This window comes from Bos grunniens, chromosome 10 (genome assembly GCF_055505025.1).
Source record: "Bos grunniens cultivar Pamir isolate PY7600 chromosome 10, Bosgru_T2T1.0, whole genome shotgun sequence".
NCBI classification, from domain to species: domain Eukaryota; kingdom Metazoa; phylum Chordata; class Mammalia; order Artiodactyla; family Bovidae; genus Bos; species Bos grunniens.
Window position 1 is genome coordinate 96418276 of NC_141174.1, and position 72089 is coordinate 96490364.

A 72089-nucleotide genomic window follows, 5' to 3' on the forward strand; every position below is an offset into this window, starting at 1 on the left:
AACACAGTTGTGCACAGGTTCTTGTGTAAGGATAAATTTTCATTTCTCTAGGATAAACAACGGGGCTTCCCTGGTGGTTCAGCAGGTAAAGAATCCGCCTGCAATGCGGGAGACCTGGGTTTGATCCCTGGATTGGGAAGATCCCCTGGAGAAGAGAAAGGCTACCCACTCCAGTATTCTGGTCTGGAGAATTCCAAGGATTGTATAGTCCACAGGGTTGCAAAGAGTCGGACACAACCGAGTGACTTTTGTGTTCACTTTCAGGATAAATAACTAGGAGTGAGATTGCTGATGAACGCAGTACTGTCATGTTCAGGGGACCAGTTTTAAAGAGCACAAGGCTTCCCCAGAGAACATAAAATAGTATTAGAGAAGAAGTACGGTATAGTGCATGGCATGAAATCATCTTTTTCTTTAAACCTATTTACTAACTGTATTAGAACATAATTTTTTAGTTTCAAGGAACAGAAGTCTTTAGCTTAAGCAAAAAGAAGTGTATTAGCAGGAAACAGACGTGTCTCATGAGCCCCAGGACGGAGGTACAGCAGGAGTCTCAGAAAGATCTATAAGAGGGGAGAAAACGCCACCAGGATACTCCCTGAATCCTTGTGCCTCCTTCTGTCTGCATTTGCTTCATTTCTATCTTCTGGGGGGGGGAAAAAAAATAATATATATATATATATATATGTATATGTATTCTCTCTGCAAGTTGGTCCTTGGGGTATTTAGAAGATGCCACCTAGAATCCCAGAGTTCACCTACTATAAGCCTAGCCATGCAGCAAGAATGACTCCCCACCAACATGAACATCATGTTTGTAGGATAAGAACTCTGGCCGGTGCATACAAATCACCGTGGCCAGAGTTACAGGCTCATATCAGACCAACATGGCTGCCCAGCGGTGCCCTGTGACACTATGGATGGGGGTGAGCTGCCCAGAAAGGAGAAACTGGTGTAGATGAAGGCCAGTCTTTCTCACACTCTCACCATGGCAGGGAGGCCTCCACACTCACCTTCATAGCTCCCTGGCAGGGGAGGATGATAGGCCAGCTCTTGGGCAGAGTGTGAGATGAAGTCTGGCCTCATTTTACACCTGGGTCAGTTCAGTCAGTTCAGTCACTCAGTCGTGTCCAACTCTGCAACGCCATGGACTGCAGCACACCAGGCCTCCCTGTCCATCACCAACTCCCAGAGTTTACTCAAACTCATGTTCACTGAGTCAGTGATGCCATCCAACCATCTCATCCTTCATCGTCCCCTTCTCCTCCTGCCTTCAATCTTTCCCAGCATCAGGGTCTTTTCCGGTGAGTCCGCTCTTCGCATCAGGTGGCCAAAGTATTGGAGTTTCAGCTTCACCATCAGTCCTTCCAATGAACACCCAGGACTGATCTCCTTTAGGATGGACTGATTGGATCTCCTTGCAGTCCAAGGGACTCTCAAGAGTCTTCTCCAATACCACAGTTCAAAAGTATCAATTCTTCAGTGCTCAGCTTTCTTTATAGTCCAACCCTCACATCAATTCATGACTACTGGGAAAATCATAGCTATATCTTAAAGGTTGCCTCTTCATGCTCTTACATCTCCTAATGGGTCTAGTTCTTCAGGGAAGGTCAAACTCTTCTCTACCACTCAGAGAAGTGGACCTCCCATGGGTCTGGGTAGCTCTCTCTTTCCTAGCAAGCCCACATGGACATTCTGGTCCCTCAGCTAGATCTGAAGAAGAGGAGCTGGTTTGGAGAAACCTTTCCCAGAAAGCTGTTCACATACTTAGTCAGATATTAACAAAGCAGTGGTTTAATTCTAGCTTTTCTCTTATGCTCAGGGTAAAGCTTCCTTAGGTACTTTTCCAGGGGTGGAGGGTGACTGACAGACCAGGATTTAAGCACTCCTGCCTCGGTTCTTGTCCATAGTACCTTCCCATATCAACATTACCCTCCCTTCATGCCTAAGCACCCCAATTAACAACGATTACATCCCAGCTGACCCAGAGGTTCTTTAGTTGTCTACTTCCCTGAACCTCTTCAGAGAAATACTAAGTGAAGTGAAGTGAAAGTCACTCAGTTGGGTCCGACTCTTTGTGACCCCATGGACTGTATGGTCCATGGGATTCTCCCGGCCAGAATACTGGAGTGGGTAGCCGTTCTCTTCTCCAGGGGATCTTCCCAATCCAGGAATCGAACCCAGGTCTTCCCACATTGCAGGCAGATTCTTTACCATCTGAGCCACAAGGGAAACCCAAAGAGAAATACCAAAGAGACTATAAAATGATACAACAGAGCTCTAAATCCCAGCCTTGTTTGGAGGCATGCATGCTAAGTTGCTGGAGTCATGTCCGACTCTTTGCAACCCTATGGACTGTAGCCCACTAGGCCCTTCTGTCCATGGGATTCTCCAGGCAGGAATACTGGAGTGGGTTGCCATCCCTCCACTAGGGGATCTTCTCAACCCAGGGGTTGAACCTGTTTCTTATGTATCGTGCATTGACAAGGGGGTTCTTTACCACTAGCACCACCCGGGAAACCCTAGCTTGGAGGAGCCTTTGCCTAAAGATACTAGCATTCAAATCTCCCTGTACCTCCTCCCCTCAGTTTCAAGAGGTTACTGTGGCTCAAGGTTAAGGGCAATGACCTTTATCCTGACCTCCGAAGCAACCTCACAAGACATAGATTTGTCCCTGGAAAGACGATAACACCTTTCTTTCCCTAAAAAAAAGAATTCTCTCTAAAATTGGAGGTGAGGGTCTGGCAGAAGGAGCATGGGCTTCGGGGACCGGAAGATTAGTGTTAGCATCCCAGCTCTGGTCCATGTGCTTGAGAGGAGCACCCAAGCTCCCTGAACCTCATTTCCTCCTGTGATATGTCCCACTGTTGCTGTGAGGATATGAAATGCTTTCTGTTAAGAGCTGACCCAGGATGAATGCTCCGTATTCATTGGTTCTCCCTTCCCTTCTTTTATCAGCACAACCTTGGTGAAATCTCTTTTAAAGTCGCTTAGGTCTTAAAGCTCTGTTTGGCATGTTTGACCTGGTCTGCTTGAAAACAGGCACAAAGCCTTTCCTGTTGGTGATTTTCTAAGAAAAAGAACAAAGCAAAGATATTCTGGTTTTGACTCATAAGGATGAATGTATAGCTTTTATATATACCCAACACAATTTCATTCTGCCCCACCCCTTTGTATGTTTTGGCATCCCAAACCTCTGTTCATCCACCTTTGTTGACCCCCATCACATAGTTAATATCTGTCCACATGGATTGGTCCACCCCCCTAGCCTGGGGGCTCCTGGGGAACTGGCACGTGTCTAAGTTGTTAGGGTGGAAAATAATTTTTTTCACCTATGTAGGGTCTTCTGGCTGGTCTAAGAATTACATTGACATGAGACAGATTAACAGGAGAAAATTGAATTTAATTTCTTGGGTACGAGAATCCCACATGTGTGAGTGGTTCAGAGAAAAGTAAAGCCAGGTAAAAATGCTATCCTGAGCTCAGGAATGGGAGAGGGACTTGGGGGGACTTGTGGCTCTCAAGGCCAGGAGGGTCAGTCACAGGCAACAAGAAGAGCAGATGTTGGGTAATTAAGTGTTTGCCCTGCCATGGACTGCAGCCTACCAGGCTTCTCTGTCCATGGGATTTTCCAGGCAAGAGTACTGGATTGGGGTGCCATTGCCTTCTCCACCTACAGACAGTAACTTAGATCAAATTTATCTCTGAAAAGAACTCTTTTTCTGGGGAAAATCTCCAATTTAAATTCTTCTAGGTAGTTAAGGGAGGGGAAGTAGCTTTTCTTGAGTCCAAAGGGTCTCAAAGGCCACATGTCAAGGTGACACATCTTGGGGAGGCCTATTCTGAACCCCCACAAATTCACCTTCACATTCTCAAGTTCTGGCACAAGGCCTGACTCAGAACAGAAGATTGTGCAAGTTTGCTGAGGGAATGAGGGAATGCCTGGAACGTAGCTACAGCTACGTGACCTGGAAAGATTTTGTTCACGTCTTCTCTGCCTGACAGTTGGCTGCCTTGAATTTTACGCTGCATTTAGACATTTCTTTGGCCTGGGTTTTCCAGGAAGAAATAACATCAGTTGTAAGGAATGAATATATTCAATTTATTTGCAAGTACCTTGGAGGAAAACACTCATCCATGATCGATTCTGTTGATTTGATCAGATCAGATCATCCTTATTTAGAGGGCAGAGGCGTTTAGTAAATATACCCTCCCCATTCTCCTCTCTGTTGCTTGCCACATTGGTCTTCCAGAAAGCTTGACCATCATGAAATCTTCCTAGGTGACTGTACGCTAAAGTACCTAATCCTAATAAAATGCAAGTCTTTGTATTTCCCTGGTGGTCCAGTGGTTAAGAATCCACCTGTCAGGGGACACAGGTTCGATCCTTGGTCTGGGAAGATTCCACATGACACAGGGCAACTAAGCCCAGGTACCACAGTTACAGGAGCCTGCACACCCTAGGGCCTGTGCTCTGGAACAAGAGAAGCCTCTGACTACAAGACGCCTGTACACAGCAACCAGAGAAAGCCCGTCACAGCAGTGAAGACCCGGCACAGTCAAAAATAAATGATGTTTTAAAAAACCAGCTTTTTTCCAAGACACAACTCAGAAGTAGAGATAAGTCCTCTAATCACTCAAGTTTCCATTCTGCAAGTTTAAATTTCACTGCATCCCAAGATAGGGCTCCAAGTTTAACTATAGCAGGAGATGAAATGGAATATCTGACATCCACATTGGAAAGATATGGCTAAAAACTCAAGGAAATGTTTGTGGAAAGGAGAGTTCTAATCTACTGCAGGCTTGGAAGGGATATCATTTAACTTGACCACTAAACAAAGCCCAGTGTCTTTCTTGCCCCTTGTGGATAGCTCCTCATCCTTCAAGGCACACCTCAAAGTCTCTTTGTACCTTTCCTCCTCCCAACAGGAGCAAGCTCAGTCCTTCCCTCTCCTGTGATTCCTCAGCCTTTAGCCTGTGCAGTGGTTTTAGCAGAGCAATTCTTCCCTGGCTGGGAGTATCTGCATCTGCTTCCCCCAGTAGGAGAGGAAATGGGGTCTTATTCCTCTTGGATCCTCCCATATTACTTAGCATATTTGAGGAAAAGGACAACAGCAGTTTGCATGTACTGAATCCTATAGCACTCCAACCACCCCTGTGTACCTTATAAACACCATATCTTCTAATCCTGAAAGCAAAGCTGCAAGGCTGTTGTTTGATTTGCTTCCCCACCCCCATATACTATTATGGAAAATTCCAAACATGCAGGAAAGTTGAAAGAATTTTATCATGAATACCCATAGACTCACCACCCAGATTCTACAATTAACATTTTGTGATACTTGCTTATGGACTTCCCTGTGGCTCAATTGGTAAAGAATCCACCTGCAATGCAAGAGACCTGGGTTTGATCCCTGGGTTGGGAAGATACCCTGGAGAAGGGAATGGCTACCCACTCCAGTATTCTGGCCTGGAGAATTCCATGGACTATCCATGGGGTTGCTTGCTTGCTTTATCACACACTCTCCATCTGTTCATCCTTCTATATATCTGTCAATCCTCCTTATTTTTGGTGCATCTTAAAGTAAGGACAAATATATTTTCAGTCTTTATTTTACAGATTCACAAAGTTTTAGAGAGGTTAAACATTTTGCAAAAGGCAACACAGCAAAGTGATAGAAATAGCATTTAAATTCCCCATCTGCTCACTGCAGAATCCATTGCTCTCCCTGCTCCACCATCCTGCATCTGATCAATACTTGTTGAATGAATTAATGAAAGATGTCATTTGTGAAGAGCATCAGTAAAGAAATGCTGGTTTACTGGCAAAAGAAAAGTTGCATTGAAGTATGCTGTGCCCACATTTTGTAGGTTCCCTTTGATAATTAAATAAATATTACTTACTGAACTATGAATTTAAATCAGAATTTACATTAATCTGGAGGAGGTAGACAATTTAAATAAACAAATTTAAGCATTGAAAAACTTCAGAAAGTGATTATTCTATGAAAGAAATCAAACAGGATTAGGGTCTCAGTAGGGTCTGCATGCTGAAGCTGACACTGACTGGGCAGGAAGGAGAGGGGAGCACCCAGGAAAGTTATAGCAACTCTGGGGTGAACCAGAGTGATGAGAAGATGCCAGCCCTGAGGGACAGCTGGAGGAAGCATGTTTTACCCAACAGGAACAGCAGGTGCAAAGTCACTGAGGTGAGAATGATTTAGGCATGCATGGGGGAGAGAAACAAAGCCAGAAGGGCTGAGCAAACAAGAGTCATAACAGATGAGGTTGCACAGGGTGGGGTTGGCCTCACAGGCCGAGGAAGAAATCTTAAATGTAAAGAAAGGGAACTCACTCAATCATGTCCAACTCTTTGTGAGCCCATGGACTGTAGCCTGCCAGGCTCCTCCATCCGTGGGATTTTCCAGGCAAGAATACTGGAGTGGGATGCCATTTGCTTCTTCAGGGGATTTTCCTGACCCAGGGATCAAACCCAGGTCTTCTGCATTGCAGGCAGACTCTTTATCATCTGAGCCACCAGGGAATCCCTGGTGTAAATACAGGTGCAATAGGAAACCACCAGAGAGTTTTCAGATGGAGGAGTGCCAAGATACATAAAGCTTACTCTAATTCACTATGGGAACCAGACCTTAGGAGACAAGAATCAAAGCAAGGATACCTGTGTAATGTGCAGAACTGTATCCTCCCAAAATTCACATCTTGAAACCCTAACCCCTAGTACCTCAGAATGTATTTGAAAGTAGGATCTTTACAAAGGTAATTAAGTTAAAAGGGGTCATTAGGATGACACCTATTTCCATGAGACTGGTATCCATATAAGAAGAGATTGAGCATCCCTGGTGGCTCAGATGGTAAAGAATCTGCCTGCAATGCAGAAGACCCGGATTCAATCTAGGGTCAGGAAGATTCCCATGGAGAAGGGAAAGGCTACCCACTCTAATATTCTTGCCTGGATAATTTCATGGACAGAGGAGTGTGGTGGACTACAGTCCATGGAGTAGCAAACAGTCAGACAAGGCTAAGTGACTGATACTAACTACAAAGAGATTAGGACACAGACACATAGGGAAGATGATGTGAAAACACAGGGAGAAGATCGCTATCTACACGCTGAGGAGAGAGGACTCAGAAGAAATGAACCTTAAGAAAAATTTGATCTTGGACTTCCTACCTCCATAATTATGAGAAAATAAATTTCTATTGCTACAGACACCCAATTTCTGGTCTTTTGTTATGGCAGTCCAGCAAACTAATACAAGTAGTTCATGGTCTATTTGAGTGACAATGGTGTTGCAAAGAGAAGTGGTAAGATTTAGGATCTATTGGAAGCAGAGCCAACAAAATTTGCAGATAGATTGGCCATGAAGGAGAGAAGAGTCATGGTCAGGGGTGACTCTTAGAATCAGGTGTGAGCCACTGGTTGAATGGAAGTAGGGAAAATTTGAGGAGGACGAATTCATTGGGGTGAAAGTCTAGAGTTCGTTTTGAACACGCTAGGTTGAGCAATTGAGCAGGCAATAGCATATGAACTCTGATGAGCCCTCATGGTAACTACAGAAATAACCGATTCCACTGAACATCTGATAGGTGCCAAGAACCATGGGAGGCACTTATGCTAAAAGAGAAGAATACAATGTAGACCTTCTGGTCCTAAAAGCCAAGAACTTGTTTTAAATCCTCAACCATGTCCCACAGGATTGAATTTTTCTAGTGGCCAAAGTCAGAAAAACAAGTCTTAACCAGAGCTACGATGATAAAACAAATCTTGGGGGTGTTTCTGGGACCAGGTGTAAGTAATGCTTGTCTGAGTAGGAGTCAAGGATGTGACACTGCCTACATAGTCATGTTAAATGATCAGAACTTTGAACATGTTTTTGTTAAGATGATTTCATTTGTCTAGGACGCTACATTCTTAGAACAGAGAAAGTCAGGGACAAAAATGTATTATAAGTTTTCCACCTTCAGACTCAACCCACGCAAGTCAAGTTTCACTAGGTTCTTTATCCTTTTATTGTATTTTACCTTATTTTTAATTTGATTTTACTGTAAATTACCTCATATCTTTTTTTTTAATAAGTGGTAATGTTGAGAAGATGCAATCAAAATCCATGGTTTAAATGACAGCAAAAAAAGTTGCATTACCCCTGAGATGATGAACAAACGGTGCTTGACACCCATTAGAGTGGTGTCCAGATGATGGAGATGTGGTCTTCTTTTTATCTTCTTAGGAATGGAGAAGCAGAAATCCATACCTGGCTTCTCGCTCTAGGCCATAGAAACTTGCCCAACATGTTTTGTCCCAGATATGGTTCTGGGTCGTGGGCAAGGTCCTAGCCCAGCCCCTGATGGCAATTCTTGGGCTTAAATTCTTTTTCAGCTCAATTTTTTTTTTAGCTCAAATTCTTTAGCTCAATTTTCCCCTTTTTGCTTTCCATGGTAACGTTTGGTTTACTTTTCCCAGTCTTTTCCAGAGTCCTCTTAGTTTGATCATAATGAATATAGAATTTTCAACTCTGACTTTTTTTAACTTAAACTTGTATTGTGAACATTTTTCAGGCCATAAAAAATTGTTTGATATTATATGCCAATGGTCATTAGATATGTCATCATCTGGACACATACTAATCTAAGCAAGATTATACATTACTTCTCTTTAAAGATAATGGTGTAATTAGTGATTGCAATGCAAATTTGAATATTTTTGACTCTACTAAACCATGACATTTTTATGGGCAAAGAAATGTTTCTGGGCCACATGTTTGAATTCTGTTCACCATTTGTTCTGTCTATAATTCTTCTCTCCTTCATCCCTTCTCCTATGCTTGATACTCACTACATGCCTGCATGCTAAGTCGCTTCAGTCATGTCTGACTCTTTGTGACACCAGGGACAGTAGCTTGCCAGGCTCCTCTGTTCATGGGATTCTCCAAGAAAGAATACTGGAGTGGGTTGCCATTCCCTTCTCCAGGAGATCTTTCCAATCCAGAGATGGAACCCACATCTCTTACATCTCCTGCATTGGCAGGCAGGTTCTTTATCACTAAGTACCACTTGGGAAGCCTATAGTGGATGTAGCATTTTTATAGATGTTTTGGCTTCATGCTTTGAAACATGAATAAATTTTATGTGAATTACAGTAAATGTCTATGTAATGCATTTATTCATTTTTACTTCAATTGAATTTCAATCATTATATTAATAATTAAATTAATTAGCTAATTCAAATAAATATAAAATATAGCTTGGCATTAAATGAAATGAATATAGAAATCCTAGTATTTTAATTGCATACCAGTATTGAGATTACTAGTTGCATAGAGTATCTTTGCAAATAAGTCTTTCCACAAGATTATAGAGTTTGATGCCCCAGTATAGAGGGTCATGTGAAAAATTCTCCCACATGATTCTGAATAATTTGCAGCCATCCTTCCACCAGACTATCAGAGCTATGTCAGCCTCAATGTTTCCTTCTTTTCCAAAGTTGTCAGGAAACTCAAAACTAAGTTTTGCATGCCAATGCTACAGACTTTATAAATAGAGACACTTTCTTCATATTTTGGGGGGACACTTTTCACTAGGTTCTTTATCCTGTTATTGTATTTTACCTTATTTTTAATTTTATTTTACTGTAAATTACTTTGTATCTTTTTTTTTTAATAAGTGGTAATGTTGAGAAGATGCAATCAAAATCCATGGTTTAAATGACAGTAGCCTAGAGTTAAATTATCTTTGGCCAATTGCCAGGTGATGGCAGCGTATTCTCTCCTCTCAGTTTTTGCATTTTCTTACATTAAAAAAAAAAGCCATTAAGCAATAAGCCTGCACCAATATCCCATTGTCAAAGAACTTGTCCCACCTTTCCCCTGGTTGATGCGTAAGGTTTTTGTTGTTTTGATGTTGATCTTATCTATTAATGATGGAGGACCATGGCAGCAAAGATCCCAGATCCATCTGCAAACTGCTCATAGCCCATAGACTAGCTGAAGAATTGCTTCAACTGGTCTTGTGAGTTTCCTCTTCTCATCTTTTTCAGTTACTTCCCAGGTACTTAGCATGGCCTGTGGATTGTTATCATGATGAAAGGGATGTTGAACTCAGTGGTGGTACTGTAGTGTAGTCAAGAATGCAATATACATCTATGAACATTGAAAGGTAATTATGTTTTGGACATGGCCTGGCACATAACAGGTAATTCAATAAATATTATGGAAGGGAGGAGGAAAGGAGGAGAAAGAACGGTAGGAAGGGAGGGAGGGGTGGAGGGAGGGAGGAAGAAAAGGAGAGAAGAAATGCCATAAAATGAGAGAAAGTTCCTTACTCTCATAAATGCTAAGTGGGAAAAGAAAAAAAAAGTGACCTTGATGTCTTCCTTTGGTTTGTAAAAGTATTATTACTTCTAGAGATTTCTCACATTGCTTGCACATACGGTATACCTAGAAATGTCTAGTAGCTTGAACAAACAGCATCCTCTTCCTTTTTCAGTCTGTACCCAAGCATTGAAAGCAGTCCTAATACTATGCTTCAGAAGAAACAGGGAAAAACTTCGCAGTGATCAAATTATCTATGGAAGCTGAGAGTCACCCACACAGTCCTCCTCTATCTGCCAGGGGCAGTAGCGGGTTCTTTCTGTCCCCCAAGCTCTCTGCAGTGGGTGAACGTGCGACTGGCAGGGATCTGGCCTCTCTTTTCCTGGATTGTGGCACCTACGCCACCTCACACATCTGAGAGTCTACACTAACCCTTCTCCCACACGATGTAACCTAGACTCTGTGCTCCTCCCGATTCATAATCCTAAACCTGCAATCTCTCCGCACAAAATAAACAACAACAAAAATCCACAGTCTTAGAAGAGGGGAAAAACACCTCTCTTCAACTTTCCTTGAATTTGCCATTTACTTTTCTCTTTATTAACCTTCTCACAGAAATCACAGAAAAAATAAGAGAAAAAATGTAGAGTCTCATACCTGATAAAGTGACTCAAAATATAATCCCGCTGTATTCTTCTGGCCCAACATCCTTCTGTCTAGTGTTTAGTAAACACTAGAACAAAATGTAGCAAAAGCAGGGTAAGCAAAATTAAGCCCTGATTCTACCACTTGCAAACTGAATGGACTTGACAAGTTATTTCTCAGAGCTCTCCTTTACTAAGTCGCTTCAGTCATGTCCGACTCTGTGCAACCCCAGAGACAGCAGCCCACCAGGCTCCCCCATCCCTGGGATTCTCCAGGCAAGAACCCTGGAGTGGGTTGCCATTGCCTTCTCCAGAGCTCTCCTTTATTGCTCTACAAACTGGTGTAATAGTGCCTACTGCACAGAGTTGTTGGCAGACTCAAGACAATATATGCAAAGCACCTGGAACACACTGGACTTCCAAGTTCTGGAGCTGTTGTTACTGCACAGACCTCATTCATGGCTCCCATCTATACTGAGTCGGAGAAGCGCTCTGCCTCCACCCAGGAGAGCAAACTGAAAGCACTGCAAAGGCAAAATGTATTGACATAGTGCCATTACCAGAACTAACAAACACTCACGGGGAAGTCCCTTGGTGCCCATAAGCCATTACAAATCTACCAACCTTGAGTTCATCTAAGCATGTTTTTAAGCAATTTATATTTCTCAGCTCATAAAATCTAGTGGGATAACAAGTTCCACCTGTTAGTCATAGTCCATAAATCTCCCCTTCACTTACACGACAGCCTTCAGGGAAGGCAATAAGACCCAAAAGAAGGAGTTCAGCTACTGTTTTCAAATGTGGGCTGAATTTGCCATTTTCTACCTGTAAAAGGGATTAGATAAATGGCTAACCTATTTGATTCTTGGGCTCCTAACTATGAAGTAGGAATAGTAGAACCTAAGTCACACACGGGTCAGCCTCAGAGATTTTAACCCAGTCTTCCTGCTTTCAAGAATGCTTTTTCCTACGAATCGCCAGTCCAGGTTTGATGCAGGATACAGGATGCTTGGGGCTGGTGCACTGGGATGACCCAGAGGGATGGTACGGGGAGGGAGGTGGGAGGCGGGTTCAGGATGGGGAGCACGTGTACACCCGTGGCGGATTCATGTTGATGTATGGCAAAACCAATACAATATTGTAAAGTAATTAGCCTCCAATTAAAATAAATAAATTTAAATTTCAAAAAAAAAATGCTTTTTCCTGTAGATAGGTATCTACATGGCTTGCTTGTTCATTTCACTAAAGTTTTTGTCCAAAGCACACAGATAAGAATTATCCCATGTCTATACCATAAATACCTAAAAAGCAAGACAAACTTATTTTAGACATTGGACAATAAGCAGAAAAGTTACTGAGAGTAGGAAATAATAAGGATGAGCTTTATGAAGGCACTGGCTTTCTGCTGAGTTTGAATAAAATTATATGAACTTTATGAATGCATTGGAGAAGGCAATGGCACCCCACTCCAGTACTCTTACCTGGAGAATCCCATGGACGGAGGAGCCTAGTAGGCTGCAGTCCATGGGGTTGCTAAGAGTCGGACACGACTGAGTGACTTCACTTTCACTTTTCACTTTCATGCATTGGAGAAGGAAATGGCAACCCACACCAGTGTTCTTGCCTGGAGAATCCCAGGGACGGCGGAGCCTGGTGGGCTGCCGTCTGTGGGGTCGCACAGAGTCAGACATGACTGAAGTGACAGCAGCAGCAGTAACTTCTCCCCTGGGGAAGGAAATGGCAACCCACTCCAGTATCCTTGCCTGGAGAATCCCATGGACAGAGGAGCCTGATAGGCTATAGTCCACGGGGTCACAAAGAGTCGGACACAACTGAGTGACTTTTTACTTTACTTTTTACTATGAGTGCATTGGCTGTTTGGGGTTAATTTCTAGAACTTGGGAAGAGGCAGAAAAAGCCCAAACTAAAACTAAAATCTGGCTAAGTGGAAGAGACTAGGATAAGAACATTAGAAGACAGAGGTAACTGGAATTTGAGGGGAAGAATACCAGAAAGGAGAGAGCTAAGCAGAGAAAATCCTCCCCGAATCTGTATAAGGTTTCCCTTTCTGTCTTTGGATGAAAGTAATTTGTGTATGCACAGAGTTAAATTCTATAAGACTGTGCAAAGAACAGCTGCTAGAGAGCTCTGAACGGAACAATTCCCATAGGTCACACATAGCTGGGAGGCATTTGAGTTTCTACCAGCCAGAGTGGAGAGAACATACTGAAAACTGATGACCTTCAGTAGAGACCCTAGACAATACCCAATAATTGCAGAATATATATTCTTGTCAAGTGCACATGGAAACACTCTCAGATGATATGCTGGGCTATAACAAGACTAAATAAATTTAAAAGGACAGCAATCACATGGATATATGCTCTGACGTAATGAAACTAAGAGATAACAAAAAGATATCTGAAAAACCTAATATTTGTAGACTAAGCAACAAACATGTAAATATTCCAAGAGTCAAAGAATAAATCATAAAACAAATTAGAAAAATTTAATGGAATGAAATAAAAGTAAAACATAAGAAAATTTGTGGGATGCAGCTGAATCAATGCTTAGAGAGAAACGTATGCCTATATATTCTCACAGTTTTTAAAAAGAGAAAGGCCTAAAATCAATTATCTAAGATTTCACTTTAAGAATAATGGGGGGGTGGGGGGGGAAGAGCAAATTAAACCCAAAGTAAGAAGCAGAAAGAAAATAATAAAAATGAGAATGGAAATCAATGAGATAGAGAATGATAAAGCAGTAGAAATTTTAAATAAAAGCAATAAACCTGAATGAATTGACTCTTGGAAAATATAGTTTAAAAAAAAAAAAACAGGGTTTATCTCAGAAATGTAAGATTGGTTTATCACTAGAAGATCAGGCAATATAATTCACAGTATAGACAGAGAAAAAAATTAGAAAACAATGCAAGTATTTTTTTGAGCTAGAGAAAGTGTTTGAGAAAATATAACATCTATCTCTCAGAACACTAGAAATTAAAAGAAACATCTTTAACATATCAGGGTAATCTGCAACAAATAAATGAACAAACAAAACCCTTCAATTAGTTCCCTATTCAGTGATATGAGACTGAGTGCTTTTCTCAAGACTGGGATAATCTCATCAATTCTATTTAACAGTCTATTGAAGATTCTAGTAAATACAACAAGATAATAAAAGAAATACAGACTGAAAAGGAAGAAGTAAAACTGTTTTTATTCTCAGATGATATTATTACATACATAGAAAATCATAACAAATACTCAAAAAATTTTCCAGAATTAGCAAATTTAGGAAAAATTGTAATAAGTAAAACCCAATTGCAATTATATTTAATAGTAGCAAACAATATATAAATAAAAATTTTAAATGCCATATGTGATAATATCAACAACACAAAATACTTAGGGATAAATTTAACAAAATATGTGTAAGACCAGGATACAGAGAACTATAAAACACTTTTGAGAGTAATTAAAGAGTTTCTAAGTAAATAGAGAGATAATTCATGTTTACAGACTAGAAGATTCAATATTTTTAAAATGTCAATTATCCCCAAACTGACCAGAAAGTCAATGTAATATCATTCAAAATCTCAGCAATTTTTTCTTTAGAAATCAATATGATTTTAAAATGTATATGAATGTAATATACCCAGAATATCCAGAGGAAATCTGATATGGAAGAACAACATTATAACAGCTTATTTCAAGACTTGCCACAAAATTAGCAACTTTTTCTGTAAAAGGCCAGAGAGTAAATATTTAAGGCTTTGTGCACCATATACAACTCTTTAAAGATAAAAAAGCCATTTTTAGCTTATAGGCTGTATGAAACACAATATGGGCTGGATTAAGCTTAGAGACTATAACTGGCTATATGACAAAACACTGCGGGAATGATGTAAGGATAGATATACATGTCAATGGATCATAATAGAGTCTAGAAATAGACCAACACATATATGGTTGACTGATTTTTGGAAACAGAGCCCAAGTAACACAGTGAGGAAGACATTCAGCTGCACTGTCCAAGAAGACAGGGTTGGAGCTGGAGATACAATTTAGAGGCAGGAGTCTACATCTCACGGTTTCATAAGCCTTCAGCAAGAGGAATAATCAATCGTTTCTCATTCAAGCATTCAACCTTCTTAACTGTCTCCAAATCCCTTATTGGTTGCTTGGTTGTTTACTGCTATTCAATGCTAGAACAGGAACACAGAAAAGTAACCATAGCATGTTTTTACAATTTCTGAGAACACTCTTGATGAAATCCTAATTTCTACCATGCCAAGAAACCTGCTGCCCTTTCTCAGTATTTAAGAAGGCTCCTTTACAACTGGACCGCTCCACACCTTCATCCACTCCACTAAGTCACACATCCCCAACCCCATCTTCTCTGGCAGTGTAGCCTAATCTCTTCCACAGGCCAAGATTTCATGAACAAAGACCTGTTCACTCTCTGGAAGGAAAAAAAAAAAAGCCCAGTTCTCAAAGACACAAAGTCCTACTAATAAGGAGAAGGAAACATGTGTTTTCCCCACTGACAAGACTACTTCCAGGAAAATAAGACCCAGTTACTTTTTGTGCATTACTTTATTGATTTTTCAGAAAATCAATTGCCTTAATGTCAGAATAATAAGAAAATTAAAACAACTCATAATCTCACCCCTTGGAAATTAATGAATTAATATATTTATTATACACAGAACTAGAACTAATAGGTGAAGCAGAAATTGAAAAAAAAAAAATAACAACAACACATAAGATGCCAACATATAAATGGGTAAAAAATGTGACAGCTAATTCACAAAAGAGGAGCTAAAATTGATAAACAGCTTTACTCTTTCCTAAAGCCTCAAGTGCAAATTCAAACAATAGTGTTCTATATCTCACCTATTAAGTTAGTGACAAACAAAAATACTGGTGATACAAATACAGTTGCAGACTCCAACATTTCTCTCTCAACAACTGATGAAACAATTAGACAAAAAATCAGCAAGGATATAGGAAAACTCAACACCGCCACCAACCACGAAAATCTAATCAACACTTATACAACATTCCAGCCAACAGTAATAGAATGCACCTTTTTTCAAGCAGCTATGGAACATACATAAAGAGAGACAATTATCCAGATCATAAAAAGGTTCAGTAGATTTAAAGTAATTAAATCATATACTGTGTGTTCTCTGACCACAGTGGAATCAATAACAAAAAAAAAAAAAAGGAAAAAGAAACCTCTAAACACTGAAAACTACACAACACACTTCTAAATAATCTATGGGTCCAAAAGGAAGTCTCAAAAAAGTGTTTAAACACATTAAACTGAATAAAAATGAGATATCAATATTTTTATGACAGAGAGCTAAAGCAGTATTGAGAGATTTATGGCACTAAATGCCTACATTAGTAAAGATTAAAAGTCTCAAATTAATTCTGTAAGAGCCACTCAAAGAATTAGAAAAAGGAGAGCAAATAAATCCAAAGCCAGCAGAAGGAAGGGAATCATACAGGTAAGAACAGAAACCAATGACACTGAGAGCAGAAGAGCCGTAGAGAAACATCAATGAGATAAAGAGTTGGTTCTTTGAATGGATCAATTAAAATCTCAAATCTCGGGTAAGAGTAAATTACTAATATCAGGAATAAAGCAAGAGATATCACTGCAGACCTTGAAGACATAAAAGAAGATAATAAAATATACTATAAACAATTTTATACATGTATATTTGACAACTTAGATGAAATGAACCAGTTCTCAACAAGCACAAACTATTCCAACTTATCCAATCTGATCTGAACAAGACCCACAACTATTAAAGAAGTTAAAAATCTTTCCCCAAAAAAGAAATATCCAGGCCTAGATTAGTGTTTAAGAAGAATTAATACAAATTCTGTTTACTTTTTTTTTCCAGAAAATAGAAGAGAAGGAATGTTTCCTGACTTATTCTATCAAACCAATCTTACCAAGAATTCCAAAATCAGACTAAGACAATATAAAGAAGGAAAACAAAGCTATAGATCAATATCTCCCAAGAAAATGGATGCAAAAATTAACAAAATGTTAGTAACGAGAATTTATCAATACATTAAATAATTGTACATCTAGATCATGTGGGGTTTATTCCAGCGATGCAAGTCTAGTTCAGTATCTGGAAATCTATCAGTGTAATACACCATATTAACAAACTAAAGAAAAATCACACAACCATATCAAAGACAGAAAGAAAAAAACTTTTGACAAAATCCAATATAGATTTCCAGAAAATTAGGGATAGATCTTCATCCATCTATTCTATCTATATATCCTTTTCCTCAACTTGATAAAGAATATCTATAAAAACAAAACATAAGACCTATAGCTAACATCATATTTAATAATGAAAGACTGAATGCTTTTTCCTTAAGACTAAAAACAAAGCAAAGATGTCCACTTCCACCATGGTTATTCAACATAGTACTGGAAGTTTTAGCCAGCACAATAACACAGGAAAAGAAAATAAAAGGCACACAAGCAGAATAAAACTATTACTCTTTGCAAATGATACACATAATACCAATGAACAGGAAACAAGGTAAAAATACAAAAATCAATTACATCTTACACATACGACCAGTGAACATGTAGACAGTAAAATTTTAAAACACAATACCATTTATAGTCATTTAAAATAATAATAACCAGGTATGAATTTTCCAAGGAAATGGCAACCTACTCCAGTGTTCTTGCCTGGAGAGTCCCACGGATGGAGGAGCCTGGCGGGCTACAGTCCATAGGGTCACAGAGTCAGACATGACTGAGTGACTTAGCACATAGCACATGAATCTTCCCAAACATGTACAAGACTTCTACTTTGAAAACTACAAAAAAATGATCAGAAAAAGACAAATATCTAAATAAATGCAAAGGCATGCTTTGTTATGGATTTAAAGACTCAATGTGGTAAAGATATAAATTCTTCTTAAATTAATATATAAGTTTAATGCAATTCTTATGAAGATTTTGTAAATAAAGGATTATTTTTTTTGTTCTATTTATGTTTTATTCTATTCAGGATTATTCTAAAATTTTTAAAGGACTACGTAACTAACATGATTCTGAAAAAGAATAAAGTAAAAGGAATTCTGATCTGGGGTGACCTCAGCCTGTAATGGCTTGGCGTGGGGTTTGGGTTCCCAGCCAAAGACTGAGGCTGTGTCGGGGTGGTGAAAGCACAGATCCTAGCCACTAGACCAGTGGTCAGTGACAAGGGCGCTGGCCCTTTGACTTTGCAGAAGAGAAATTCCACAAAGAAGGAAAGTAGTGAAGCAAGTAAAGTATTTATTAGGAGGAAAAAGAGTACAGTCCGTGTGGATAGACAGATGGGCAGACTCAGAGGGAAAGTTTCTGAGTTTCATCCTCATAGCTGTTTCAATTACTTTTATGGGGCATTTCTTCCACGTTCCCTTTGGCTGATCGTTTTGATTTGCCTTGTTCACAGTCCATATTTGGTATATCTCAGGATCCTCCCACGTGTATGCATGAATCTCTTAGCCAAGATGGATTTTACCCAAGAGTCTGGGTAGCCTAGCATTAGTTAGCATCACTTCCCTTTGAACTCCAAGGAGCCTTTCTGCACTTGTGTGGTCGGGGAAGTCTCCTGACTTCTGTGTGCATGCTAAGTTACTTCAGTCGTGTCAGACTCTTTGCAACCTTGTGGACTGTAGCCCACCAGGCTTCTCTGTCCATGGGACTCTCCAGGCAAGAATGCCAGAGTGGGTTGCCACGCCCTCCTACCCAGGGATCGAATCCATGTCTCTTATGTCTCCTGCACTGGCAGGCGGGTTCTTCACCACTAGCGCCACCTAGGAAGCCCCTCCTGACTTCTAGAACAAGGAATAAGTGATCTGGGAAGGGCCCAGCCTCCTCCCGTAACTGTCTCACCATTCTCTCTTGGCGTTTCAGTCCACAGGGAGCGAATCTCCCATTGCTTTACCCTGGAGGGGCCCATCTGCCTCCTGCCTCAATTCTACCCGATTTCCAGACTTACCCTGTAGTTACAGGACTCAAGACTGGTGGTGTTGATGAAGGACACGTGGGTCAGTGGAGCAGAGTAGGCAACGAGAAATAGTCTGACACAAGTGCAGACAACTGATTTTGACAAAGGCGAAAAGCAACTCAATAGAGAAGGCAGTTTTTCAAAACATCATATCCAAACAACTAGATATGCGTAACAAAAATAAACCTCAATCTAAGTGTCACTTCTTACACAAAAAGTAATTCAAAATTGGCTATAGACTGAAATGTTAAATATAAAACGATAACACTTTCAGAAAACACCCACACACACATACACACATAGGAGAAAAACCTTTGGGACCTGGGAATGGGTGATTAGATCTTAGATTCTTAGATCTAACACCAAAAGCATGATCCATTAAAAAAAAAAAAAAAAAACTCAATAAATTGGACATTATCAAAATTAAAAACTTTTCTTTTTGAAAGACCCCCTGTTAAGACAATGAGAAGGCAAGCTCCAAACTTGGAGAAAATATTTGCAAACCACTTAATGTGACAAGCACTCACACCTAGAACATATAAAGAACTCCCCAATTCAAGATTTGTTGTAAATCAGTTCAATTAGAAAATGGGCAAGACATGAAGAGACATTACATAGACAAGAATAAACAGATGGCAAACTGTTACATAAATGAGCCAAAAACAGCCTTTGTATTTTGGCCCCTGGGTTGCTTACTTCTCCACTGCGGCTGAAATGCATTAACCTAAAAGCCTGCTGGCACCAAAAGCAAATTTTTACACATCTAGCTGTTTTAAAGATAGCCCAACTAAGCAGATTTTTGACATTTAGGGCTTGCCTGCTTTACATTCTCTGAAAAAAACTCATTCCCTATCTGCTGACTATTGATAAGCTAGAGCCTTATCATTATAAAATCCTGAGTTAATATGGCCCTTAGGAGGGCTGTGATCTAGAGACTCCCTGCTGTGCTGCTGAACGACATTACCTAAATAGATAAACTTCCTTTCTGATCCTCCTTTCCCTTGACCTCCCCACTCTGAGTGGAAGCCCTCAAGCCATGGCTTCTGAGCAGACTCCTACTAGGAGAGGCCTTCCCTGTCCGAGGGAAGGTTGTCCTTCCCTTGGCAACCCTGTCCAAGCACCACCCGGTTAAATCTGTCGTGTGTTACTAGATCTTCTTGCCCTATCTTTTTCCCTGACCTGTCCAAACGTCCTCAAATCCCAGACACCAATAAACACATGGAAAGGTGTTGTGCAGCACTAGCCTTTGAAGGTGAAAGTAAAAGTGTTAGTCGCTCAGTCATGTCAGACTCTCTGTGCGACCCCAAGGACTGTAGCTGGCCAGGCTCTTCTGTTCATGGGATTCTCCAGGGAAGAATACTGAAGTGGGTAGCCATTCCCTTCTCCAGGGCATCTTCCTAACCCAGGGACCAAACCTGTGTCTCCTGCATTGCAGGCAGATTCTTTGCTGTCTGAGCCACCAGGGAAGCCCTAACCTTTAGGGAATGCAAATGAAGACTACGACGAAATATCTCTATATACCTATTAGAACAGTTGAAATTTAAAATAATAACAACCTTAAATGCTGGTAAGAATGCAGAGAAGCTGGATCTCTGATTTATTACTGGTAAAAATGTAAAATGTACAACCACTGAGGAAAGTAGTCTGGCACACACATACCTAATGACCCAAGAAATTATGCTCTTAGACATTTATCCCCCAAAAGTGAAGGTATGTCCACATAAAACCATGCACATGATTGTTTATAGAAGCTTTATTTGCAAAAACCCAAACTAACAACTAAAATGTCCTTTAATAGGTAAGTGGTTAAACTGTGGTTTATCCATACCAGGCAATACTATAGAGCAATAAAAGAAACGCGACATGCAGCAACTTGGATGGATCTAAAAGGCATTATGCTGAGTGAAAAAGCGCAATATCAAAAGGGCAAATACTGTGTACTCCCATTGAAATAACATTCCCAAATGACAAAAGTATATGCCATAAAGGGATGGGTACCATGGTTCAGCGATCGTAGAGAGGAAGAATGGGCTTGTGACTGTAAAGGGACAGCATTAGAGAGACGGCTTGTGATAGAACAGTTCTGAACTTGACTTCAAGCATGGTTCTATAAATACACGTGACATATAACAACACACATACTGTGCCAGTGTCACAAGCATAGTGCTGATATTGTATTATTGTTATGTAAGATACGGAGAGGTTCATTTCAGCTGGCACAGTGGAATTTCTTCTAAACGACTGCACTTGGCCAATTCGGCATTCCTCCTATAAGCAAGTAGACTGATGCCCACTGAGAAATCGTCACTCCCCACTGTAGCCTGCTCTCCAGAACTCTGTGTTCTAATGCTCCCACCAACTGAGCTGTCTGTTTAACGAGAGTGAGTTGTATTTGTTCTCAAGCCTGTTGGGACCACTTGAACTGTTTTTTTCTAATTACTTAATTAAACTACACATAATAAAAACCAATTAAATATGAGTGGGATAAGTAAGAGAGTGGCTGTTTCAGTGAAAACAAAATTGAAGGCTTTGGAAAGACTCAAAAAAGAGCCAAATTATGGATGCTGAATTAGGCGTGGGTGAGCCAACTGTAAAAGACTCAGAGGGGGTAAGAATCTTAAAAATTCAGAAGGATGCTGCATTCAGGTGGCCTCATGAAGATCTCTAGTCTGCTCTCTTTCATAGGACCCTACAGAGGAAATTTCAGATGATGTCTTGAGAGCAATGCTTATGTAGGAAAGACAACACAAAAGTCCAAACAGGGGACACACACACCATAATCTTGGCTCTACATCAAAAGGTAAGTAATGTAATAGATTTGGATACCAGTTCAGTTCAGTTCAGTCACTCAGTCATGTCTGACTCTTTGCAGCCCCATGGACTGCAGCACACCAGGCCTCCCTGTCCATCACCAACTCCCAAAGCTTACTCAAACTCATGTCCATCATGTCAGTGATGCCATCCAACCATCTCATCCTCTGTCATCCCCTTCTCCTCCTGCCTTCAATTTTTCCCAGCATCAGGGTCTTTTCCAATGAGTCAGTTCTTCGCATCAGGTGGCCAAAGTATTGGAGTTTCTGCTTCAGCATCAGTCCTCCCAATGAATATTCAGGACTGATTTCCTCTAGGATTGACTGGTTGGATCTGCTTGCAGTTGGAGAGATTCTCAAGAGTCTTCTCCAATACCACAGTTTAAAAGCATCAGTTCTTTGGCACTCAGCTTTCTTTATAGTCCAACTCTCACATCCATACATGGCTACTGGAAAAACCATCTAGTTAGCTATTCAGACCTTTGTTGGTAAAGTAATGTCTCTGCTTTTTAATATGCTGTCTAGTTTGGTCATAGTTTTTCTTCCAAGGAGCAAGCATCTTTTGATTTCATGGCTGCAGTCACCATCTTCAGTGATTTTGGAGCCCCAAAAAATTGGATATAGACATAGGTAAAGTAAAATGCCTCAGGTGTGTTTGTATAATCCTTGGCTCTCCATTTATCTACCACTTCCTGTTACTTCTAATAAGGTTCCACCTGTACTGCCATACACATATTTGACAATCAAGAATAACCCCAGAAGTTCTACTCTCTCATCCACTTGTCCCCCTTTGTGGAAGTTTTTTCTAAGAAAATAATTCAAAAATCTAGACAAAGAGATAGGTGCAGAGAAGGAATATTGTTGTAGTAAAAACTTGGTTTATGAGTCGCCTGATTCCACTGCCCTTATTTTCTTTGAGGGGTTTATACCCCACCTCCATTGTGTACAGTTTCAGCGATACTTTGCGTCTAGGAATTCAGGCTTCACTTCCCCTAGGTCTGTGCATGTGACCCAGGCTCGGCCAATCACATTCTCTCTCTCTCTCTCTCTCTCTCTCTCTAGTGGAATAACTCAAGCAGAGGAAACTACAGATAACATATATTCACTCTAACAGCAAAATTGTAACCAGATAATCAATTAGTCTCCACCATCCTGATACCAGAATTTCCCCAGCCCTCAGCTTTTTTGTTCACAAGTTTCTTCAACCTCCTTGTGAACTTTGTGAGCTCCTCTATACCTTTCATGGAGAAGGCAATGGCACCCCACTCCAGTACTCTTGCCTGGAGAATCCCATGGATGGAGGAGCCTGGTGGGCTGCAGCCCATGGGGTCACTAAGAGTCGGGCACGACTGAGCGACTTCACTTTCACTTTTCACTTTCATGCATTGGAGAAGGAAATGGCAACCCACTCCAGTGTTCTTGCCTGGAGAATCCCAGGGACGGGGGAGCCTGGTGGGCTGCGGTCTAAGGGGTCGCACAAAGTCGGACACGACTGAAGCGACTTAGCAGCAGCAGCAGCAGCTATACCCTTCAAAGAAATTCCTTTTGTGCCTAAGTTATCCAGAATCAGTTGTTAGTTGCCAACAAAGAGCCCTAACAGACTTGATTTATAAAGTAGAAAAATATAAGAATCATCTAAATGTCAAAAAATCAGAAATAAAAATATATATCATATATATTTAAAATAAATAAATAATTTAAGAAATAATATATTAAAATATATAAATAAATCATATATATCATAAATAAATAAATATATCATTTATCCACTCAAGGAAATAAAAATTAAAATGTCATTAAAAATGTCAGTTATTAGGATATATCATACAGTAGTGATGTGTATAATACAATATCTGTGTGTAAAAAAAGTCAGGGGGCAAAACCTTCCATGCAGTATAATTACAACTATGTAAAATAGGCACAGAAAAACTTCAAAATAATAATATGGTTGGGATTATGTTTGGGTATTTTTTTCAAATTTTTACATTTTACTAATTGAACTGTCTTCTTTTCAAAACATAGAAAAGCTAAGGTTTATGTTTGTTGGGGTTTTTTAAATAGGAAAAGAAACAGATGCGAACACTTTGGCCCTTTATCATTGTCACTGTCTGTCTTTACAATGGGGCTTGAGTACTCCCATTGGCTCATTACTTAGCTGTCTTTTGCCGTATTAATGGATATCACTCCTCAGATTCTTGAGTACTTAGGATTATCTGGGCACCAAACTGGAACTTTACATCATCTCTAATCCTTAGAACAATCCTATGAGGTCAATAATATTGCTCCCAATTTTCAGGAAAACAAATTGAAGCTGAGAGATTGTAGCAGCTGAAGTCTCCATGATAAGTGACAGAGACAGAATACGATTAGTATCATGTATCACATGTGTTCTATAGCACAATTATATATATATATATATGAAACAAGGTATCGAAACTGAATTTTCATCCAGATACTAATATTCAATAGGTATGATATTTCTAATTGAGGAATCATTGTAGACGTTCAACATAAATTCTTGAGAACCATTTCCCGGACCCCTCACCCACTTAGATGACATAAAAGGGTAGGAAAATTAGAGGAAGGAGAATTCTGTGAGTGGGTTCATTTGGGAAAGAGCTGTGCTGGAAGTTCCATTTCTTCTCTTACCAAGTTAGAGGGTTTCTTTCATAGAGCTACTCAGATGTGACCCCTACGTGTAGGAGCTCAGCTGAGGGACTGGGGTCCATTTCCTGCCAGGAAATCAACACAAGGGGAGATGGGCTATCTGGGCCAGGGATGCTGACTGCTTCCTCGAGACAAAATAAGGTGCAAGGCACCCAGCAGCAAGTAGCTGGATGGAACTCCTAGTGACTGCAGAAAAGAGTCAAACGTCACCACCCAAGGAGACTTATAGGGGAGTCACCAAGGACTTCGAGGGAAGGAGAGCCCAATAGGAAACTTCTGAAAAGTACACAAAAGGAAGGGTCATAAGTAAAAGAAACAGCTTTAAGTATCCACCAGGACTAGGGGATCCACCTGCCACACACGAGACAGCATCTCTCAGCTCCCTTGGTGTCCTTCTCCCCATGGGACAATGGAGGGGTTAGACATAGGGCAGCTGGGGGCGGGGGCCAGGAACAAGAGAAGAGCAAAGTAAAGGAGACAGAAGTTTCCAGTGAAGCCCATCTTCCCCACAGCATGCTCCCTGTTGGCATCAAAGAAGGAAGATTTAAAGCCAAATCCAGCTCCAGGTTTTATCTTGAAATGAGCTTTCAAATCACTGCTTTGCTGTTGTTCAGTTGTGAAGTCATGTCCGATTCTTTGGGACTCCATGGACTGCAGCATGCCGGGCTTCCCTGTCCTTCACTATCTTTTGCGTTGGCTCAAATTCATGTCCATTAAACCAGTGACGCTATCTAACCATCTCATCCTCTACATTACTGCGATTACTCCATTAGGAACACGTTTTTCAACTAATAGTGACTGTCAAACTGTTAAACTGTGTACAAGCCCCTGTGTCCTTTCTTTTTTAATTGGGGTAAAGTTCTTTTACGTTAGTTTCTGCTGTACAGTGAAGTGAATCAGCTATATGTGTACCTATATCCCCACCCTCTTGAACTTCTCTTCCACCCTACTCCCATCACACCCTTCTAGGTCACCGCAGAGCATTAAGTTGAGCTCCCTGCACTATAGGGTAGGTTTCCATTAGCCATCTGTTTCACACGTGGCAGTGCACATTTGTTAATCCCGTCTCCTAATTCATCCCACCCTTTGTGTCCATACATTTCTTCCCTATGTCTGCATCTCTATTCCTGCCCTGCAAATAGGTTCTTCTGTACCAGTTTTTTAGATTCCCCATATATGTGCTGATATATATTTATTTTTCTCTTTCTGACTTCACTGTTTGTAACAGACTCTAGGTCCATCCATGTCTCTATGAGTGATCCAATCTGTTCCTTTTAATGGCTGAGTAATATTCCATTTTATATATGTACCACTTTTTCTTTATCCATTCCTCTGTTCAGGGAGACTTAAGTTGCTTCCATGTCCCAACTGCAAATAGTGCTGCAATGAACATTGGGATGCATGTGTCTTTGTCAGTTATGACTTTCTCAGAGTATATGCCCAGTAGTGTGATTGCTGGGTCATAGGGTAGTTCTATTTTTAGTTTCTTAAGGAACCTCCATGCTTTTCTCTATAATGGCGGAATCAATTTACATGCCCATCAACAAAGTAAGAGTGTTCCCTTTTTTTTCCACACCTCTCCTGCTAAGTCACTTCAGTCGTGTCCAACTCTGTGCGACCCCATGGACGGCAGCCCACCAGGCTCCCCCATCCCTGGGATTCTCCAGGCAAGATCACTGGAGTGGGTTGCCATTTCCTTCTCCAATGCATGAAAGTGAAAAGTGAAAGTAAAGTCGCTCAGTCGTGTCCAACTCTTCTCGATCCCATGGACTGCAGCCCACCAGGCTCCCCCGTCCATGGGATTCTCCAGGCAAGAGTCCTGGAGTGGGGTGCCGTTGCCTTCTCTGCCACACCTCTCCAGCGTTTACCATTTGTAAGTTTTTTAAAGTAAAAGGCTGACTCAATAGTTATTAATTGGGAAATGTGATGATATAGAAACACAGAACGGCTGTTGGGCTGGAGAACTGGGTAACGAGTTAGACTATAAATCTGCCAAATAGCAGAATTACCAAACTCACAGTTACTTGAAAGATACAAATAAAGGCCTAAGTTGTTTGTATAGGAAGCAGACCCCAACCAGATGAAAACTCCTGACCAAAAGAATAAAAACCCTAGACTGGTTGAAACCAGAAGGTTGATGATGCTTGAAACTTCACCTTGATGTCAACCAATCCAAGAGCTGTGCCAAAGCTGATCACTTACCCTGTCCTCAGCCCCCTCCCTCATACCATCTTTAAATCCTTTCCTTCCCTGAAGCTATCAGGGAGTTTGGGTCTTCTGAGCGTGAGCTGCCCATTCTCCTTGCTTGGTGTCCTGCAATAAATCCTGTACTTTCTTTCACCACAATCCCTTGTCAGTAGATTGATTTTACTGTGTGTGGGCGAGCAGATCTAAGTTTGGTTCAGTAACATTGTCTCGTACTAGGAATGAGCAGAAAAGTCTTGGCACCTGCCAGCATTCCCATACAGAAACAAGGAAAATAATTTCCACTGAATAAAACACTCAAGGGGGCAAAAGAATTTTTTAAGTCATGAGCTGCCCTTGTTCAACATACTGGTTGAACACATTGGTTTTATTTATGGACATCTGGCTGACTAGGACTCTGCTCTAAGACAGGGCCTATGGTTTGTCTCCATAATGTTCTCAATTTAAAATACAACACTTGGCACATAGTAAGAGTTTATCAAATGCCCTCTCCACTGATCACACTGGGAGAAATATCAATAACTTCAGATATGCAGATGAAACCACCCTAATGGTAGAAAGTGAAGAGGAACTAAAGAGCCTCTTGATGAAGATAAAAGCGGACAGTGAAAACACTGGCTTAAAACTCAGCAGTCAAATGGAAACAATCTAGATGACCATTCGCAGATGAATGGATAAGAAAGCTGTGGTACATATACACAATGGAATTTTACTCAGCTATTAAAAAGAATGCATTTGAATCAGTTCTAATGAGGTGGATGAAACTGGAGCCTATTATACAGAGTGAAGTAAGTCAGAAAGAAAAATACCAATACAGTACGTTAATACATATATATGGAATTTAGAAAGATGGTAAAGATGACCCTATATGTGACACAGCAAGAGACACACAGATATAAAGAACAGACTTTTGGACTCTGTGGGAGAAGGCAAGGGTGGGATGATTTGAGAGAATAGCAGCATTGAAACATGTATTAAGTTTGATGCATGAAACAGGGCACTCAAAGCTGGTGCACTGGGATGACCCAGACGGATGGGATGGGGAGGGAGGTGGGAGGGGGGGTTCAGAATGGGGGACACATGTACATCCATGGCTGATTCATGTCAATGTATGGCAAAAACCAGCACAATATTGTAAAGTAATTAGCCTCAAATTAAAATAATTAAAAAATAAAAACAATTCAGCAGTCAAAAAGTCAAGATCATGGCATCCAGTCCTATCACTTCATGGCAAATAGATGGGGAAACAATGGAAACAGGGACAGATTTTATTTTCTTGGGCTCCAAAATAACTGCGGGTGGTGACTACAGCCTTGAAATGAAAAGATGCTCGCTCCTTGGAAGGAAAGCTATGACAAACCTAGACAGCATAGTAAAAAGCAGAGACATCACTTTGCCAACAAAAGTCCCATCTAGTCAAAGCTATGGTGTTTCCAGCAGTCATGTATGGATGTGGCAGGTGGACCATAAATAAGGTTGAGCACCAAAGAACTGATGCTTTTGAACTGTGGTGCTAGAGAAGACTCGAGAGTATCTTGGACTGCAAGGAGATTAAACCAGTCCATCCTAAAGGAAATCAACTCTGAATATTCATTGGAGGGACTGATGCTGAAACTGAAACTCCAATACTTTGGCCACCTGATGTGAAGAGCCAACTCATTGGAAAAGACCCTGATGATGGGAAAGATTGAAGGCAGGAGGAGAAGGGGGACGACAGAGGATGAGATGGCTGGCTGTCATCACCGACTCAATGGACATGAGTTTGAGCAAGCTCCAGGAGTTGGTGATGGACAGGGAGGCCTGGCTAGCTGCAGTCTATGAGATCGCAAACAGTCGGCAAAACTGAGGGACTGAACAACTGATCACATTATCCAAGGAAATGGTGGATGAGCAAGGAAGATCATCATATTTCCATCTGATACCTTCATTAACTTGTCTGAATCTCTCACATCTTGCGAAACATTGGGAAATAACTTATCTGGTTTCTTTTTTACTAAAGCCTGGCAATGACATCTTTAGCATCCAAAATAGCATTGACTGAGGTCATTTCAGGGCATTCGTTTTCCAGATAGTATTTTGTTGTTGTTTAAAATAATTTTCGGAGCAGTCCACATTAAATATTTTGTATTAAGTTTTCTCTGATGTTTCTAGAGGGCATACAAGAGAAACAAAACCAAGTGGAAAGATAGATAGATAGATTTTAAGCAATCGGCTCATTTGAAGGCAGCTGGCAAGTCCAAAATCCACAAGGCATTATGGAAATCCAGGGAATAGTTGATGATGTTAAGTCCAAATTTCATAAGGCAGCAGTTTGGAATTCTTTGTAGTCTTGAGGAGCATTCCCTCTTCTTCAGAAGATCTCAGTCTTTTTTTTCTCTTAAGACTTTGAACTGATTGGTTCAGTTTCACCCAAATTGTGGAAAATAATCTGCTCTACTGATTTATTAATAATCTTCCCAAACCAGGAACAGAACCTGGGTCTCCTGCATTGCAGGTAGACTCTTTACCTTCTGAGCCACCAGGGAAGTCTTAGTAAATGTTCATCTCATCTTTAAAAAAAAATGTATTTATAGTAGTATCTAAACTGGAGTTTTATCCAACAACTGGGCAACATGGCCTATTTAAGTTGACACGTAAAATTGACCAAAATAGGGTAAAAGATTTACCTTATATTCAAGAATATAGCACATTATGGGATAAATATGCCTCTACCCAGCACTCCTGGACTAGAGGAAGGCAAAGCAATTTCCCAACATTTTCGTCATACATGAGTTCGAGATTCTTTCTTTCCTTCTCTCTTAGTCTCCCCAGGCTTTCTAGAAAGCAGCCCGGGGCAGACTTTAGATGATTACAACTTACATGGTAGGCAAGCCCAGGGCTCTCACGATGAAGGATAACGGGAAGAGAGGAAAGGGGAAATCCAACGCTCTGTGGGGCAGTGTATTACCCTGCAAGTTCTCGCTTCGCAGCCAGCTAAGAAATCCAGCACGTCACTAAGAAGGCTTGCTCACCCAATACCCAGATGGGTCAAGAAGAGAGACTGCCTCAAAGTAGTACTGGAAAATGAGAAGGAAATATCCATCTGTCTGACTCATCCCTTCTCCCACTTCACATTGGCCAAGACTGACTCCATAAAGAGATAACCTAAAACACACACTTCCTGATGCATCATCTGGCTCCTTGGTGGCTGCTCAGGAAGCTGGGTCCCAAGGTCCCACACCCTTCTTTATGATGTCACATCCATATACACAAGGGAGTGGTGACAAGGGCGAGGTATCAACCGGAGAGAAGGAAAGAAGCAGAGGAGGGCATCTGAGAAAACTAAAGTTTCTATCCCAAGACACATCGACTTCAGGGAGTGAAGAAAAACAGAAAAATACTGAGAAAAGGTGATCAGAGTCAAATGCTGATCAAATCTGAGTCAAATCCATAAACACCTATTTGAAGAGTTTGAGGTGAGAGTTTAATTCCCAAGGGTTAGGGGGAAAGAGCTTTTGAGTCAGATGAGTCAGAGTTTAAACACAAGCCCTGCCCCTTTCCAGCTGTGACCCTGAGTCCCCTTCATTTCTCGATCTATAAACTCAAGAGAAATCCCGACATCCAGGACTGTCATGAGAATTAAATAAAATCATGTCCCTAGATTGACTCACAGAAATGCCCCATAAGGTTAAGATTTCTTCCTTTTCCTTCTTATTTTATCCAATATTCTTCATCTGCTCTAACAGTTAGATGTTCATGGGAGGACTTTTAAGACCTGAAAAACTATTCACTATCCCTTTAAAATCTCATAGATGTGTACATTTGGGGGTCAAAGGAAATATGGGAATCCTGTAAAGGAGCGATTAGCTACACAGTATGAATTTTAATGAAGTTTAATTTTAGAACAGTTTTCTGAACATATTCTTAACTTTTCATCACTCAACAAATATTTGTGAAGCATCCATGTGTCAGGCATAGATTTATAGGCTGTGTTTTGGTCATCTCACACGCTAGTAAAGTAATGCTCAAAATTCTCCAAGCCAGGCTACAGCAATATGTGAACCGTGAACTTCCAGATGTTCAAGCTGGTTTTAGAAAAGGCAGAGGAACCAGAGATCAAATTGCCAACATCCGCTGGATCATGGAAAAAGCAAGAGAGTTCCAGAAAAACATCTATTTCTGCTTTATTGCCTATGCCAAAGCCTTTGACTGTGTGGATCACAAGAAACTGTGGAAAATTCTGAAAGAGATAGGAATACCAGACCATCTGACCTGCCTCTTGAGGAATTTGTATGCAGGTCAGGAAGCAACAGTTAGAACTGGACATGGAACAACAGACTGGTTCCAAATAGGAAAAGGAGTACACCAAGGCTGTATATTGTCACCCTGCTTATTTAACTTCTATGCAGAGTACATCATGAGAAACGCTGGGCTGGAAGAAGGACAAGCTGGAATCAAGATTGCCGGGAGAAATATCAATAACCTCAAATATGCAGATGACACCACCCTTGTGGCAGAAAGTGAAGAGGAACTCAAAAGCCTCTTGATGAAAGTGAAAGTGGAGAGTGAAAAAGTTGGCTTAAAGCTCAACATTCAGAAAATGAAGATCATGGCATCCGGTCCCATCACTTCATAGGAAATAGATGGGGAAACAGTGGAAACCGTGTCAGACTTTATTTTTCTGGGCTCCAAAATCACTGCAGATGGTGACTGCAGCCCTGAAATTAAAAGACGCTTACTCCTTGGAAGGAAAGTTATAACCAACCTAGATAGCATATTGAAAAGCAGAGACATTACTTTGCCAACAAAGGTCTGTCTAGTCAAGGCTATGGTTTTTCCAGTGGTCATGTATGGATGTGAGAGTTGGACTGTGAAGAAAGCTGAGCACTGAAGAATTGATGCTTTTTTTTTTTTTATTTTTAAACTTTACATAATTGTATTAGTTTTGCCAAATATCAAAATGAATCCATCACAGGTATACATGTGCTCCCCATCCTGAACCCTCCTCCCTCCTCCCTCCCCATACCATCCCTCTGGGTTGTCCCAGTGCACTAGCCCCAAGCATCCAGTATCGTGCATTGAACCTGGCATCTCGTTTCATACATGATATTTTACATGTTTCAATGCCATTCTCCCAAATCTTCCCACCCTCTCCCTCTCCCACAGAGTCCATAAGAATTGATGCTTTTGAACTGTGGTGTTGGAGAAGACTCTTGAGAGTCCCTTGGACTGCAAGGAGATCCAACCAGTCCATTCTGAAGGAGATCAGCCCTGGGATTTCTTTGGAAGGACTGATGCTAAAGCTGAAACTCCAGTACTTTGGCCACCTCATGCGAAGAGTTGACTCACTGGAAAAGACTCTGACGCTGGGAGGGATTGGGGGCAGGAGGAGAAGGGGACGACAGAGGCTGAGATGGCTGGATGGCATCACTGACTCGATGGACGTGAGTCTGAGTGAACTCCGGGAGTTGGTGCTGAACAGGGAGGCCTGGCGTGCTGCGATTCATGGGGTCACAAAGAGTCAGACCAGACTGAGCGACTGAACTGACTGAACTGATGCTGTTGGAGGTAGGCATTTTTAGAATCCAATGTGGCAAGAACATCATTTTGATAATAGTAAATTGTTAAAGCAAATCCATTGGTCTTTTTGCAGCCCATGTAGTAGGTCTGGGGGTAGTGTTGGCAGGGGAAGGGGCACGTGGTAACTGTAACTGAGGTGGTGGCTCAAGTCACACAGGAAACTGCCCACTTGTGCCTTACTTTAGTACATGCTGTTTCCACAAACCAGATTTCTCTTCCTCATCCTTAAAACAAAATCTCCTCTAGGCAGCTGTCCACTCCCTTCCAGTTTGGTTCAGACTCCTGTCCTCTGCCCTTCTCCACCACAGCATCTATTAGGCTCTATTGCTGAGTACCTGCTGATTTTCTGTTCTCTATTACACTGGAGAGAGGGCTCCTGGTGAATAGAATTGTCCGCACTTATCTGGCTAAGTCTACCTGACACAGAGCTTGGCATATGGTGGACACCCAGTGGAGGAAGAGTAGGAGCAAAAGAAGAAGGAAACCTGGAGACATGGAAGCAATCTAAATGTTCATCAACAGATGAATGGGTAAAGAAGATGTGGTGCATATATATAATGCAATACTAGTCAGCCAGAAAAAGCATGAAATATTGCCATCTGCAGCAACGTGGATGGACCTGGAGATTATCATACTAAGCGAAGTAGGTCAGAAAGAGAAAGACAAACGCCATAGGATATCATTTATATATGGAATGTAAAATACGACACAAATGAACTTATCTATGAGCCAGACTCAGACATAGAGAACAGACTTGTGGTTGTCAAAGGGAGGAGGCTGGGGGAAATATGGAGTGGGAATTTGGGGTTAGCGGATGCAAACTATTATACGGAGACTGGATGAGTCTAGTGGTTAGGATTCGGCGCTCTCACCGCCGCGGCCCGGGTTCGTTTCCTGGTCAGGGAAGCCTTTCTTAGGGGCTTCCTTGGTGGCTCAGACGGTAAAGCGTCTGCCTGCAATGCGGGAGACCCGGGTTCGATTCCTGGGTCGGGAAGATCCCCTGGAGAAGGAAATGGCAATCCACTCCAGCACTCTTGCTTGGGAAATCCCATGGACGGAGGAGCCTGATAGGCTGCAATCCACGGGGTCGCAAAGAGTCGGACACGACTGAGCGACTTCACTTTCACTTTCACTGTAGAGCACAAGGAACCAGATTAAATATCCAGTGATCAGCCATTATGGGAAAGAATATGAAAAAGAGTGTGTGTGTGTATATATATATTTAATATATATATATATTTATATATATATATATTTAATTTTTGCTGCAGCAAAAATTAAATTACAACACTATAATTCAACTATATGCATACGTGCTCAGTCATATCTGACTCTTTGCAGTCCTACTGATTGTAGCCCACTAGCTCCTCTGTCCATGGGTTCTCCAGGCAAGAATACTGGAGTGGGTTGCCGTTTCCTACTCCAGGGATCGTCCCCACCCAGGGATTGAACCTGCGTCTCTTGCATTCTTAGGGGGATTCTTTACCACTGCACCACCTGGGAAACCCTATACTTCAGTAATATATATAAGGAGCCAGGTTTTTGGTATGATTTCTAACATACAAGTTGATTTTATTATTATTAGCATTCTTCATCTCCTGATTGAAGACAAAGATCATGGGATTCGCAGTCAAACTAGTCAAATCCCTGCTTTGCCACTTGGCAACTGTATGAACTTGAACAAGTCACTTCCCTCTCGAAGTCTCAGTTTCCAGAGCTGTAAAGCGGGGCCAATCAAAACTATCTCACAACTAGAAATAACTCACTAATCAAGTTCCAAAATACAGCAAGTGCTCAACTGCAGTGAGCTGGAATCTCTGCGACTCGTGGTGCTGTGAAGTTTAGAAGTCTAAAAGAGCCCAGCCATAAGTTCCTCATAACGAGCTCATAACTGAAGCCGGTGGATCAGGCCCCAGATGTGTCCAAAGCCTGAGGAATTTTTCATTATGGAGCAAATGCTTTCACTTTCTGAAGATCGATATTAACCCAGGGATTTCTCCGCCCCCCCCCACCCCCACCCCTACACCACCGTTAGACTCTGCTCAGCATTCCCAGAGGGGAGCAGTACTTAGATAATTCATCTTTAATCTTCTGCACTGCACAAGAAAAGCTTCCTTCTTATCAAAGGATGGAACAGCAGAAATGAGGGCAGGAACAGGAGGGGAAGGGAGTTTTGCTGGGTTTGAACTTGAGCCATGGCCTGCACTCAGGGAGGAAAGAGTAACCTGCTGGTTTTCACACCGGGTGGGGCTGGGGGTAGGGGTGCGCCCACCCTTGACCACAGCACAGCTCTGCTACTTCCGTTTAGTCACCCATCCACTTATTCATCTCCTAACACTCACTAACTGCCTTTCACCAGGCTTGCAGTTGGACACCAGGAACAGTGTTAAATGAGACCCAACCTTTACCCTAAGTAGCTCACCATCCAAAACAGGCATCCATGAACTGTTTCAATAAGAGGCCAGAGAGCAAACTGTTTAGACTTTGCAGGTCACACGGTATCAGTTGCAACTACTCATTCCATCCATTGTAGCATGAAAGTACCTAGAGACACCAAGGAAATTAATGAGTGGGACTATGTACCAATAACCCTTGACAAGCAGCCCGGGTATTCCCACCTCTGCTCTAGAGGCAGAGCAAGCGATAGGCAAATAAATACAAGTCCTTTAATTGTCCCAAGGCAAGAGCAGAGAGTAGCTTGGACTGGAGTTTGGGCATGAAACTAGGAGAGATGATTAAATATTTGAGGAACTTTAAGACTTATGGGAGAAAAGTCATCAAGGGTGACGCCTAGATTTCTGGCCTGGATGACTGGGTGCTGCCACTTACTGAAGCTGCCCCAAGGGGACAGTCATCCAATCAATGTCTTGCAATCTTTTTAAAAAAATTATCACTCCTCAACTGGAGACTTTTTAGACATTATCTTCTTAACCACCCCACCCCATAAATTCTAATACCACCAGAGTACTACATATATTTGTGCGCTGACGTATATCTTGCTTTATACATAAAAAGAGCAAGAGGCTTTCCCTTGCCCCTCAAGAACCAATTTTCATTCCCTTGGGAGCAAGTTTGTCCCTGATGAGAATGCATGGTCTGGATCTAGGAGGGGTGACTCCATCTCCTATCTGGCCAAGGCCTTCTAGGATAGAACAGAAGGCCTCCTGGGATGGCCAGAACATCCAGAGGAAACCACGGTGGACCCAGCAGGGCAATGCCACATCCCCGGACTTCTATACCTTCTGAACCTTCTGGGATTGCTTTGCCCCAGATTTTCACACAGCTTTTGACCCACTTCCCTGGTGGCTCAGACGGTAAAGCATCTGCCTACAATGTGGAAGACCTGGAAGAATGACTTCTTCATCTTCTGGAGAGACTTCTGGAGAAGGAAATGGCAACCCACTCCAGTACTCTTGCCTGGAAAATCTCATGGACGGAGGAGCCTGGTAGGCTACAGTCCATGGGGTCACAAAGAGTTGGACACAACTGACTAAACTTTCTTTCTTTCGACCTGCAGTCACAAGGTGATTAAAAAAAAAAAAAAGGATATTCACAATGGGTACCAGAACTCTACTTAGGAAAGGGATTCGAATTGGGTGTGGGAAAAATACCTAAGGGCTTCCCTGGTGGCTCAGCCAGTAAAGAATCTGCCTGCACTGCAGGAGATGCAGATTCAATCCCTGGGTCAGGAAGATCCCCTAGAGAAGGGAATAGCTACCCACTCCAGTATTCTTGCCTGGAGAATTCCCACGGACAGAGGAGCCTGGCAGGCTACAGTTCATGGGGTTGCACAGCATCAGACCTGACTTAGGGATTAAAGTCTCTTGGGACCACTACCACCAAAAGACCTAAAGAAGTGCTTTGGATAGAATGGGACGCTTGGTGTTGGTATTAGTGGAGAGGGATATAGAAAGTATTTACTGAAAAGAATGGGGTGGAAAGAGAAGCTAGGGGGAACCCATCAGGATGGGATGGCCACCTGGAACACATTGACCCTTCCCCTCAACCTGCAAACATCAAAGAATTCAACAAGCATATCCAAGCTATCCCACATGAGGACATTTCTTGTGGGAAGAATTGAAGAGGCCAAGCTTTGCACCAGAGAGGAAGGCAAAGGAAGGTGAATGCATGAGGGAGCAGCAGGCAGACCCCAAGCAGGTGAGACCAGGAACAAAAAAGCTCTGGAGGTGTCTCGTTTCCAAGGCAACATACCTGGGAGCATGAAATGATCCCACTCAAATTTCCAGGCCCAGGAAGATAGCCAAGTATTGCTTTCTGTATCAGTTCCCATAAGCAGGCAAGCCACATAAGACAGCAAAAAGCTAAGCAATCAGGGAGTATTATCTCAGGAATAAAAGCTTCAAAGGGAAGACACCCTAGCATTGGTTCATTCAATCCTAACATTGTCACTAAGGCATCTTTCATTATTCCTCTGCTGTCTTTGTCATGTGGACCATGTCTCCCTTCCGGGGTTCCCAGGTACCACAGTTACACCCACACTCTAGAGGCAGAAGAAGTATGAGTGGCTGTTGTGCAAAAGTTTTTAAGAGTGAATAAAACTTCCCCAGACCTGAACCTCCAGTCCTGAACACATTTCTCAGAATGGATGTATCATAGATCCTTGTCCACAGTAGCCCAGACAAGAAGAATGGAGTTAACATGATCAGCCAAACCAGTGATTCTCAGAGTGCAGTCCCTAGATCGGCAACATCAGCATTAACTGGGAGCTGGTTAGAAATGCAAATTACCAACCCAGGCCAACTGAATCAGAAACTCTGGGGGTGGGACCCAGCAGTCTGTGGTTTATCGAGCCCTCCAGCTGATTCAGATGCACCCTGAAGTTTAGGAATTAACCACCTGGTTTAAACTAATAAACAAGCATCCCTGTGGATTTACCTGTCTTGTGGGTGGCTGCCTGAGCATGAGAGAGTCTAACTGGAGAGAGTAAGCTGGGTGGAGAGCCTGTGATCTCACCACTTTGCAGGGCCAAGATGAGTGAATTCCTCATGGAACAAGTGGACCTGTGAAAGTACGTGGGCTTAAGCATCTTGCCAAAGACAAGATGGCACAATACTTTGAAGGAAAGACCTTCACATCTATAAAGATTAACAACTACACGTATACTGGTATTCTATAAAGAAAAATAAAATGCTTAAGATATGTTTGTATAATCTCGTTTTAAATGACCGATTACCTGTTTAAATTACCAAACACCTCTCTCTCTGTAACTGATAGAACAAGCAACAACCAAAAAAACTATAATGATGTAGACTACCTAAACAACATGATTAGAAAGCTGATCCAATTACATATATAGAACACTGCATCCACCCTTTAAAAAATACATTTTAAGTGCATATGGATTTACAAAAACTAGCCATGTTGCTGGGTCATGAAGCAAATGCCCACAAATTCCAAAGGACTGAAATTATACTGATATGTTCTCTGACTGTGTAGGGATTCATTTGGTCACCAATAACCAAAATATTTTTAACCATAAAACATTTGGAGTTTAAGCAACAGGTTTCTTAACAACCCATTGGTCAATGAAGAAATAAAACACAGAAATAATAAAACACCTTGAGCTAAACATTAAGGAAAATATTACATGGTTGTGGGCCACAGCTAAAACTGTGCCTAGAAGGAAATATATATATACACTTTAACTGCATACATTTAGAGATAAGAAACTGTGAAAATGAATAATCTAAGAATTCATCACAAGAAATTACAAAAAGAGGATAAAATTAAGCTCACATGAAGTAGAATAAAGGAAACTACAGAGACTAGAAGTTAAACAAGATGGAGACTTAAATGAAGCCTTACACGGAAACCATCTAGTGTGTAACAACCTATAAGGAATGAGTAACCGTCTTTCTCTTTAGTTGGAACGCTACTAGTGTTTCCGCATTGGGCATAACACTGGCTCTGAAGCTGAGAGAAATACACTTTGTCATGTTAATGAAGAATCCATTGATTTCTATTTTATTAATAAGCACGGAATTGTATAAATGCCTTTTCAACAATCGTAGAGGTAATCTGGTGATTTTTCTCTTTACATTGTTAATCAGTTTCCTAATATGAAATCATCATTAATTTCCTGAAGTAATACTTGGCCCTCTAATGTGTGAGAGCTCAAGTCTTTTACTTTTCATACTGCACTATAGTCTCTCATACTTTATTTAGAATTTTGTACTGATATTCTCAAGTAACTGGTTTTTCAGTTTTCTTTTCATCTCAATCTTCATCAGGCTTTAACAATATTAATGGCACTATTTTAGAAAAATGTTTCTTTTTCTTTGTTCTGCTGCTGCTGCTGCTGCTGCTGCTGCTAAGTCTCTTCAGTCTTGTCCGACTCTATGTGACCCCACAGACGGCAGCCCACCAGGCTCCGCCGTCCCTGGGATTCTCCAGGCAAGAACACTGGAGTGGGTTGCCATTTCCTTCTCCAATGCATGAAAGTGAAAAGTGAAAGTGAAGTCGCTCAGTCGTGTCCCACTCCTAGAGACCGCATGGACTGCAGCCTACCGGGCTCCTCTGTCCATAGGATTTTCCAGGCAAAAGTACTGGAGTGGGTTGCCATTGCCTTCTCCTCCTTTGTTCTAGGTTAGTTTAAATATCATGGAATTATCAGTTATTTAGCATTTTGTTTTGAAGAATTACAGATTTACAGAAAAGTTATTTTTAAAAACGGGCAAATTTACCAAACCTCAGGGTCCCTAAATTTATATGTAATTTTTTCTGAGTCAGTTAAGAGTAAGTTATAGATATATCCCTTTAACCCTAAACACTTGCTGTGTATTTTCTGAACACAAGGACGTATTCTTATATAACTACAAGACAACTATCAAAATCAGTAAATTAACATTGATACAATACTATCATCATCTAATCTATAGACCTTTATTAAATTTTATCAGTTTTCCCAAAAATGTTTCTCCTAGTTTTGTTTCTCTAGTTGGCCCAATCTGACATCACATGGTATTTGTCATGTCTCTCCAGTCTCTTAATCTTTAGTCTCTGTCTTTAAAAATCTTTATATTTTCAAAGAGTATGGGTTATTTATGTGGTGTCATATCCCTCAACTTGAGTTTCCTGGTATTTCTTCATGACTAGACTCAAGTTATGATTATTTTGTCAGAAATAGCATGAAAAATGAGGTCATATCCTTCTTAGTGCATTCAGATCAGATCAGATCAGTCGCTCAGTCGTGTCCGACTCTTTGCGACCCCATGAATCGCAGCATGCCAGGCCTCCCTGTCCATCACCAACTCCCGGAGTTCACTCAGACTCACGTCCATCAAGTCAGTGATGCCATCCAGCCATCTCAGCCTCTGTCGTCCCTTTCTCCTCCTGCCTCCAATCCCTCCCAGCATCAGAGTCTTTTCCAATGAGTCAACTCTTCACATGAGGTGGCCAAAGTACTGGAGTTTCAGCTTTAGCATCATTCCTTCCAAAGAAATCCCAGGGCTGATCTCCTTCAGAATGGACTGGTTGGATCTCCTTGCAGTCCAAGGGACTCTCAAGAGTCTTCTCCAACACCACAGTTCAAAAGCATCCATTCTTCGGTGCTCAGCCTTCTTCACAGTCCAACTCTCACATCCATACTTGACTAGACGAACCTTTGTTGGCAAAGTAATGTCTCTGCTTTTGAATATGCTATCTAGGTTGGTCATAACTTTCCTTCCAAGGAGTAAGTGTCTTTTAATTTCATGGCTGCAGTCACCATCTGTAGTGATTTTGGAGCCCAGAAAAATAAAGTCTGACACTGTTTCCACTGTTTCCCCATCTATTTCCCATGAAGTGATGGGACCGGATGCCATGATCTTCGTTTTCTGAATGTTGAGCTTTAAGCCAACTTTTTCACTCTCCACTTTCACTTTCATCAAGAGGCTTTTGAGTTCCTCTTCACTTTCTGCCATAAGGGTGGTGTCATCTGCATACCTGAGGTTATTGATATTTCTCGCTGCAATCTTGATTCCAGCTTGTGCTTCCTCCAGTCAAGCATTTCTCATGATGTACTCTGCATGTAAGTTAAATAAACAGGGTGACAATATACAGCCTTGACGGACTCCTTTTCCTATTTGGAACCAGTCTGTTGTTCCATGTCCAGTTCTAACTGTTGCTTCCTGACCTGCATACAAATTTCTCAAGAGGCAGATCAGGTGGTCTGGTATTCCCATTTCTTGAAGAATTTTCCACAGTTTATTGTGATCCACACAGTCAAAGGCTTTGGCATAGTCAATAAAGCAGAAATAGATGTTTTTCTGGAACTCTCTTGCTTTTTCCATGATCCAGCAGATGTTGGCAATTTGATCTCTGGTTCCTCTGCCTTTTCTAAAACCAGCTTCAACATCAGGAAGTTCACGGTTCACGCACTGCTGAAGCCTGGCTTGGAGAATTTTGAGCATTACTTTACTAGCGTGTGAGATGAGTGCAATTGTGTGGTAGTTTGAGCATTCTTTGGCATTGCCTTTCTTTGGGATTGGAATGAAAACTGAGCTTTTTCAGTCCTGTGGCCACTGCTGAGTTTTCCAAATTTGCTGGCATATTGAGTGCAGCACTTTCACAGCATCATCTTTCAGGATTTGGAATAGCTCAACTGGAATTCCATCACCTCCACTAGCTTTGTTCATAGTGATGCTTTCTAAGGCCCACTTGACCTCACATTCCAGGATGTCTGGCTCTAGGTCAGTGATCACACCATTGTGATTATCTGGGTCGTGAAGATCTTTTTTGTACAGTTTTCTGTGTATTCTTGCCATCTCTTCTTAATATCTTCTGCTTCTGTTAGGTCCATACCATCTCTGTCCTTTATCGAGATCATCTTTGCATGAAATGTTCCTTTGGTATCTCTGATTTTCTTGAAGAGATCCCTAGTCTTTCCCATTCTGTGGTTTTCCTCTATTTCTTTGCATTGATCGCTGAAGAAGGCTTTCTTATCTCTTCTTGCTATTCTTTGGAACTCTGCATTCAGATGTTTATATTTTTCCTTTTCTCCTTTGCTTTTCGCTTCTCTTCTTTTCACAGCTATTTGTAAGGCCTCCTCAGACAGCCATTTTGCTTTTTTGCATTTCTTTTCTATAAGAATGGTCTTGATCCCTGTCTCCTGTACAATGTCACGAACCTCATTCCATAGTTCATCAGGCACTCTATCTATCAGATCTAGGCCCTTAAATCTATTTCTTACTTCCACTGTATAATCATAAGGGATTTGATTTAGGTCATACCTGAATGGTCTAGTGGTTTTCCCTACTTTCTTCAATTTAAGTCTGAATTTGGCAATAAGGAGTTCATGGTCTGAGCCACAGTCAGCTCCTGGTCTTATTTTTGCTGACGGTATAGAGCTTCTCCATCTTTGGCTGCAAAGAATATAATCAATCTGATTTCGGTGTTGACCATCTGGTGATGTCCATGTATAGAGTCTTCTCTTGTGTTGTTGGAAGAGGGTGTTTGCTATGACCAGTGCATTTTCTTGGCAAAACTCTATTAGTCTTTGCCCTGCTTCATTCCGTATTCCAAGGCCAAATTTGCCTGTTACTCCAGGTGTTTCTTGACTTCCTACTTTTGCATTCCAGTCCCCTATAATGAAAAGGACATCTTTTTTGGGTGTTCTAAAAGGTCTTGTAGGTCTTCATAGAACTGTTCAACTTCAGCTTCTTCAGCGTTACTGTTTGGGGCATAGACTTGGATTACTGTGATATTGAATGGTTTGCCTTGGAAACGAACAGAGATCATTCTGTCGTTTTTGAGATTGCATCCAAGTACTGCATTTCGGACTCTTTTGTTGACCATTATGGCTACTCCATTTCTTCTAAGGGATTCCTGCCCACAGTAGTAGATATAATGGTCATCTGAGTTAAATTCACCCATTCCAGTCCATTTCAGTTCACTGATTCCTAGAATGTTGACATTCACTCTTGCCATCTCTTGTTTGACCACTTCCAATTTGCCTTGATTCATGGACCTGACATTCCAGGTTCCTATGCAATATTGCTCTTTTCAGCATTGGACCTTGCTTCTATCACCAGTCACATCCACAGCTGGGTATTCTTTTTGCTTTGTCTCCATCCCTTCATTCTTTCTGGAGTTATTTCTCCACTGATCTCCAGTAGCATATTGGGCACGTACTGACCTGGGGAGTTTCTCTTTCAGAGTCCTATCATTTTGCCTTTTCATACTGTTCATGGGGTTCTCAAGGCAAGAAGACTGAAGTGGTTTGCCATTCCCTTCTCCAGTGGACCACATTCTGTCAAATCTCTACACCATGACCCGCCCATCTTGGGTTGCCCCACGGGCATGGTTTAGTTTCATTGAGTTAGACAAGGCTGTGATCCTAGTGTGATTAGATTGACTAGTTTTCTGTGTGTTTGCCCTCTGATGCCCTCTTGCAACACTTACCGTCTTACTTGGGTTTCTCTTACCTTGGGTGTGGGGTATTCTCTTCATGGCTGCTCCAGCAAGGCACAGCCATTGCTCCTTACCTTGGACGAGGGGTATCTCCTCACTGCCGCCCTTACACATATGTTTGTCCTGCTACAAATGATGTTCGCTTTGATCATTTGCATAGTGTGTAGCTGCCAGATTGTCTGCTGTAAGGAATAGCTGTGTTTTAATAGTTTGGTTAAAATTCCCCTAGAAACTATATAGCATTTTTTTCTTCATGGAGGAGATGATAGCTCTTTCAAGACTTTCTTTATAATTGATATGTTTAAACTTTAATCTCCTCTATGATCAGGCTTGATAAATTATATTTTCCTAGAAAATTGTTTTGCTTATTTCATCTAGATTTTAAAGGTTATTTTCAGGGAGTTGTAGGAAGTCATCTCATTTTTTAGATTTCCATTTGACAGTGGATAGATGGCTAGTGTTTATATATATATATATAAATGTATGTATATTTATGTATATAATAATATCATTATATAATAGTATATATTTAAATATTGTACTGTATAATATTATAATGTTGTACATTATAATATATTATATATAGTAATATAATATTAATATTAATATATTATATAATATATAAATGTATTTATAATTATAACTATATAATAATATATAGTTTATATATACTATATTATATATAATTATATTATATATTTTTATATTTTATTATTATATATTTTATTATTTATTATATTATTATGTATTATATATTAGGAGAAGGCAGTGGCAACCCACTCCAGTGCTCTTGCCTGGAAAATCCCATGGACAGAGGAGCCTTGTGGGCTGCAATCCATGGGGTCGCAGAGAGTCAGACATGACTGAGGGACTTCACTTTCACTTTTCACTTTTCACTTTCCTGCATTGGAGGAGGAAATGGCAACCCACTCCAGTGTTCTTGCCTGGAGAATCCCAGGGATGGGGGAGCCTGGTGGGCTGCCGTCTATGGGGTCACACAGAGTCGGACACGACTGAAGTGACTTAGCAGCAGCAGCAGCATTGTATATTATTATAATATAGCATAATATAATATTATATATAACATACACACACATATATATATAAATAATATATATACATATATACATACACAAATTTGTTGTCTTACGATTCTTGAGATCAGAAGTCTAAAATGGGTCCCACTGGACTAAAACCAAAGTGCTAACCTGGCTGCATTTCTTCTGGGAGTCTCAGGAGAGAATTCTTTCCTTGTTTCTTCCAGGTTCCAAAGGTGGCCTGCGCTCCTTAATTTTATATATATATAATTTATTATATTATATAATTTATTATATAATATATATAATATGTTTATATATAATATATAATTATAGTTCTAATTATAATTATAACTATATATAATAATATACAATATACATATAAATACATAATATATGTTATAAATAAATATTTGTTTATATATGTACGCATATTTTTATATATGTATATTTTATATATATATATGTATGTATTTCCAAGAATTTGCTTTTGGTTTCATTTGTTTAATTAATTTTTTTTTTTTTTTGGATAATAGTGGCTCTACAAGGTTGTTAGTTTCTACTGCACAACAGAATGAGTCAGCCATACATACACACATACATATCCCCTCTCCCCTCCGGACCTCCTTTCCACTCAGGCCACCACAGCGCATTAAGGAGAGTTCATGCGCCATACACTATGTTCTCATCAGTTACCTGTTTTGTACACAGTATCCGTAGTGTATTCGTATCTATCTCTGCCTCCCAGTTCCTCCCCTCAGCCCTTCCCCTTCCTTGCTTGCTTGCATGCTTGCTTAGTCGCTCAGTCATGTCCTACTCTTTGAGACCAAGGAGCGCAGGCCACCTCTGGAACCTGGAAGAAGCAAGGAAAGAATTCTCTCCTGGAACTCCCAGGAGAAATGCAGCCAGGTCAGCACCTTGCTTTTAGTCCAGTGGGACCCATTTTAGACTTCTGATCTTGACAATTATAAGACAATAAATTTGTGTTGTTTGGGGCTACCAAATTTGTGATAATTCTGTTACAGCGGCAATGAGAAACTAATGTGCACCCCTTGGTTTATGGCGCCTTCCCCGTATTCTAAACCAAACTGGTAGACTGAGTCCCCTTCAGATTGTACCACTTCTCATTATAGTCGTTTCCCTCTCCCTCTTTAAAGAACACCTGTGACTGTATCAGACACACCCAGATAATTCAGATTACTTAAAATAATCTTAAAGTTAACTGATCTGCAACCTTAATTCCATCCACAACCCTCGCCATGTAATATAACTTAATCACAGGTTCCAGGGACTAAGATGCAAACATCTCTGGGGGCCTGGAGGAGGAGCAGTGTTCTTCCTACCACAGTGAGTTTAGCTCTTTTACATTTGACCATATGACTAATACTCTGGTTCAAGTTCTACCATATTGTTGTGCTTTCTGTGCTTTGTAACCAGTTTTGTTTCATTTAGTTCTTTTGATATTTAGAAGGGTCTGTACTTTATTCTAGTGACTCCTTTTAAATTTTTAATTGTACGTGATACTCTTAGCCATTAATTTTTTATTTATCGATTAGCTCCCTATCATCAAGTTTTCATCAATAACATCCTTTTTCGTATTTGTACTCGTTTTTATTTTATTTAATTAATTAATTTATTTATGGCTGTGCTGGGTCTTCACTGCAGTGCGGGGTTTCTCCTGGTGGCAGCTTCTTTTGTTGTGGAGCACAGGTTCCAGAGTACAGGTTTCAGTAGCTGCAGTTCATGGGTTCGATAGCTGCAGTTCCCAGGCTCTAGAGCATAAGCTCAATAGATGTGGCACATGGGCTTAGTTGCTCCAAAGTATGTGGGATCTTCCTGGACCAGGGATCGAACTCATGTCTCCTGCATTGGCAGGAGCCTTAGTGTCCTTATAGGAAAAGATGCTTGCTCCTCGGAAGAAAAGCGATGACAAACCTAGACGGCATATTAAAAAGTAGAGGCATCACTTTGCCAACAAAGGTTTTTCCAGCGGTCGTGTTCAGAGGTAAGAGTTGGACCAAAAAGAAGGTTGAGCACTGAAGAATCGATGGTTTTGAACTGTGGTGCTGGAGAAGATTCTTGAGAGTCCCTGGGAATGCAAGGAGACCAAACCAGTCAATCCTAAAGGAAACCAGTCCTGAATATTCATTGGAAGGACTAATGCTGAAGCTCCAGTACTTTGGTCACTTGATATGAAGAGCCGGCTCACTGAAAAAGATCCTGATTCTGGGAAAGACTGAGGGCAGGAAGAGAAGGAGGCAACAGAGGATGAGATGGTTGGATGGCATCACCATCCGACTCAATGGACATGAGTTTGAGCAAACTCCAGGGAATACTGAAGGACAGGGAAGCCTGACGTGCGGCAGTCCAGAGGTCACAGAGAGTCAGACACAAATTAGCAACTGAACAAGTTCTCTTTAGCTAATTTTTATATCTACATTTCACTTTGTTTACTCTTCTCATTTCTATTTTCTATGTCCTTTCTTGTATTTTTGTAGTATTTATTAGCCCTATGCTCTTTCAAATTTTGTCCTTAAGAATGGTTTGACCTTTCTGAAACTGACTGATACTTTCAGCCCCCTCATTTCTCTAAATCTAACCAAGTTTGGGGAATATCTGCCTCTCAGGTTATCCTATGTCCTCATCCTCATTTTCAATCAAAGGATAGAGATTTTTCTCCTCTAGAATAGTTCTCTCAGAATCAAGTTTTGTTTTTGTCTTTTTTTTTTTTTTGGTTAAATACTTTAGTGAGTTCTAGTCTCCGCTTTTGGTGACTTCCTCTCTCACAACTATTGCGTACTCTTGACAGCTCCTACATAATATTTTTCAGTCTGTCTCCTATTTTCAGTGAAAAAAGAGTTGGAATTTTGTTTTCTATCCTCCTTGTTGCTTTGGATGGTGCCCAGGAGGAGATGGAAAGAATATCAAGTTGGCAAATTTATTTTCAAATGGAAGTCTCTGCCTTGTTTCTAGAATAAGAAAGTAGCATGGAGTCTTGGAAAGAACATGAACTTTGCAACCAGACAGATCTGGATCAAATCCTGGCTCTGTTGTTAATTTTGTTTCTGAATTTGAAAAACTTACATCAACCTCCCTGAGCTCAGTTTGTTTTCTTATTTATAGAGACAACCTAGCAACACCTCAGAGAGTTATTTGGATAATAAACATCTTAAGAGAACCAAGACTCAAAGTTAAAAGACAGTAGTGCAAATAGTAGACACTACAAAAAGTGAAAAATGTCTTTCGTGTATTTTGCAGGGCTGGTGGGGGTATTGTTAGTGGTTGTCAAAAGAACGATATAGAAAAGCACTTTTAAAAGCACCTCTTAGGTGCTGAGATAAGGCTATAAAGATACGGAGATATGCCTCCCATTCTCTGAAACTGGTATATCTGCCGTGAGAGCTGCTGATTCTTTCAGAAGCTCAGAAAACAGTTTCTTTCCTAGCACCCTGTCCCCTTTCTCAATACTTAGATTTCCTTACCCTGTCACCACAAAGCACGTGCCTTGGTTCTGAGGATGGAGCAGGTGACTCAAGCCAAAGCAGTTAGCACAACCTCACTGCCTGAACACCATCCAGTGGTTCACTGACAGATATGCGGTTCATTCAGGGCCAAGAAGTGTAGTCATTTCAGGAAAGCAAAGTTTCCACCATCTAAGAGAGTTTCTAGAAGCAACCCTGTTCCTCTCCCTGAATATTGTCATCATGTTCCAGAAGGTTTTGACAAACAAGATATACCAACAAAGAAGATGGCCTTAGGATATGGCTGGTATGACATAGATAAAAGACCCTGGATCTTTGATACATCATTGAGTACTTCAATCAAATCAACACTGAAGCTCACTCCCCCTTGTTGCTGTCTAGTAATATAAGCAATTAACCGTTTTTTAAAAGTTATCAGACATTTAGGTTACTTCTATGTCCTGGCTGTTGTAAATAGTGCTGCTATGAACACTGGCAGGAGGGTAGAATTGGGAGATTGGGATTGACACATACACATATTGATACCCTGGGTGAAATAACTAGTGAGAACTATTGCATAGCACAGGAAACCCGACTTAATGCACTGTGGGGACCTGATGGGAAAGAAGTCCAAAAGGGAGGATGCATTTTGCTCAATGGCACCCCACTCCAGTACTCTTGCCTGGAAAATCCCATGGATGGAGGAGCCTGGAAGGCTGCAGTCCATGGGGTCACTAAGAGTCGGACACAACTGAGCGACTTCACTTTCACTTTTCACTTTCATGCATTGGAGAAGGAAATGGCAACCCACTCCAGTGTTCTTGCCTGGAGAATCCCAAGGACAGCGGAGCCTGGTGGGCTGCCGTCTACGGGGTCGCACAGAGTCAGACATGACTGAAGCGACACAGCAGCAGCAGAAGAAGAAAGTTACAAAACATTGCAAAGTAACTACACTTTAACTTAAAAAAAAAATTAATTTAGAAAGAAAAAATACTAGCTAAGCCCACTTGGGTTAGGTTTTCAGTTACTTGCAACTGAAGACCCCCTACCACACTCTCAGATGTCAAAGGTCCCCAGCAGTTGCCATCACCATCGTCAGCATAAACTCTCAGATGAAACTGTCCTCTGTCATGTGTCTCTGGTGGTTTCTGGAATCAAAAGACTATCAGTGTCCCTTTTATGAGTCTTCTTTTCCATAAACCATGCTATGGTTTGTGTTCAACAAAGATTTAATAATAATAAAAGCTATCATCTTTTAAGTTCTTACTGCACACCAGGCCTTTTGCCATCCTCAAAACAACCCTATTGGTAAGCACCACTGCCTCTACCATATGGAGGGTGAAACTAAGACTTAGCCATCTTATCTACTTGACCTGCATTACAGATCAATAAAATGGAGAGTCCAAGAGTCCAGGGCAGAGCTCCCTGACCCAGAGTCAAATTTTTAAACATTTAAACTGCCTGTTAAAAGGAAAACAAAACAAAACATTTATTGGGCACCATCTATATGCCAGTTACAAGAGGTACAGAGGATTAGTTTTCGCTCATGAGTCGCACATGGGCTACATAAATGTGTGCATAGCGGGGCAGGCAGACGCGGGAGCTAAGAGTCAAGTCAAGGCCAGCTCAGGAAAAGCCTGTCCATTGTGCAAAGCAGCCTAGTCTCCACTCTGCTAGTAAAAGGATTTCATCAGGGAAACAATGTGATCAGATAGGGGTGTGCAAACCATGGATGGGACAGTGATGGGAAGATGATTAACTGAAAGGAGACTGGAGTCAAGCAGACTAGGAGGAAGGTGCGAGGCCTCCTGGTGAGGAGCAGTCACAGGACTGTCCCTTGAAGGGTGGCAAGAGGAGGGTAAGGTGCCCCTCCTAGATCCCCCTGTGAGCCCCGCATGCTGCACAGGATGCACAGCCCACGTAAACAGTAGGTGTTGGCAGCCCATCCAAGTTAGAAAAGTGCCCCACCACACGGGGGTCATGTTCCTCTGACCGAGAGGGACAGCCACACTCTAGGGGGCATGCTGAGCTACCCAACAGGCACTTAGAGTGATTGGACAGCAAAGAATCTGACCAGAGTCAGCTGAGAACAGGGCACGGCCTCCAGAAGGGAAAAACATTTTATGCTGCTTTCAACTGTTGTAAAGACTGAATTAATTCTGTGATTCATCCCATTCTTACCATGGAAATTCATCATTAAACATGCTAAAGTACACACACACATGTAAACACACACATACAAGAGATATAAAGAATGCTCACTGAGCAATCACTGGTTTGAATCATTTCTTCCTTTTTTATGTCGTATCCTTTGTGGCATCACTTCTGAGCCACGGGTCATAATCAATTATAATTGCTAACACTGTTGAGGGGTTACCATGTACCAGATACTATGCCAAACATTTTATGTACATTAATCATATTGAATTCTAAAAAGAAAATCCTGTTATGTGAGTATTACTACCCCACTTTTAAAGATGAGATAACCAAGGATTAGTAACAAAGCGCATGAGAAGAGACTTACACCAGCTCTGCTTGCCTTCTGGACACCATGCCTTCCACAAATGAGTGTTCTCCCGTACATTTATCTAGTCTTTCAGATTTACAGTAACATAATTACTAACATTATCTTACTTGATCATGACAGCAACTCTCCACAAAACCATTTCCATTTTTGGCTGAGGCTTGTAGAGGAACCTAGGGTCACACGACAAGGAGTGGAAGCAAGATTTGCACCCAGCCTCCCAAGACAATAGTCCTAACTATTGAAACATACTGCATATATTAACATACATTTCCTATTTTCTGATTCTCATTGACTGAGCAATCTTCTCATGCGGTTTAGTCTCTCAGTCGTGTCCGACTCTTGTGACCCCATGGACTGTAGCCTGCTAGGCTTCTCTGTCCAGGGGATTCTCCAGGCAAGAATACTGGAGTGGGTTGCCATTCCCTTCTCCAGGCGATCGTCCCAACCCAGGGATCGAACCCAGGTCTTCTGCACTGCAGGCAGCCTCCTTACCAACTGAGCCAGCAGGGAGACTGTGTGTAGGTCACATCGATCTTCTCATGATAACATATCAGCTTAAATTATAGTAGAAAAGAATATAAAGTTGATCACCACCCTGTGTATCTCTCCCATACACACACAGAAAATAACAATAACAATAGTCATAATAATCATAACGGTGAACATTGCCCGAGGCATGCTTTTAAAAGAGCAATTTTCTTATTACTTTGTTCTAAAGTGCCTGAGCACCAAAATTGCAAAGCAGTTCACAAAACTGTCTCCAAATGCATTTGAAAAGAGATGCGTTTCTTTTCCTTAACAAGGCCTGGGCTGAGGTAAGGAATATTGATATTATTCTTAAGGATCCTGACATCTATGTCTTTCACATTTTAAGAATCAGGCTAAAAGCATAAAAAGAAGAGAGACTTTGCATGCCCGGCCAAGACCGAACTCACTAGCTGTCTTCCTCGTCTCCTGTCAGCTCTGGCCACGGGGACAGGCCACCGTCACCATCTCAGAGCAACTAATGAACCAAGAGGGAAGGAATTACCCCTTTACGGAAGACCCACCATCCAAGGGCTCTGCTCAGCACTCTACACGTTCAGAAGGATGCAGAGCAAAGGGCTAAACGTACATGCCCTAGAACCAGCCTGGCTGGATTTGAAGTCCAGATCTGCCTTATTAGCTGAAGGTCTTGTTCAAATCTCTCAGCCTCTCTGCCTCAGTCTCTTCTCTTTAACATGAGAGCTGTAATAGTACCTACCTCATTGGATTGCTGTGAGTTGGTATATGTTGATGACTAAAAACAGTTCCTGGTAGTAACTGTAGGTTACTGCCTATAGTAACCTGTAGGTTACCGTAAGAGGTCTTTTTATAAGTATCAACCAGGAATATTAGTATGGTCTTATTTAATCCTCACACCCATCCTGTGAGATTGAAGCTCTCACCCTCTTCTCGAAGATGAAGAAATGGCAACTCAGAGTGGCTGGGAACGTGCAGGAAAAGGTGAGTTTAGCCCAGCCACATTCTCTTCCAGCTGGCGGGTTCTGCACCCACATTTGTCTTCAAGACTCACAGTGTAGTTGAATAATGTCCCACATTAGAAACTCAGACATGCCCATTAACATAGGACAGTATCGACAGCCTACTGACAACCAGACACACGACAGCCCAGTCATGATCCATTATGCGACCAACACTGAGTCTCAGAAATTCCAGTGACACTGCTCCATCCATCATTCTAGCCACTCACTCATTCGTTATTCACTCACCCACCCACCCACACATCCACCCACCCACCCCTCTAGCCATTTATTCACCCATTCACTCACCCACTGGCAAATATTTACAGAGATCATTCTCTCTGCCTCTTCCTGGTGAAGCTGCCAAAACCTTCAGAATAGTACCACATTAAATTGCAGACTGAATGCAGTACCAGGTGCTAGAGGGACATAAAAGGGTTATCTGGCAGATCTTAACACAAATATACATTCTTTATCTTTGGTATCCAAAATACATTTTCTATTTACCCTCTATGCTTACCCCAACCCCTCAACGAGACATTTTGCAATCCACACACAAGGCAAATTGACTAGTTATTTGTATAGGTGATACATCCAACCTCTCTAGCTTGAGATATATATTTTTCTTAATATTCAAGTGAAACAACCCTAACCTTCTTTTCTACCTATCAGGGAATGTCTTTCTTCTCTCCCAGGGTGATCCTTGGACCTGCACGGTGTTGATTCAATCTCAGGAGGCAGGTCTGTTTAAACAGCATCAAAAGGTCAGAACATAAATATCCCTGTTTGGCTCAACAGCTGGCCAAAGTGACTTGGGGTCTCTAGCTCTTGTGACTGATGGGCCCCACTAATGTATCTCTGAGGGTTCATAACATCAAAGCCATCTCTACCTGGGAAGCGCGTTCCCGCTGCTGGTACTGTACTATTTTTCCAGATGTTGAATGAGGAGGTCAAGGGGCTTTGGGGGATAAAAAAAAAATCCCCCATTCACAAGCGTTTCATTCAGCTATGGCTGCTGCATCAAATCTCTGCCTTCCAGAGTGAAGCTCCTTGACAACTCCTTTCTCTCAATACACATCACATGTGTGCATGCTTCTTTGAATTATCCATGATCCAGGGAGTCTCTGTTAGAAGGAATTCAGCTCTGCCTAGAATTAGTCCTCCCCTAAATTCTTGGAAGGTTTATACAAAGAGATAGGTGAGTCAGAGCAGAGACCTCAATGGTGCCTCACAAGGCCAAGGGTTGGGGTCAGGGTTAGGATTCTGGTTCCTACCACCAGAACCCTGGCATGGCCTCCACACATACTCCTGCCTAGTTGAGAGGAAGCCCCTCCTGCCCCCAGTTCCAGGACCCACCCACTTCCTGCCCCCAAATGATCTGCAGTCAGAATGTCCATTCTCATACCGCATGTCTTCTTGCTGCTGCTGCTGCCGCTAAGTCGCTTCAATCGTGTCCGACTCTGTGCAACCCCAGAGACAGCAGCCCACCAGGCTTCCCCGTCCCTGGGATTCTCCAGGCAAGAACACTGGAGTGGGTTGCCATTTCTTTCTCCAATGCGTGAAAGTGAAGTCTCTCAGTCGTTCCCGACTCTTAGCGACCCCATGGACGGCAGCCTACCAGGCTCCTCTGTCCATGGATTTTTCAGGCAACAGTACTGGAGTGGGATGCCATTGCCTTCTCTGGCATGTCTTCTTAAAGACTGATAATAGCACATTTCCCTCCATCTGGGATACCCAGTCATCACCCTACATTCCTTTCTAAATTTCCACCTCTTTATTTTCTGGGCTCCTTCTCTTCTTTCCTAGGAAGCATCATTATGCAGTAGGCCAGGGCAGGTCAGGGAAGAGGGGATTCTACCAGCTGTGGAGACATTTCACAGACTTGTTCTGTGTATTCAATGAGAACATGGACGCAAAAGTGCCTAATTGAGAAGCACCGATCAACCTGAGCTCTCTTCCCCTTTCCTCAAACTACTTAATTTTCTTTGAAACTAAAACTTATCTTCTAATTGCCCTTGACTTCAAATGTCACATTCTTTAGCCCATACCCTATTACTAATCCATTCTTGCCTAGTTCCTCCTACATTTCTTTTGTTCATGTTAAAGATGACTTTTCTTTTCACCTAAGTCTTGCTACCTCCTACACTGATTACTTCAGCTAGATTGAAAACGAGGTCTAGCTCCTCCTCCATAAAACACTAATTAATCAATCATCCTAGAACCAGAGCAACTTAGTGCCTTGATATTTGGTAGAAAGAGCAGTAATGTTGCTGTCAGACCGAGACATAAGGTTTAAGAGCAGAAAGAGCCAAGTGATTTTACTCTTGTAAGCTTCAATTTGCTCATCTCTGATACCTTAACTCATAAGCTTATTGAGACATTTGCAGATAACTTAAGAGGAATCTCCAAGGGGCAACAGAACAGGAACTTACTGCACTTAAGCAGGCACACCTGGTTCTGGTCTTCGCCACTGAGCCAGTTTTTCTGTATAGAGTGTACAGATTACTCCATCAGACAAGAGCAGAATTCACATTTGCAAGCTCACACGGAACATTCACCAATCTAGGCTACATTCTGAGCCATAGCACACAACTTTTTTAAATGTTAAAGCATAAAAACATACAAAATCTGTTCTCAGACCACAACGGAATTAAACTAGAAATCAATCACAGAAAGAGAACTTCCGAATATTTGTATTTAAATAGCACATTTCTAAATAATGCAGTGGTCAAGGATGAAAGGCACAGTTGAAAATATTTTGAGCTAAATGAAAATGAAAATATAATTATCAAAATATATGAGAGGCCTTTTCACTGCAGATGGTGATTTCAGCCATGAAATTAAAAGGCACTTGCTCCTTGGAAGAAAAGCTATGACAAACTTAGACAGTGTATAAAAAAGCAGAGACGTTATTATGCCAACAAAAGTCCATCTAGTCAAAGCTATGGTTTTTCCAGTAGTCACGTATAGGTGTGAGAGTTGGACCATAAAGAAGGCTGAGTGCCAAAGAACTGATGTTTTTAAACTGTGGTGTTGGAGAAGACTCTTGAGAGTCCCCTGGAATAAACCAGTCAATCCTAAAGGAAATTAATGCTGAATATTCATTGGAAAGACTGATGTTGAAGCTCCAATACTTTGGCCACCTGATGCAAAGAGCTGACATGTTAGAAAAGACCTTGATGCTGGGAAAGATTGAGGGCAGGAGGAGAAGGGGACGACAGAGGACAAGATGGTTGGATGGCATCACTGACTCAATGGACATGAGTTTGAACATCTCCGGGAGATGGTGAAGGACAAGGAAGCCTAGTGTACAGCAGTCCATGATGTTGCAAAGATTCAGACACAACTGAATGACTGATCAACAACAAGTGAAGGAAAACTTGAGACCAATATCTCTCATGAACATAAGAATGAAAATGCTCAACAAGTATCAGCAAATCAAATCCAATAATTTATACAAAAATAAGTTTACACTCTGGCCATGTGGAATTTATTCCAGGATGTATGTGCTTAGTCACTCAGTCGTGTCTGACTCCTTGTGACCCCCATGAACTGTAGCCTGCCAGGCTCCTCTGTCCACAGGGATTCTCCAGGCAAGAATACTGGAATGGGATGCCATGCCTTCTTCTAGGGGATCTTCCTAACTCAGGGATCAAACCCATGTCTCCTGCATTGCAGGTGGATTCTTTACTGTCTGAGCCACCAGGGAAGCCCTAGTTCAATACTAAAAAATCAGTGTAATCCCCCACATTAACAGGCTAAAGAAGAAAAATCACATCAGTTAACACAATAAAAAACATTTAATAAAATCTAGATGCCATTCATGGCTTTAAAGCTTGAAAGTGAATGACTTTTATATTGTATACTTTTATATTGTGTATATACATATATATAAAATATTGTATATTAATGCACACATATATGGAATTTAGAAAGATGGTACTGACAATCCTACATGCAGGGCAGCAGAGGAGACACAGATGTAAAAACAGACTTTTGGACTCAGTGGAAGGAGGCAAGGGTGGGATGATTTGAGGGAACAGCATTGAAACGTATATTACCATATGTAAAATAGATGACCAGGGCAAGTTCAATGCATGAAGCAGGGCACCCAGAGTCAGTGCTCTGGGACAACCCACAGGGATCGGGTGGGGAGGGAGGCGGGAGGGAGGTTCAGGATGCGGGGGGACACGTGTATACCTGTGGTCAATTCATGTTGATGTATAGCAAAAACCATCACAATATTGTAAAGTAATTATGCTCCAATTAAAATAAATTAAATTAACACTTTCTAACACCATACACAAAAATAAACTCAAAATGGATTAAAGATCTAAACGTAAGACCAGAAACTATAAAACTCCTAGAGGAGAACATAGGCAAAACACTCTCTGACATACATCACAGCAGGATCCTCTATGACCCACCTCCCAGAATATTGGAAATAAAAGCAAAAATAAACAAATGGGACCTAATTAACCTTAAAAACTTCTGCACATCAAAGGAAACTATTAGCAAGGTGAAAAGACAGCCTTCAGAATGGGAGAAAATAATAGCAAATGAAGCAACTGACAAACAACTAATCTCAAAATTATACAAGTAACTTCTACAGCTCAACTCCAGAAAAATAAATGACCCAATCAAAAAATGGGCCAAAGAAATAAATAGACATTTCTCCAAAGAAGACATGCAGATGGCTAACAAACACATGAAAAGATGCTCAACATCACTCATTATCAGAGAAATGCAAATCAAAACCACTATGAGGTACAATTTCACACCAGTCAGAATGGCTTCGATTCAAAAGTCTACAAATAATAAATGCTGGAGAGGGTGTGGAGAAAAGGGAACCCTCTTACACTGTTGGTGGGAATGCAAACTAGTACAGCCACTATGGAGAACAGTGTGGAGATTCCTTAAAAAACTGGAAATAGAACTGCCTTATGATCCAGCAATCCCACTGCTGGGCATACACACTGAGGAAACCAGAAGGGGAAGAGACACGTGTACCCCACAGCATCACTGTTCATCATCGCACTGTTATATCATCGCACCCCATATCATCGCAGCACTGTTTATAATAGCCAGGACATGGAAGCAACCTAGATGTCCATCAGCAGATGAATGGATAAGAAAGCTGTGGTACATATACACAATGGAGTATTACTCAGCCATTAAAAAGAAAACATTTGAATCAGTTCTAATGAGGTGGATGAAACTGGAGCCTATTATACAAAGTGAAGTAAGCCAGAAAAAAACACCAATACAGTATAATAATGCATGTATATGGAATTTAGAAAGATGGTAACAATAACCCTGTGTACGAGACAGCAAAAGAGACACTGATGTATAGAACAGTCTTATGGACTCTGTGGGAGAGGGAGAGGGTGGGAAGATTTGGGAGAATGGCATTGAAACATGTAAAATATCATGGATGAAACGAGATGCCAGTCCAGGTTCGATGCACGATACTGGATGCTTGGGGCTAGTGCACTGGGACGACCCAGAGGGATGGTATGGGGAGGGAGGAGGGAGGAGGGTTCAGGATGGGGAACACATGTATACCTGTGGCGGATACATTTTGATATTTGGCAAAACTAATTATGTAAAGTTTAAAAATTAAATTAAATTAAAAAAGAAAGAAAAAAAACTCATAAAAAACTAGGAATAGAGAGAACTTCCTCCACTTGATAATGAATATTTTCAAAAATCCTCCAGCTAACATCATATTTGCCAGACACCTTACCTGCCTCCTGAGAAATATGTATGCAGGTCAAGAAGGAACAGTTAGAACAACAGACTGGTTCCAAGTTTGGAAAGGAGTACATCAAGGCTGTATATTGTCACCCTGCTTACTCAACTTATTTTACTGCAAAATGCCAGGCTGGATGAAGCACGAGCTAGAATCAAGATTGCCAGGAGAAATATCAATAACCTCAGATATGCAGATGACACCACCCTTATGGCAGAAAGTGAAGAGGAACTAAAAAGCCTCTTGATGAAAGTGAAAGAGGGGAGTGAAAAAGCTGGTTTAAAACTCAACATTCAAAAAACTAAGATCATGACATCCAGTCCCAACATTTCATGGCAAATAGATGGGGTAACAATAGAAAAAGTGACAGATTTTATTTTCTTGGGCTCCAAAATCACTGCAGATGGTGACCGCAGTCATGAAATTAAAAGACACTTTATCTTTGGAAGAACAGCCTTGACAAACCTAGACAGTATGTTAAAAAGCAGAGACACTACTCTGCCAACAAAGTCTTAGTCAAAGCTATGGTTTTTCCAATGGTCATGTATGGATGTGAGAGTTGGACCATAAAGAAAACTGAGCACTGAAGAACTGATGCTTTTGAACTGTAGTGTTGAAGAAGACTCTTGAGAGTCCCTTGGATGGCAAGGAGATCCAATCAGTCTATCCTGAAGGAAATCAGTCCTGAATACTCATTGGAAGGACTGATGCTGAAGCTGAAGATTCAATACTTTGGCTACCTGAATGGAAGAACTGACTCATTGGAAAAGACCCTGATGCTGAGAAAGATTGAAGGCAGGAGGAGAAGGGGATGACAGAGAATGAGATGGTTGGATGGCATCACCAACTCGACGGACATGAGTTTCAGCAAGCTCCGGGAGTTGGTGATGGACAGGGAGGCCTGGCATGCTGCAGTCTATGGGGTTGCAAAGAGTTGGACATGACTGAGTGACTGAACTGAACTAAACCATACTGAGATAAATAAGTCAATGAATGAACGAACAAACATGGGGGAATGGACATGTTTCCCATACAGAAGAATTACAAACAACTGGTGTAGATGTCAGAGATACCAAGGGAACATGTCGTGCAAAGATGGGCTTGATAAAGGACAGAAATGGTATGGACCTAACAGAAGCAGAAGATATTAAGAAGAGATGGCAAGAATACACAGAAGAACTGTTCAAAAAAGATCTTCATGACCCAGATAATCACGATGGTGCGATCACTGACCTAGAGCCAGACATCCTGGAATGTGAAGTCAAGTGGGCCTTAGAAAGCATCACTACAAACAAAGCTAGTGGAGGTGATGGAATTCCAGTTGAGCTATTTGAAATCCTGAAAGATGATGCTGTGAAAGTGCTGCACTCAATATGCCAGCAAATTTGGAAAACTCGGCAGTGGCCACAGGACTGGAAAAGGTCAGTTTTCATTCCAACCCCAAATAAAGGCAATGCCAAAGAATGCTCAAACTACCACACAATTGCACTCATCTCACACACTAGTAAAGTAATGCTCAAAATTCTCCAAGCCAGGCTTCAGCAATATGTGAACTGTGAACTTCCTGATGTTCAAGCTGGTTTTAGAAAAGGCAGAGGAACCAGAGATCAAATTGCCAACATCTGCTGGATCATGGAAAAAGCAAGAGAGTTCCAGAAAAACATCTATTTCTGCTTTATTGACTATGCCAAAGCCTTTGACTGTGTGGATCACAATAAACTGTGGAAAATTCTGAAAGAGATGGGAATACCAGACCACCTGATCTGCCTCTTGAGAAATCTGTACGCAGGTCAGGAAGCAACAGTTAGAACTGGACATGGAACAACAGACTGGTTCCAAATAGGAAAAGGAGTACGTCAAGGCTATATATTGTCACCCTGCTTATTTAACTTCTATGCAGAGTACATCATGAGAAACGCTGGACTGGAAGAAACACAAGCTGGAATCAAGATTGCCAGGAGAAATATCAATAACCTCAGATATGCAGATGACACCACCCTTATGGCAGAAAGTGAAGAGGAACTAAAAAGCCTCTTGATGAAACTGAAAGAGGAGAGTGAAAAAGTTGGCTTAAAGCTCAACATTCAGAAAACGATTATCATGGCATCCGGTCCCATCACTTCATGGGAAATAGATGGGGAAACAGTGGAAATAGTATCAGACTTTATTTTTCTGGGCTCCAAAATCACTACAGATGGTGACTGCAGCCATGAAATTGAAAGACGCTTACTCCTTGGAAGGAAAGTTATGACCAACCTAGATAGCATATTCAAAAGCAGAGACTTTGCCAACAGAGGTCCGTCTAGTCAAGGCTATGGTTTTTCCAGTGGTCATGTATGGATGTGAGAGTTGGAGTGTGAAGAAGGCTGAGCACCAAAGAATTGATGCTTTTGAACTGTGGTGTTGGAGAAGACTCTTGAGAGTCCCTTGGACTGCAAGGAGATCCAACCAGTCCATTCTGAAGGAGATCAGCCCTGGGATTTCTTTGAAAGAAATGATGCTAAAGCTGAAACTCCAGTACTTTGGCCACCGCATGCAAAGAGTTGAGTCATTGGAAAAGACTCTGATGCAGGGAGGGATTGGAGGCAAGAGGAGAAGGGGACGACAGAGGATGAAATGGCTTGATGGCATCACTGACTGGATGGATGTGAGTCTGAGTGAACTCCGGGAGTTGGTGATGGACAGGGAGGCCTGGCGTGCTGTGATTCATGGGGTTGCAAAGAGTTGGACACGACTGAGCGACTGATCTGATCTGATCTGAATGTAGATGTCTCCCCTCCTTAGGTGCAGTTTGCACACGATGACATTCTTCAAAGAGTACAGAGTGAAAGGGGGGGAAAAGATGAACTTAAAAGTAGAGAGCACCAACAACCCTGCTTCAGCCAGGTGTTCAGGGTGGTAAAGTCATGTTGGTGGTATATACCCTTGATATGTTGTGAAAAAAATGGCACTTTGCCTCTGCAGTCTTCCACCCAAAGTCCCATAGTTCAGTTCAGTTCAGTTGCTCAGTCGTGTTCGACTCTTTGCGACCCCATGAATCGCAGCACGCCAGGCCTCCCTGTCCATCACCAACTCCCAGAGTTCACTCAAATTCATGTCCATCGAGTCAGTGATGCCATCTAGCCATCTCATCCTCTGTCATTCCCTTCTTCTCCTGCCCCCAATCCCTCCCAGCAACAGGGTCTTTTCCAATGAGTCAGCTCTTCACATGAGGTGGCCAAAGTATTGGAGTTTCAACTTCAGCATCAGTCCTTCCAAAGAACACCCAGGACTGATCTCCTTTAGGATGGACTGGTTAGATCTCCTTGCAGTCCAAGGGACTCTCAAGAGTATTCTCCAACACCACAGTTCAAAAGCATCAATTCTTTTGTGTTCTGCCTTCTTTACAGTCCAGCTCTCACAACCGTATGTCACCACTGGGAAGACCATAGCCTTGACAATACAGACCTTTGTCGGCAGAGTAATGTCTCTGCTTTCAACGCACTGTCTTGGTTTCTCATCACTTTCCTAGTAAGTACAAATATGCCAATATGCGTTCATTAACCATGGTTCATTGTGATCATACTAATGTAATAGGTAGAGGGAACTGGGTGCAGGGATATAAGAACTCTGTTCTATCTTTAGAATTTCTCTGTAAATCTAAAACTCTTCTAAAGTAAAACTTTTGTTTTAAAACAGTGAGATGCCAGCACTTAATTTCTAGATAAACTTCCAACTCGCCCCTCCTCCTCCATCTCCCCTCCCTCCTTCACCCCTCTCTCCTCTATTGAATGTGGAATCCCTGTCAAATACACCTTGTAGTTTAATAACTGTCAAGGTGATAAACCAGAGAAATAATGCTAACTACCTTCTCCTCACTACTCTTTACTGTGAAGCCAGAGGGAAGCTGAGTGGAAGTCATGTGATATGACTTTGGTCTCTCCCAGAGCAATCACCCTTTCACACAAACTGATCATCTGATCAGATCCCCAAAGACTCTTTCCTATACAAGTTGTGTCTGAATTAACTTACTGTCCTAATTTAACAACCTCAGTCCTCATGGGACCTTCAGCCACTCTCCCTGACCAGTATAGGGTATCAGCTTCCCTTCTGCCTTGACTCTGTGTTCTAATTTCCTATAGGTTGTAGGATCCGAGCCTTTTCACTCAAATTTCTTCTTCCTTATAGAATGAAAGATCAAATATGAAGGCCTGTCTTTTCCTTCAGTCCAGCTGTCAATGCTTTTATCCTCACACTATGCATTTACCACCTGAAACCTTCAGATCTATTCTCTGGGAACATCTAAAATGAGCCTGTGGGAGCATTTAACATAAAGATATCACTAAAACATTTAATATCTATGTCAATGATGAGAAAAAATAGAATTTGAAAACTTCCCAAAAGGTTAAACCTAAGAATAAATGCTAGGGTGTTTTTCAGTTTCGAAATAATCCAAAGTGCTTTGTATCACTGTCGTAGCAGAGGCCCTTAAACATTTAAGCAGTAACCACCTAGCTAGAGAACAAGAGAGATTTCACCAGAGCAAACGGCAGCAGCCTCCTCTTTTGTTGTGCCGAATAGACATGGCATTTCTGCTCTCAAAACTTGAAAATTCTGACTGTAGCTTGTTCAGAGTGGAGGACTAGAGGTCCCTAGGGCTCTGAGCTTTTCAAAAACACCCCCAAATGTTTGAGGCCAGAGGGGGATGGTGCATCAGTTCCAAATTATGACCAAGTAACTGCAAACTTGAAACTACAGGCAATCTCAAGGCTTTTAAAAATCTATTTTTATAGCAATAAAATTATATTTAAGGAGGATGTGAGAGCATTCTAATATGCTTGATATGATGTGCATTGGGACATACATATCTGAAAGAGCTCCCTTGGTAGCAAGTAAGAGTATGTAGGATTCGTAAAGATTTTAAAATAGTCCAGATCCCTGCTGCTGCTGTGGCTGCTAAGTTGCTTCAGTCGTGTCCAACTCTGTGCGACCCCATAGACAGCAGCCCACCAGGCTCCCCCGTCCCTGGGATTCTCCAGGCAAGAACACTGGAGTGGGTTGCCATTTCCTTCTCCAATGCATGAAAGTGAAAAGGGAAAGTGAAGCCGCTCAGTCGTGTCCTACTCTTAGTGACCCATGGACTGCAGCCCACCAGGCTCCTCCATCCATGGGATTTTCCAGGCAAGAATACTGAAGTCGGGTGCCATTGTCTTCTCTGCCAGATGATGGAAAGTACTCATGGTGGGGTCCTTGGGGACCTCAGGGTTGTGGGGTCACTGGTGAGTGCCCCTCTGAAGTCCTCTTCTCAAGAGACAACTCCCAGATAGGGTTAGGGATAGGGAGTTGTTTCTTGAAAAGAGGACTTCAGAGGGGCACTCACCAGTGACCCCCCAACCCTGAGGTCCCCAAGGACCCCACCATGAGTACTTTCCATCATTTCTCAAAAGCAGAACAGAGAAAGTGCTTGAGACATCAAAAGGCCACACAGGCTATGATTCTCTAAATGGCATGATTTTGGCCAACAAAATTATTTCAAGCTTGGACTCTGAAAGGACCCTTGTTGTGCGAAACTAAGACCCCTATAGGGTGGAGGAAGGGCCTGCCCTGAGGGAAGGAGAGGGGCTCTGTGGGAGGCAGACCCACTGACCTGTCAGCCCCAACCAGACCAGGCTTCAACTGACCATCAGTGGAACGTGAGCACGGTATTCAATGACGGCTCCTTCTCCCAAGGACACACCCAGCGGCTGCAACTAAAATTCTACTTTCCTCACCCCTGGTTCAGCATGCTTTTAAAAAATATATATATTTTACTTATATATGTGATATACATAAGCACAAGCTTCTTGTAAAAACCAAGAAACATAAAAAAGGAAAGAGTGAAACCCTCCTCCCCCTTGCTCTCCCCAGAGACACTGCTGTTTCCAGGTAGGTAGGCATTTTTCTACATCTTTTTTTAAATGTAAATATATACTCCTTAAACTGTTTTAAACAAAAGAGATCATGTGGTCCATATGATTTTTTTAACTTGCCTTTTGACTTCATGAATATCTTTTCATAATAGTGCACACGGGCTCACCTTTCTTTTTCACTACCACCTCCCATGGACCTCCTACACTTGAGTTACTCGTTTCACTTAGCTGGCTTTTAAAGCAAGGCTGCAGCCTTTACACAGGCATCTCTGAGAACACAGGTGAGGATATACATAAGCCAGATTCCTAGAAGTGGAACTGCTGGGTCAAACTGTATGTACCATTTAAAGCTGGCTGTTTCTATCAAATTTCTCTTCAATGTCATGTCAGTTACATTCCTGTGAGCAGGGCAGGAGACTGGCTATTTCCCTCCCCTAACCTAGAGGTTCTGCTGCTATTCTTTGACACGGCCACATCCAAGCATGACATTCTAAGTTGCATGATCCCATGAGAAGCAAATGAGCTTTAATTTCAACATGGGTGCAATGGATGCTGTCTAAAAATGGCATGACAATTTACTTTTGCCTTGAAAGTATTACAACGAGGCTATTTAAACAGACTGTTGCCTTCTTGCCCTGGATCCCCTCTCAGAGTGGACCGCCTTTAATCCTCTCTTAAAACAGTCAGGAACACGCTGTTTTATGGCAACCACACCATCAAACAAGGAAAAAACCAGCAGCTCTTTGGGCAGAATTAGAATGGAGCTCCCTCCTTCCCCCTAGTTTAGCAACCAACAGCAGAGTGTGTTAAACCAGCATCTTACAAATGGGGTTGGACATTATCTTAATTACAGTCAACATGTTTATAATGCTAAATACATCTGACCTAAAAACTCAGCCTCAAAACAGCATGCATGCGGCTAGATAATCTCAGAATGGGCTGGTGACATTTGGTTGACATTTCCTCTCTCTCTCGTGTGAAAGGGTTGATCACTCACCAGCGATAAGAGAGACAGCCCTAGCTTGCCATTTAAATCCCCTTCCAATTACTTTCCTGCGATTGTATCAGTACTGGAGAAACTGAACTTAGCAGAGATCAGCCTTTGCAACTTCAGCAGAGTCAACCCCACGGTGAAAATTAAGGTATGTGTGTAAGCAGTATTCATTTTCATAAAATGATTAATTCACCCTTGGACAGCAAGGAGATCCAACCAGTCCATCCTAAAGGAAATCAGTCCTGAATACTCATTGGAAGGACTGATGCTGAAGCTGAAACTCTGATACTTTGGCCACCGGATGCGAAGAGCTGACTCATTGGAAAAGACCCTGAAAGATTGAAGGCAGGAGGAGAAGGGGACAACAGAGGATGAGATGGTTGGATGGTATCACTGACTCAATGGACATGAGTTTGAGTAAGCTCCGGGAGTTGGTGATGGACAGGGAAGCCTGGAGTGCTGCAGTCCGTGGGGTCACAAACAGTCGAACACGACTGGGTGACTGAACTGAACTGAACCACTCATTTAAAAATATATCCACTTGGGTACGTCTGTGTGCCAGGCTATGCTGGGCACTGGAAGGAGAGTGTAGAAAAGGATCCATTCTGTGCCTCCAGGAGCTCCCGTGAGAAACAGGGACACAGACAGCACCCACAGGATGCATGCCCTGCAGCGGGCTGCCAGCCTGGGGGAGGAAGGGCCACAGAAAGGCTCCGCGGAGGCTGACACCTGAGATAAGGCCCAAACAGATGCAGACAGGAGGGAGGGAGTCCCAGGTGCAAAGAGAGAAAAGGGGTGTCAGCAGAGCCTATTTGAGAGCAGATGGCTCAGACGGTAAAGAATCTGCCTGCAGTGCGGGAGACTGGGATTCGATCCCTGGGTCGGGAAGATCCCCTGGAGAAGGTAATGGCAACCCACTGCAGTACTCTTGCCTGCAGAATCCCATGCACAGAGGAGCCTGGTGAACTACAGTCCATGGGGTCGCAAACATTTGGACACAACTGCGTGACTAACACACAAGAAGTGAGCAAGGCTGCAGGGAGGGTATGAGGAGGGGAGGGACAAGCCACTTTCAACTGACGGTCTGGCTAGTCACTCAGATGTGCTGAACGTGCCCTCAGAACATGGAGAGCATCCCAAAGCAATTACTTTGACAGCCTAAGGGGCCTCATTTGGATCAAATTTTCTAGTGAGTTTCAATTCATCTCTATTCCAAGTCTGTATCTAGAAGACCACACAGTGCCCACTCCTCAGACCTATGTTTTGCAGGTACTGGAGTTCCTGCCTCGGGCATTCTCACTCCCTGCCTGTGGCTGCCCAAGCTCTGTCCATCCCTCTAGCCCAGCTCCAACACCACGTCCTTTCCAACTCTGCCCATCCCAACGCCCTCCCAGCAGCACTTCCCTCGCCAGGCATTTTCCCCGCCCCGCCCTGTTGTCTCATCCCTCACCGCCACCCCCTCCCAAAGCAGCGCCGAGGACCAGCCAGGCATAGATGAATGTTTGCTGAACCAAACTGTGTAAGGATGCCCTGATCAAACTGATGGCCAAACGAGGAGCGCTTTGACCTTTGAATAGGCCATCTCCTCATTCTGTTATCTTTGAACTCCACAGGGTGACAGTGTTAAAATTGAAAGGGCCTCTTGACTTTAACCTTGTGCTTTATTCAGACCACCAACCTTAGTCTTGCTCATGTTCTAATCTGGGTAAGAAGATGGGTACCCGGGGTTTATATACAATCCTCTCTATTTTTTGTACACGATTTAAAATGTGAATGATAATAAAAAGTATTTTTTAATCCACTAGTATGTGAGGTGATGTGGAAGCCCACTTAACAAGTAACTTGTTTGGTTAGGCCTGGTTCCTGGTAAACAGAATGGGTTCCTGATCAAAAGAATAAGCTTTAAAGTCCGACAGCTCTAGATTTAAACCTGCTGCATCATTTACCAGCTGTATGACTCAGGACACAGCACAGGTCCTTTCTGAATCTTCATTATTTTCATCTGTAAAATGGGGGTGTTGATGATGGCACCCACCTCACAGGGTGAGTGTGAAGGTGGAATCAGATAATAAAAGGATGCACATGGTACAATGCCCAGGGGCTCAGAAGAATGGTCCTACTGGCATCACCTGGCATCGCCTGCTGTTAGCATCATCATTTTCCTTCTTCTTATATCTTATTTTTAAAACATTCTTTGGTGATGGTTTATGTACATACCTATCTCTACTTCAAGCTCCTCAAACACTGGGATGCTATCTGATTATTTCCAGCATCAAACATCGGAGAAGGCAATGGCACCCCACTGCAGTACTCTTGCCTGGAAAATCCCATGGACGGAGGAGCCTGGTGGGCTGCAGTCCATGGGGTCGCTAAGAGTCGGACACGACTGAGCGACTTCACTCTCACTTTTCACTTTCATGCACTGGAGAAGGAAATGGCAACCCACTCCAGGGTTCTTGCCTGGAGAATCCCAGGGACGGGGGAGCCTGGTGGGCTGCCGTCTGTGGGGTTGCACAGAGTCAGACACGACTGAAGCTACTTAGCAGCAGCCGCAGCAGCAGACACATGACTTGAATCACAGAAAGTGCTCACAAACTTTATTGATTGCAAACGTCACTGATTATATACATCAGCACACATAAGAATGAGGGGTCTTCCCTGGTGGTCCAGTGGTTAAGACTCCAGGCTTCCAATGCAGGGAGCCCAGGTTCCATCCCCGGTCAGGGAATTTGATCTCTTATGCTGCAACTAAGACCCATCACAGCCAAATTAAAAAAAAAAAAAAAAGAAATGGAGGGACAGTGGACAGTGTATGCAATGACCTCTGTACAGCGAGTCAGACCTCAGGGAACTGTAGGCCCCTGAGATCTCACGGGGTTCCACCCATACATGCTAGAGCGAGCCTTGCAGGCCTGCACACATACACCAAGCACTGCAGAAATAAACGTCACTGAGACTGTGGTTCCAGCATCCCCTGTTTTGACTTGCTCATGCTTTCATTCATTCCACAAAGGTTAACGAGCAATTCCTGTAAGACAAGCAGTGTGCTGGATGCTCAGGAATATATGCGTGCTAAAGTCGCTTCAGTCGTGTCCAATTCTTTGTGACCCTGTGAACTATAGCCCACCAGGCTTCTCTGTCCATGGGATTCTCCAGGCAAGAAACTAGAGTGGGCTGCCATTTGCTTCTTCATAGGAATATATGGAGAAAGGGAAACGAAGGCGGGTTTTGCTCTCAAGAGACACATAACCTAGGGAAAGAGAGAAGTAAGGAGATTATTTCATTCCAGTATGGCAAAGCCTTCAAAAGAAATAAGAAGGAGAATAGAAGAAGGAAGAAAGAAGGCCTTCTGCAATTAAGTCCTGTTGTTGTTTAGTGCTAAGTCGTGTCTCCTTTGCGACTCCATGGACTGTAGCCTGCCAGGCTCCTCTGTCCATGGAATTTCCCAGGCAAGAACCCTGGAGTGGGGTTGCCGTTTCCTTCTCCAGGGGATCTTCTCAACCCAAGAATAGAGCCCACATCTCCTGCATTAGCAGGCAGATTCTTTACCACCGAGAGACCAAGGAAGCCCTAATTATGCCCTACTGAATCTTAAAAGATAAGTAGGAGCAGGCAAACAAAGGAAACAGGGAAGGGTGTTCCAGGCAAGAGGGCACGGCGTGTGCAAAGCGTAAAGACAAGAAAGGACTTTGTACACTCCACAAGCTGTAAGAAGTTCCGAATGTCTGTAGAGATAGTACTAGTGGGAGTGGCAGAGACCACCAGGGTTTGTCTGTTTTTCCTGAAAGTAACTGGGAGTCACTGAAGAATGTTAAGAAGGGCATGAGCTAATATTGGCATTTTGGAATTATCACTTTGTTAGCTTTCTAGCAGCAAAGAGAACCAGAGAAGGCAATGGCACCCCACTCCAGTACTCTTGCCTGGAAAATCCCATGGACGGAAGATGCTGGTGGGCTGCAGTCCATGGGGTCGCTGAGGGTCAGACACCACTGAGCGACTTTACTTTGACTTTTCACTTTCATGCATTGGAGAAAGCAATGGCACCCCACTCCAGTGTTCTTGCCTGGAGAATCCCAAGGATGGGGGAGCCTGGTGGGCTGCCGTCTATGGGGTCGCACAGAGTCGGACACGACTGAAGTGACTTAGCAGCAGCAGCAAAGAGAACAGACTTGGAAAATCTATCATATTCCTATTTTACCGGTAACAGATCTAATATTGTCAAGCCAGAAAAAAATCTTAGAAATCACCTCTTCTAACCCACATATTGTAGAGATGAAAAAACTTACTTTCAAGGGTTATAAGGCAGTTTATCAAAACTACTTATCTTTTAAAAATTACTTAGTGAAATTGAAAACTCTGCCCTACAATTCAGTCCCTCTAGTTCTCACTTTGCTGGCATAGCTCCTAGATAGGCTCCTTTCTATGGACATAGCTCAGGGAAGAGCCTCTTCAACGACTGAAAGCATTTACCTGGTCTGAGAGCTGGTAGAATATATATTCTATGAGCATGAGAAAAATTGTAACTGGTTCTGTCCATTTTCTCCTAGTGATTAAAAAGTTAAACCCTTTTAAACCAGAGATTACTCTTTGAGCTTCTAATACTATTTAAATTACAACTCCCAAATCTTGAATGATGTAACAGACTCAAGTCCAAATGCTGCTTTTTTTAATTCTGTGCATTACATGGTGGTTACTTAACATGACAGAAGGCAACAGGACCAGATTGGCCTGGTAACAAGGTCTTAGAGGGGTTCTCGGTGCAGTAATGCTTACCATCCCCTCAATCCTCCGAAACAAGAGACAGGTTGATTATGTCATGTTTATATCCAGGAAATCGCAAAGAAACCCACAGAGGTGCACCTAATCTACGTAATGCTACAGTCTTATGATCCACGGGGTTAGTTCCTTCAAATGACCACAGTAACCAGATCAAGCAGTGCGGTACATCCCAGTTTTAACAGCCCAGAGCTGGCCAGCCATCAAGTCATCATTCCTGAAGCAAACTGTGCAGGGTTAAGTAGATTTCATAAACTAAAACACCAGGGACAGGTTTATTTAGTAGCTATCTAGTGGGAAAAAATTAAGGCAATTGTCTTAACCATGCTGATATAAAAAGCTACTTGCTTCAGCAATACCAGATAACCACAGCAAAAGAGAATGGGAGAATCCCAAACCACATGCACTCTGAAAGGTATTTCCATTTGCTTTAGCAAACATGCAAAAATTCAAATGCATAGCAGCTCCATTATTAGGAATACAATAAATATTGTCATCAATCCCTTCCAAGCAGAGATCCTACAAAGATGCGGTGAGCCTAAGATTTCAGACCTCAGGACCCTTATAAAACACGAGCATCATTTCAACCCTCACAAGAATCTGTGTGTTTAATTCCATTTCTCAAATAGTCAAACAGGCTCAGAGAGGTACAGTCCTTTGCTTACTCTCTCACAGTTTGAAAGTGGCAGCTGCAATGTGAACCCACGTCTATCCAAAACAAAGCCCGGGCTTTTTGCGTTCCAGGCCCCCACATGTGGACTGGCTCCTGGCCTGTAGAAGAATCAAGCTGAGATGTGTCTGTGTAGGCCTGGGGGAAATCATGATGGAGCCGCCAGAGAGTGCAGCGTTCAGGAAGTCCTTGAGACTGGACTATTTATCAGGTTTGCTATTTAGATGACCTCCTCCACTGAAGAAGTTAATGCAGAGGTTTTGTTCTTCCCATTTAATGGATCAAGACAACTGAGACTCAGAGACCATGACTTGCTTAGATCCCAAGAAAATCAACAACTTTCCTGCATAAACTCCAAATCCGCCAATTGGAGCCCAGGGCTCAGTGTCCCTTCCTTAAGACTTCTTGTTATTCTATTGCCAGTAAAAGCTCTGTATTTATCTGAACAGGAAAGGCATCTTCTTAGATGGAAAGGAAAAAGAACACCTCTTTAAACTGTCTCTGTCTTGCTAAAGTGTCTTACATGTATCTAGTATTATGAAGGCTCATCAGGATAGTTAAATGAAATAAAATGACGTATTTTAAATTTGCTTTTATGGTTGTAAATTAAATTCTCTGAAATATTTTGTCTGTCAAATGAACATTTCATAAGATACCCTCCATTCATCCCACACGCCAGAAACCCAAAGTACAGCCTCATCCACAGTGTCCTAAATTTTACGAGTATTTAATAGTCTTTATTTTTCATTCTGCCAATGAAATACACAGTGAAAGCTTTTGTGCTGTGTTTCATTGGTTGGACAACAACAACCCCGGGCATCACAGCTCATGTTGCTGGACTACTAATTACAAAACAGCAAAATTAAGCTGCAAAGAATCAAGATGTGCAGAAAGTTAGGAAGCAGAACGAAAAGGCATCATGCTTTGAGTGAGTTCATTCTAGATGTGTTCATTATCTGCCAAAGCCTAGGAAAGGCAAATATGGAATTTAAAAAGACACCATCTGTTGTGTGATGTTCAAATTATAAACTTAACCCTTAATTTTTACATCACCTGCTGTTCAATCATTTTCCTTTGGGATTAAGAGGAAAAAAAAAAAAAAAGCCAGGTTAGTACATGATCTAAGCAGGTTTAGCAGGATCAATGGAAGTTTTGTGTAAGACTTTTAAATAACCCAGTATCACAGTCTGTATAGTTTCTCCAGAAAGAAATTCTTATATTGTACTCTTAAAACAAATACTAGTCATACAGTGGTTGCCATTAAGTCACAGGTCCACGACCACACAGAACAAGCCAGTCTTTTCTGTAATTTTTATGTTATTTAAAATCTCTAGACTCTTAGAAAGTAAAAATAGAGATTTTAAAAGTCTTTTAAATCTGTAAAATGAAAAGGAGAGTAATTCCTTGAGCAAAGAAGGAAGTGTATTTTTTTTTTTTAATTTTTGGTGGGGGGAGGGGGGAGAATGTTTTTGAGACAGAAGGAAAAGTTTATAGCCCAAAGCAACTTTCTGTTTAAGTATCCAAAGGCAACATATGCCACACATAAGAGGAGACTACCACTAAAAAGAAAAAGAAAAGCAACATATCCTTGAAAATGCCCAAGTTTTCTTACGTGTAGATCTGAAATATTCTAGTTTTTAAAACTCACTTAACTACTGTAGCACAAATGCAACATTCAGGGTGGTTTTGAGTTCACAAAATAATTTTATTATATGTAAGAAAGCATACAGGCAGTAAAATTAAGAAAACATTCACAATGCATAAATAACACAGACCTGATGCAGGAGATAGTTTTCGGTAGATATCTTCCTTGTTACCCACTACATCTGAATGTTGAGTCAATTACTTATCCACAAGAATACTTTGTAAACATTTCCAAAAAATTCTCTTGAAATGCCCCACATGAATTAGTATCTGGCAACAGAGACTCAGAATACTTTTTACAATCCAGGTGATGACACAGGAACTTGATGCCAAAGCACAGAGAAAGGGCTAGCATTTGTCAAAAGAGATGCTGATGGCTTTAGGGTGCTTAACACGAAAGGAGAAAGGGGCTCCTGTTTTTTCCGCCAACAGAAGTGTCTTACTCAAGGATGATAACGAGGCACTATCTGCTAGTTTTATACCATTAACAGTTAGACTTTTTAAAAGAAATCAATTCTAAGTTCAGATTAAAGCATTACCAAAATAGCCCCACTGAGCAGCTTGGCTGGTAAGACGGAGAGGAAGGACTTGACCTTTGCCCCTGGGTGAGACTCTTGTGACACATGAGTTAAGGACACTCACTGTCTTCACTGCACATCTCTAACCAGGGCAGTCATTTATCTGGTTCAGAAAAGCTATCTGACACAGGATATGAGCAAAGACAAAGAGGGCCAATTATTTTACATAAATACAAAATGGCATATACTTTTTATTGCCACCTAATATAAATTTCGAGTTGGATTCTTCTTCAGCTGACTTTTATTTCAGATATTTACAGAACTGCAAATCATTCTGCTGGGAAAGTCTTTGTCACATAAAAAATTTTGAACACAAGAGTGGCTATGCTTTTTTAAAATCTTTCAAAATCTTTTTAGGAGAATAAAGCTATCACAGCATTTGTCAATTCTCATCTCCTATTTAGCTGTGCCAATAAATTTTAAGGAACAGTCACAGCTTCATTTTCTGTTCGTCTTTGCTGCGTTTCTGGAAGTTACAAATGAGCATTTAGGCTCTCAGAGAGTCTGTGTTTGTTTCATTGGCTTATAAAGTGCTAGTCAAATGAACAAAATGCTATTTTAAGATCTCAGATAACTCATTCTATTAAATATGA

General features: G+C 41.7%; 1 protein-coding gene and 1 long non-coding RNA gene across 6 annotated transcripts in view; both read right to left on the bottom strand.

Moving 5' to 3' along the window:
• Positions 1-14172: 14172 nt before the first annotated feature.
• On the bottom strand, positions 14173-53334 carry LOC147365443 (uncharacterized). 5 transcript variants are annotated; one of them, XR_015135560.1, is made up of 4 exons: positions 52600-53334; positions 51504-51613; positions 34680-34801; positions 14173-15179 (listed from the first exon to the last, which is right to left on the bottom strand). It is a non-coding gene; the product is annotated as an uncharacterized LOC147365443 (long non-coding RNA). The 5 variants fall into 5 exon arrangements; XR_015135561.1 differs by lacking the exon at positions 52600-53334 and adding an exon at positions 52085-52495; XR_015135562.1 differs by lacking the exon at positions 34680-34801.
• A 17624-nt stretch (positions 53335-70958) lies between these two features.
• The window catches only part of DRD1 (dopamine receptor D1), a 4739-nt gene continuing 3608 nt past the window's right edge, over positions 70959-72089 (bottom strand). The window contains exon 2 of the mRNA XM_086319020.1: positions 70959-72089. This exon is cut by the window's right edge and continues 2433 nt beyond it. The gene's annotated coding sequence lies outside the window, so the exon portion shown is untranslated.